Source organism: Tauraco erythrolophus, chromosome 1 (genome assembly GCF_009769465.1).
Source record: "Tauraco erythrolophus isolate bTauEry1 chromosome 1, bTauEry1.pri, whole genome shotgun sequence".
NCBI lineage: Eukaryota > Metazoa > Chordata > Aves > Musophagiformes > Musophagidae > Tauraco > Tauraco erythrolophus.
Window position 1 is genome coordinate 6,268,086 of NC_141465.1, and position 72,089 is coordinate 6,340,174.

A 72,089-nucleotide genomic window follows, 5' to 3' on the forward strand; every position below is an offset into this window, starting at 1 on the left:
AGGGAAGTTTGACCTTAATATCCTTGAATGCTTCCAGTCTGTGCAACCTTGTGATAGGATCATCACGTGGGTTTAGCTAGTGCAATGCCACAGGGAAGTAAATGGAGAGAGCTACAGCTATATGAAGCCTTCAAACATTGTCAGACTAACAAAGGCAGATGGTAACTACAGAGCAATGAGAGGGAGCCTGTATCCTTCTTCCACCTGTACATAGTACTTCTGTGAAGTCATCTGAGAAGTTATAGGAGGAATCATCTACTGTGAGGCTGACAGAAAAATGGACTGATAGGAATGAAGGCACAACTGTGATCTTTGCAAATGCCCACATCCTCAGTCCAGAAGATCCTTCAGGGAAGTTCTGATGAGCCATGAACTGTGCTCTTTCTTAGAGGAGCTGCACTTTGCTGTCCCAGAGAGTGCTCTCTTTTCTTACCTCAGCAATGTGTTTTCTGATTGCCTCAGCTAAACCAAGTGGTTCTTCAATTCATTTGTAAGTGCCTATCTGCTGAGCACGTCTACCTGTCAGGGTGTAACCCACGGAAAGCAAAACATTGTTTCACACTTCTTGGTACGTAGATTCTTGATTTGTGCCTTTCCTACTGAGAGAGTTAATTGCCAGACTATGGGCCTGGCATGCTTAAACTTCTGATCTAGCTTGTTTAAAACTGGGGTCGTTCATATCTCTATCCTTCATGGAGAGAGTGCTGCAAAAAGGTACAGAAAGCCAAGTATGTAGACATACATATACTTGATTTGGTGTCTAACAGGTTTGGAAAATGTCAAACTGGAGAGATAGAAAACAAGAAAATGGAAATGAATATACATGATCTATTTTATATTGCAGTGGAATGTGTCCCAAGTCCAATTGCTCTTGTTTTGTGCAAGATGACGCTCTGAGACCCCACCTGGCCCTGGTCTTTTGATACAATTGCACCAGAGTACAATAGCATGATTTGTTACACCCCTTCTCTCCACTTCCCAGCAAGATCAGGGACTGCAGACAGGCCATCCAAAAATCCATTCAGGCTTCTGCACTGTCTCATCAAAGCTCTGGACGTTCCCTGTATAGTAGTGCAGCATTAGCACTGAGGCAAGGAGGAAACTAATTGCCTCCAGGCATTTTTCTTCAGCCCATGCAGTTCTCACAGACCTCCTCGCCTTGCAGATGATGAAGACAGGCAGGGTGTGTGTGACGGGGTGGGGGGCAGCAGCTCCTGTTGGAGGTCTCTGCTTAATTGGTTTCCTTCTTTTCCCACTGTATTAATCGCCTCCCTGTGCATGCTGCCCAGGGCTCATTTTGAGTTGTTTTGCAGGCATGGTGAGAGGCACTGGGAGAAGCCCAGGAGCAGATCACCTCCCAGCAGCTTCTGGACGGAGCAACGGAACTCCCTTTATCATCTCCCTTTCTCTGTGGCTGCATGCTTTCCACCCAGTCTTCGATGCTCTCTAATGGAGGAGATGAGCATGAAATGGACTGCTAAAACTTATGAATATTTCAGAAGAATAAGTCAAGGGAATCCATTAAATCCTCTTCAGTCTCTGCAAATTGAGCTGGGGGCAGCAGGTTTGTGGGGGGGTGCACTTATTAATGAGAAACTCCAGCGGCTTTCAGGAAATATCAGGAATGCACTGAGCAACTTCCAGGCCCGTGTGACCACACGATGCTCTCCAAAGCCTCCCTTTTGCACTGTCTCCATAGAGCCACCCAACACCGCTGCAATCCTCTCCTTCCCCAGACAAGTCCGAAAAAACTTCACCGTCAGCCATGTCTTCTGCCGCAGCCTGCCCCTACACACCCACCCAATATTCACCGCCCACAACCGCACTCACAGTGTGCCAGCCTCCCCCAAGCTGTCCGGCAGCCCTTTGGTTAGCTTTTAACCAAATGTCCTCCTAGAGCAGCCCATCACCTACTGGTACACTGTTTACCAGCATCCCTCCCAGCTCTCCTGCCATCTTCCCCCAGCCCCTTACCAAGCCCCCATCCTCATCACAACCTTCTCGAGATGGCTTTTACCCCCCCCTCCCATCAACAAACAGAGCAGCAGCTTTCAGATCAACAGCCAGGCAGAGCCTGACAGCCCCATATGTTTCTACAGAGACAGTTCCTCCCTCTAATGGGCCCAGAGGATCGCAGCTTAGCCTAGCGGCGCATGCGTCCCACCTTGGTAAGGCAGAAGCCAGCCCTCCCCGGCTACCACAGCCCACGTACCGGTGCTTTGCGGCAGCGAAAGAGCCTTTCTCACCCTCCCGGGGTGGCAATGCCACCGAGGTCTTTGACTTTTTCCTAGGGACCAGTCAGCGCCGAGGTCGTTTAAATCTATGCATGCTGCAACACATTCTGCTCTTCTAACCCCTACTCCCAAATATGCTCTGTGGGGTGTCTGGCACCAGGCTTGGCTGTTATGAGTGGAGAGAAGCCCTACAGCCATGAGTTCCCACCCCCAGGTCCCTGTGCCGGGTGCTCGCGTTGAACCGGGAATTGTCCTTTGGTCTTTAAGTGCCTTCTAGAGAAGGTGACCTGCCATCACTCACACGACTGCTCCTCATGGATTTCTTCTCCATGGCTTTCAGGAACATTGGTTCTCCACACCTAAAGCCACCAGTGTCTCCCCTGTTAGACATCGGCATCCCTTTAGGCCACCATTAAATCTGGCACTTTCTTAGCTTTTGCTGCATCGTTCCTAAATCACTCAGATCTGCCTCAAAATGAAGGGGACCCAAGAAGGAAATCCTCACACCCTGGGAAACACAAGGCAGATGACTCTGCCCCACAGCAGAAACGTCCCTGCACTTAAACATGAACTACTGCACAGACAGAAGTTCGCTGAGGCTCATCAAAACTTAAACCACAGACTGACTGCAACTATGCATAGGCCAAGGACGGGCATAATAGGTGTAGAGGGGAAAAAACTGAACCTTCTCAGTTAGACCTCTTCTCCAATGAGAGAAACTGTTTTTCCCTTTCTGGGGCACAGTCCTGAGGATGGCCACAAAGTCCTTCAGAAGACAACTGTCTCAAAACAAAAAGAAAAAAACATAATCTTGGTCTCCGTAGAAAGAGACTTCAGCAGTTTTCAGTTCACCGCAATTAACCCTTCCTCATTATCCAGTCAGCGATGACCTGTACCACTCTTCCTCTCTCCCACCACAGATAATGAGTCTTATCTCTCTCTCAGCTTAGCAGTTACCCATTGCTGCCAAAGCACTAATTACATTTTACTCATAACTTGCTTAATCGACCCCCATAATTAAATTAAGCACGAAGCAGAGTCCTTCTACCCGTACCCGGCTTGTACTTGCGGTTGTAGGCTCGTGCACTTAACAGAAACTGAAGCACCCTAAGCCCATTTCTACAGCTCTGGTAGTGTGCCTCATACAGGCCACCACCTATGCAAACCCTGCTGAGCTCTCAGCTACAGAGTCAGTGGTGCTCCTCTGAGAGAAATGGACTTTCAGTTCCTTGCCTCTCTTATCATGTTCACTGTTTCATGCCAAGCTAAATTAAAATTATTTCCTCTCATAAATGAAAGTGGTCCTACATGGAGAAAATTTGTTTTTAATAAACAAAATTGATCTTAGTTACAGAAGTGCGTAATTTTCTTTTTTCTGCCTTTTTCTCCTCGTATTCAGAGGGCAGAAGCCCTTGTCAGTCTGGATGCCAACAGTAATACAGGGTAAAGTGTGGTGGATTAAACGTGTATTACAGGGTGCTTCATGCTGCCCACTAGGTAAAGGATAGCAGACTTCGAAACTTGAGTGATAGTACAAGAAACGCTGGTCTTTCACGGGTGACCTCTGCAAAACAATGAAGGCAGTGAGTCTGCCGTGGAGCTGTTGGCATTGCCAAAACCCAAGGAAACCTGAAGCTCCCATTGCGGTTTCCCCAATGTGGGCTAAGGTGGGGGACCACCATGGGAATCAGAAGCACATCTGTGGCTCATGTCTCACAGAAGCCAGGGAAAGGCAGTCAGTGCAGCCCATGAATGTGAGCAGTAATCTGAATGGAGTTTCCCCGGGCAGAGAGGCAATGGGGGGGCGAACACCCAAGGCGAGTCACGGGTCATTTTGTGCGATTCAGGCAGAAAGTTTATTTCCAGTTCGCAGCAGCAAGAGCACGAAGCTGGAAATCACACGCAACGAGCTTTGTGTGCCTGGTTAGGAAGTCTCTGGCAGAGACTGACATTAGTTTGAGTGTTTCAGCTGATGTATGTGCCATGGGGTGACTGTTCAGCCTCCTGCCCCCTCTCTGCTATGCAGAAGATGAAAGAGTGCACGGCAGCCTTGCAAACCAAAGACAACCATTCACTGGGATGGAGGTCTTTGGCTGCCCTTCTCTAGGTGTTTTGCCCTGCTGAAGCAAAGCTCATCTGCCAGGGTTGAGCCCTGCAATCTCGCGATGTGCCTCATTGAAACCACTTGATTTTGAATGCTAAATATTTGTTTGCGCACAATCTGGAGTCCACGCCTCTTTTTGAGAAGCCACGAGGCAAGTGATGATTACGTGCAAGAATACAGACATCTGATTGTGTAATTTTCATTAAAATGTCATTTTCATTTGTAAATTGACACTTTGTCCAGAATCCATGTGAGGTGCGAAGGTCTGCTCGGTTTCCCATGCAGGTCCTTGGAGCCTCATCAGGAGTTTTCCCGGGCCCTTACTAAGCCAGCTGCTGTATTTCAGAAATGATTTGCTAGTGATTTCTAAATAGTGGATGCAAAGCTTCCTGGGATGAGTAGATGTGATAGAAATGCTTGATTTTGGCTCTGCTCTTGAGCTGCTGACAGATACAGCACAATGTTAAGTCAGGAGCTGAGTGCAGCCTAGCCAGTAATTGCTGCTCTGTTCACATTTCATTGCACTTAACACAGAGTGAAGGAAAGAACTTAGTGGGACTTCTAAGGTGCTGAAATATATATTCCTATGTCAAAAACTTCCAGAGTTTCCCAGTGAACTACTGAGGCTTTAAATGCTATTACCAACATGATACCTTTAGATGCACAAAGTTGCCCAATCGTCTAAAAAGATTTATTCCATTTTGCACTCACTTTTTCTTAAACAAGTGAGTGCTTCCCTGAATGGTGACTCACCTCACCGTTTCTACACCCAAGCAGATGTCTTCACTGGAAACACCCCAAGGCCATGTCCATCTTGCCATGGACATCTTACAGACACGTGGTGCCAAAGCACACCTTTCCTGAGCTCAGCCTGATAGCTAGCCACACACTAGCCTTTCTTGAGCCAAGAATGTATGTGGCAATGGCAGTTTCTTATTATAGAAATATCTAGTACTTTTGCACGGGGAGACTGCATCTTGCAGCAGGCCTGTATCTTCTACCTCAATAGATACTTAAACAGTAATAACATACCAGGTCTTCACCCTTCCATTTTAAAACCAGACAGAAAAAAGTAGAAAGTGTTTCTTTCCACAGTAACAGGACTTTACTGAGAAGGTCAAGGGGGAATGGAATGAGATTTTTCAAGAAAGCATTGAAATCCTACACAACGGAGAAACTTCTATTCCAGGAGCAAATAAGTGCACATGACTACACAAATCTATAAGTGAGAGACTTTATTTGAACCAATTTTTCAAATACAGACATCTGTATTATTCTCACTTCTCGGGAATGTTTTCTGCTCATTTTTGAAGCTTGCAACCTTAGGACAATATTCAGGACAAATGTGTACATTAGATCTCTGCAGATGGACACATTCATAATGCACAAGTACAATGAGTGAGAGACTCTTTCCAGATCCTCACACAAGAGCATCGGAAATGGGCCGCTCTAATCGTCAAGTTCTGCTCTTATTAGCTTCCAGACACGTCACAGTTCTTGATACTCTCTAGGTTGTAGCCACCTTCTTCAGGCCCCAATTTACTACCGCGTTACTTCAGCTGTATGCCAGTGTAACTCCTCAAAATAGGGCTTAGGTGATGCACAGGGATGAGTTTCACTCATTGGGAACAGGCATGAGCAGAAAAAATGAACTGTTGGATGAACAGTTCACCTAGGATTTTCTTTTGTGAGAGTAGTCTATGTCTCAGGCTGGGATTTACTTCTTTTTTTTTTTTGAAGTGACCAGTGGTTCTGGGTGTATAATACATGAATCCAGATGTTCAGAGTATACAGGAGACCTGCGGATTGGGCCCCAGAAAGGTGTCTCTCATGCTGGGCTCTCCAGACGTGAGCCACTGGAGTCACTAGCCTATTGTGCAAACCTCGGCCTTCACCTCTTCTTCCAAGTATTGGTCAACAGAGGAATGTAGTAATAAAGCATTGTAGGTAAGAATGCAGGCTCGCACATGACCTGAGATCAACACCCTGAAAATGAATAGAGGGTAGTGCTTTCAAGATCACCTAAATGACCCATGATCTTAAATTCCTTTTTGGAAAACGACTGGAGAATTTGAGGCCTGAACTGCCAGATTCACTGCAGAGAGGAGTTGGGACATCCTTCGGCAGCTGGGCTGTAGGAGCTTATGTCTCTGTGAAAGCCAGTGAAATGCGTGCTCTCCAGTGCCCATGTCACTTAGGTTATTCTGAAAACTGTACCCTATATACATGAGGGTAGGTAAGGGGCAGACTTTCACAGGCACAAGTGGCAGTTAGACATGTAACTCCCATTGATTTTTTTTCCCCCTCAGGGACCTGGAAAATCCCCCTCCGAGGAGTTGAATCCTCCTCTCACATTAGTTTCACACCAGATTAACACCACTGGTTCCAGTGGAGTGACTCCTGAGTTACCCCAGTGTGAGCGAGAGGAGAACCAGTCCTGAGGTGCTCTAAATATCCAGTGAAAGTGCTAATGTGGCAATGTGGAAAAGCAGGGAATCTGAGCACAGGCCTGGAAGAGGACATCCACCACTAAACCTCCCCCAGTCACTGAGCTGCAAGTGACCACCAAAAGGACTTCTTAGCCAAGAGGGGCCACAAAAACATTTGTTCAGACCCTCTCCTCTACCTCTGCAAACCACAGTTGCCCTCTTTCCTTCCTCAGACTCCTATGACAAACACCAGACCTTCAGTACAAAAAGCCTCACATGCTCGATTGCCATTTGGAGAGCACAGGAAAAAAGAAGTATCTCCCGGGGGGGGGGTTGTACGAACTCCCTTTTTCCTTTTTTCTTCTTTCCTTTCTCTCTAAACCTCTGTCCTCCCACATGGCCATTTCTTTCATTTAGAGTGACACAATCCCCAGCAACGTGTTTATGTTGTCACCATAGGTGAGTTTCTTCTAGCTAAGGCCTCTCATGGGGCTGCATTAGGATTTGGGGTTGGAAAACACCAGGTCTGAAGGGATCTCAGCAGGATGCCCTTCCCCTTCCTTTGGAATGTGGCTCACAGTGGAGCTTCTTGACTGATGCAACTATTGGAAGGGTTGTGGGGGTTTTATATGCTGTCAATGCAGACAGTCTGTGGATGCCACAAGCATTGCAAAGCAGACCAGACTCATGCGAATGATCTACTGCATTGATGGGGGGGTGTTAGGTTGAGGGTTTTTATACTTTTCCAAGGCTTAGTCTAGATGAGGTGAAACGTCAAGAGCTGGCCTACAGCTGGTATGAGCTTTTGGTATAGATGTGGATCACTAAGCGTATCTTAATACAGAGACATGGAAAAAGCCTCTCTTGGGCTCTGAATTTCCACAGCATTGTAGATGAGGTCAGGCACCATATTCCCAGTGTGAGTCAGTCTGACATGCCCTTCCCTCTCCATACATAAAGTAACAACCACAGACACCTCCAGGCAAAGCTATATCCTCCCCAGGGAGAGAGGATTAGATATTTACTCCCTGGGGAATTCGTGTTGGTTGTTGCATCAGGAGTAGTGGAAATGCTCCAACTACTCCTCTGGGTACTCTTTGCTCCACTTTTTACTTCTGGGACCTCCTGCCTCATGTGCTGCTCTCAGCTCACTTGTTATCCTGCTAGAAAAACAGTTCCTCAAATATCCCTGTTCTCTTTCCAGTTTCTGTCCCATGCTACATCCTTTATACTGTTTCCTTTCAGCCTTTTAAAATCTGACTGAAGAGGCAACTCGAGAAAATCCAAGTGCTTTTCTCTGTTCTCTTCCTGTATCCTGAAGGCCGTCCAGCTTCCTATACAAATCACATGTTAAACCACTGCCTGCTCAAGGCCGCTCTCTCTCACGCTCTCTTTGCCCTGACTTTCTGGCAGGATCAGGACACGGTACAATAAGAAAGACAGGGGGTGCTTGGTTACAGCTAGTAATTTTAAACTGGAACCAAGGGAGAGGAATTAGTATTGAAATTATTTAGGTTTGCAGTTGGTAACCACATACCCTGTTCTCTTTGTGGGGGAAAAAGAATACAAAACCCAACCCTTTGTTCTCTAAGCAACATGGCAAAATATGTTCTTGCGAAAGCTGGCAAACCAAGCATGGTGCCCCAACCATTGGCCAAGGGGGAGGCAACATGCGAAACGCAAAGATAAAACATCCCTGGGGGAGAGAAAAATGTTTCTGTTTTTTGAGGAGGGAGGAAGGCTTATGTCCAGGAAGACATGACAGGCAGTTTTCTTTTCCTTATAAAGTTAAAAAATAGTAAAGTGAAGGCAAGATGAAAAGTTTGGCGTATGAAGTCTCAGGGGACACCATGCGCTCTTTGCAGCAATAGGCAAGGCAATCCTTAAGAAAACTCTTTTAAATGTTTATTAGAGGAGATGACGCTAAACAAAAACCGTGCTCTCTCCTTCCTGCCTTCTCCCAAACACCTCTCCCACAAATCCTGGGAGGCAAACCTCAGTTCTCTTGACTCAGTGCTAGAGACATGGGGCGTCTGCAACGTCCCATCCGGGCTGGGCACCTCGTGTGCTACAAACAGCAAACATACTCTACGCCTCTCCTCCCTACACCTTGGCCCCCCGTGTCCATCAGAGCGCTCTCCTTCCCCAAACACCATCCACCCCCCCGCCACTTCTGTGGCAGAAACGGGCAGGGTAGTGAGACCTGACATACGGTCCAAGCAATGCCTGATGTCCGCGCTACATCTGCTGAATTGAGGTCAGGCTGGAAGGTGTCTCAGGGTTTACCACCCATCATGACATGGGAATATTAGCATATATATCATTTATGAAGTATGACACAATACCTATCTGTCAGTCAGCCCATCTTTCTACCTATTTAGTCTGTCTAATCTACTTTAGCTAGCTACGTTTCACTATCTCTATCAGTCATCTATTGCTCCATGTGATCTAATTTCTTCCTGTCTCGCTCTCATCTTTTTCACTCTAATCTTTTTTACTCTAGGTATACTCCCCTCTCTCTCCCTATCATCCATCTATCCACTCAAAAATCTTTCCCCCCTCATCTCTCTAATCCCTGTTTTTAAAAAGCTCTGTCCAATCTCTCTCCCACTCTCTCTTTCCCTCTCTTTTTAAAAAAATCCTCCCACTCTCTCTTAGTTCTACGCAACACCAGGAAGAACATGGAAGTGAATCCTGGTGCGTTTTGATGGCATTTCCAGTGAGCGGTCTGTGTTCAAACCGATCATCTCTGAGGAGACACCGTTCATCTTTTCTCCCTATTTCCAACAAAGAGATGGAAGAAAACAAAGGAGTGGGGCAGGGAGGGCCAGCCAGTTCTTCGAAGGCTGCAGAGCTGCTGCTCCAAGCATCATCCCACGTCGGGACTGCCAGCCGACCCATCTTTTTTGGTATTACTGTTGTGAGGCCAATTTAATGGTGGTCCTGCAGCATCGTACGGTGATTCTGCGGGGTAGGCTGGCTGTCATTGCCAATGGGGCCAGGAAACTGCACACAAGCTGCTAGGAAAGCACATGATAATAATCGGGGCAGTGAAAAAGCAATAACGGGGCTTTTATAAAAGCCCAGTTATTACTGAATACATTTTAACTCTCCACTCTCACAGCGCATAAACAGAGCAGCAGACCTTGATGGCTGTTCAGCCCCATGGCCAGGCGTCCGTCAGTCTGTCACCAGGACAGGCTGGGTCTAGCAAGCATGTGGTTGGCGGACGCCAGGGAGCATCCGGCAGTCTGTGGACAGCTGTAGCAGAGATTGATGCCGTGGTGATCTGCCTGCAGCGCCAAGCCTGTGCCACACCATTAGCTGTCTGCGGAGGAAGGCCATGAACAACAGCTGAAATCCTTGGCCCTTGTTAGGGTTGGGTGAACAAACTTGGGTTTCACCAGGGAGCAGGAAGGAAATATTTCTCCACATTCTCTCCACCAGCTCTTACGCTACCAGACCTTGTCCTGCCCATGTGCCTATTTACTCAATGCATTGACCCAATTTATTTTGCCAAATAGAAAATTTTCGGAGGGCCACGCTATGTTACTCAACAACTCCTCCAACCCCAGCCTGGTGGAGTGAGTATCACTCTGCTGCTGGGGGTGCTGCTCATGCCCTGGGACCCTGTCCCCTCACGGGCCTCGGTTTGGCCCCTGACAGGGGTCAGGCCTTCAGCACGGACCAAAGCTGGTCCCTCTGCTGAGACCCATGATGCTGCCCAGACTCATACCTCCAGGATCACCATGCTTCTCCAAATCAGGGCTTGGAGGTGTCCTAGAGGGCCACTTATTTTTTTCCTTCCTAATACTGACTTTGCTACTTTCATTATTTACATTAGTTGGTGCTAACACCTCACTCAAAATCCAAGCCTGCTTCCCTTAAAAAACCCCTCAGCAGTGCCAAGGAGTGTGTTCGGGCACTGACCTGTGGCTGAGGAGCACAGCGGGGCCACGCAAGTGGCCCACTGCAGGATGTACAGCAGCATAGAAATGCGACACGATGGTATTAATGATTATTATTCTCATTTATTATAATTATTGTTCAGTTTGAAAAAGGAGCCTGGAGCCAAGCATTATGCAAATTGGCACATTTTTGTTGTTGCTTTAATTCTGAAAACAAACTGGGGTTTATCTATGATTTTTCATTCATTTGTTTGTTGGGATTGGTCTTTTTTTTCTTTCATTCATTCCATCACATTGAAAAAGGAAGAAAAGAATTTTTTTTTTCTCTTTTGTTTTAACTCACTCGGTTAAGTCTGGACTCCTCGGATGAACGTAACATTGCACACACACACACTTGGAGAAGAGAGAAAGGAGAGAGAGAGAGCGCGCTCACGGTGGGCAGACAGACACACGCACGCGCCAGGTCAAAGAACTCTGATACAGTGCAAGAATTTTCCCAAAATGATTGGATCATCATTACCAAAAAACTCGCCATAACAACACCAAGAAACAAAGAAATGTTTAAGCCACACTGTTTGACTGGGATTTTTCCTGCTTTTTTTTTCTTTAAATGTTTGCCACACAGAGAGAAAAAGGGTTTAAGTGGGAATGGGAGAGGGATGGACAGGCTCACAGACGTGAACAGGAAGGGGGACGATCGAGATTGGGGTGGGAAGGAAGGATAGAGGATAGAGGGAGGGAGGGAGGGGCAATGGGGAGTAATTTCTTAATGTTCAGGCATTTTCTTGGTCCGCCTTGCTCTCTTCTTCCTTTGCCTCTTCCTGCTGGGCACTTTCAGTAGGTTTGGTTTCTTCTACAGCATCTAGTGAGGAAAGAGATGGTTCAGGATTAGTCAGCCATGATGTAGAGCATCCTGCACGTGTACACAGTCACTGCATGATGGACTGCGTGGCTTCAGGTTTCTCTCTCCCCAAAGTGACCCAGATCTCAAGGTCCCTGCCATTTCTGCAACACAGAAAGAACATGCCAGGGTTCAGCCCAGCAGGCAAGTGTGTAGCTCTTGCAAAACACCTCCAGCCTCCCCAGAAAGCACGTGCAACTGGAAGGAGCTGCCTAGTGCGCTACTGGTGTATGGCACCAATCATTCTTATCCAGCTGGACTGAGTTGAGATAATGAACTACTAATGAACTAATTAACTACTCAACTCAAGGTACCTATCCTGCCTACAAGAGGCAGGCCATTTTCCTCCTGGCTGCGGAAGATGCAACAGCGTCCCTGGTGCCGCAGCCCAGGCTGGTGAGCAACACTGGTGTGGCAGACAACCACTATTCAGGTGCATTGGTTAGGCTCTTGGTTCACCAGCTAGATCATGCACCCTTTTACTGAACCCGCATTCTGCACCAACCACTGTTGAACTGTTGTCCCCTAATTAACCCTACAGATCCTGCCAGCCAAGACTTAAAGAGGTCATGAAGAGAAAACTCTACACACACTTGAAGCTTGCAAGACCTAGAGGGAAAAATTTTATAACCTGTTATTCAGACTTCTCTTACACTGAACAGACATCTAGAGAAGTATCTCTAGCCTTCAAAAATGGGAGCCTTCATTCTGGAGGTTGCCATGTCTCTCCAGTTTTCTGGGCTCTCCCTGCCCCAGCGGGGAAGCAATGAGCATAACTGGAGTCTGGGTTTGCCTATCAATCAGCCACCTTGTCTGGCACACTATTCACATGAGAAGTTAAAATGAATGCTAGGAGCAATCCCACAACAATGAACTAGACAGAGGATCAGAACCAAGGGGAAGGCAGCCTGGAGGGACAAGGCAAATGAAAGGAGCTGGAGTGATCTTACTGCTGGGTTCATCCAGGCCGAGACACCATGACCCCTTCATTGCAACAGGATGGATTTAGCTGTCCCCAAGTTCCTGCTGACCAGCTCTCATCATCTTTAGATCAGGGTACACTAATATGTTTCCAGGCCTCCTTCAGAAACTCTACTAAGGTATTCATATGCACCATACAAATTGCTTTTTACAAGAGAAGGTGATGGTTCATCCAGGGCTGCAGGGCTGGAAGGTAGCATAATGCACAAGGGTCTTAATGCACTGAAGTGGCTGGTCTGCTCCATTGCCATCTCTCCCCGTTCCTCACTGATTCCCCCTCTCACACACATATACATACAGATCATGAAGAAGCAAAGCAAGCAGCATAACTCCAGGCTTGGGATAAAGAACAGGGAAAAGAAACAAGTGCTGAAGGGCTGGGTGGTGTGGGACAGACCACAAGCCTGGTATATCCCATACTTCAATGCTGGCACTCCACATACCTCCGTAGCATCATTGTATCTCCGGTGGTCCATTCAGACTGTGGGGACCCTGGACTATTCCTGGCTTCTCTGGTGGGGTACTAGATTATGTTATACGAGCAAATAAAATGGGCTAGGGACTAATCTCTGGCCCCAAGACCAGCTGGCACCACACAGCTCATGTCTACATGGCTAAAGTCTCCTACTTTCCAGGTCAGGGTGGCTGTGTCTGGGAGCTGTCTGGGGCAAAGCTGGTTAGCCTATTCAAAGATCACACCATGGCCCATGCTGTCAGCTTAAAAATACAATGTTCACATGCCAATGTTTAGTCTGTGAGGATCAGCATCCTCACACCCATGTTTAGCATTAGTGAGAATGCTAATTGGGATGGGAAACTTTCCTTACCAGTATCGTTTATGCATTTTGGCCTAGTCTAACCGATGCCATCAGATGGCAGCCTTGTATTTGCTTCCAACACTGGCAGTAGCTGTGGCATTCCTGCTTCCCTCTCCCTCTCTGCTCTTTAGCATAGCTTTTAAATATGTTCCTAGGCACCACTTCCATATGGATTACCTTTAAGATGTGTGTAACTTCCATATCCTGAATCATCTTCATTAAAGGCTCTGCTTCTGGACCTTCAAATACTTTTTGTCTTAGCAAACTCTTACTGTTGATTTTCCAAAAGGAAAAAAAAAGTCTGTGGGAACATCCTCATAGCCTGAGTCCCTGCACCTGCAAAAACATCTGTGGACTTTCTTTCCCTTGATATTGAACAGTTAAACAGAATGCTACTCAAGGACTCCTCCTATATATGGTACAAACAGCTACAATCATGAACCAAAGACAAAATAGATTAAAATAGGATGCAAGTATCATTGCAAGGCAAAGCAGGCCAAGTTGCCCTAGTTTTGTTAATTTTCCTGAATGACTTGATCATGCTCCACTGGGGAGGGAGTGGAGTCCTTTGAATCCTGCTCCTGTCCTCCTCCGACACGCTCATAGCAGGAGACACATTGAATTGTGGAGTCGAGCGTAGAGTCCCAATGCACAACCATCTACCTCTAAATTTGAGCCAAAAGACTATCGTTAGCCAGCAGCAAATGATGCTTTGCTATAAGGCTCTGATAGATCCCAGTAAGACAGAATTTCTGATTTTTCTGCACGTAAATGCAAGATGAATGAAAGAGCAACAAAAGACAGGCAAGGCGGCTTCAGGAACATAAGTCCTGACACTGTATTTCATGATGTTTAAAAATTTCTGTGTCTTCCTGCTGAAAACATGCAGATTTTAGCCAGCACTCCCCACAGCCTCCTCAGGACAGTGCAACAGAAGGGCCCGAAATGCAGCAAGCACAGGGATAGACATCAGGAGGTCCTGCATACCTGCTGTGTTGCTGAGTGCCTTGGCCAAGACAAACCAACCGCTAAGTCGTACAGATGCCCTGGTTACATCCGCAGCTAAAAGCAGGGTCCAGCTCCTACAGTGGTAGGCTCTTGACAATGGTCTTAGTGAGATGGACAGAAAAGCTGTTTGCACTCAAAGTGGAGGAGTTGGCAACCTTGGTGACATGGGGTAGCTCATAATGTTGCCCGTGCCGTTCTTGCTCTTAGGATAAGTAGGCAAGTCGAAACACAATTTTCTGCCATGTTTTGTTCCCTGTTGGCTCACATCTAATTTCCAGGGAGGACCTGTGGTGCCCAGAGATCCCCGGCTGGCAAAGAAATTGCATGGGGCTGCCTCCCTGCCCCTGTTGTTCTTCTTTGGGGAGCAGTTATGGTGGGCGGACGACTCGCTGCTGAAGCAGCCCAGAGACTACTCTGATTTCTGCGATGGGTGAAATAGCCTGGGCTGACTCTGAAACCATGGAGCAGCAGAAAGGATTTGAAGTCACTTCACCACATATTCAAGTCAACAGAGAGGAATCGTACAAAGCAAATGCTGGACACATGGAAAACTCGAGCAAATTTTCATGACTGCGGATGTCTGAAGTATAAAAAAGAGGTCAACCATTCTGAATGATAATTATCACAGAAAATTCAGCTAGCCACTCTCCTTCTTTTGTCTTGCACATGTTGAAGTAATAAAGGGAAATACCCTATGCACTGTTGCACCCTGCTAAGCTGTATCTTATTTCCTAGCAGCTTTAGCAGCATTTCATTGATCTTTGGGAGAAGGGAAAAGAAACAACTTGCTGTTATTATACAGTAATGAAGTTCAGCAAGAGGTAATATCACAAAGGATAAACAATTCAGCATAAAAAATAAAGTTCAAGCTGTGGCACTGCTAAATCACAGCAGTGAAAGAGGAAGATTCCCTCTGTGCAATGGGAGCAAAGCAGCACAACCCTACAGGCATCAGGGACAGTTAAGAGCAGCTTCTGATTCAAGAGGGGAGGTGAAACAGTTCATCTGACTCACCTGTCACCAGTTGGTTTGATGCAGGCTATGTCTGCAGTACGTTCTCTGAGGTTTTCTCCAACCTAGTCTTCAACGTCTCAGCAAAGGAGTGCAAGGTATCCCTGGGGAGGCTATTAGCCAGCTATCCTGGGAATTTCATAGATCAGAGAGGGTATTTCTTACATTGCTTTTTTCCTGACACTGAGCTTGATTTCCCACATCCTTGAACCCTGGGCTGTCACACTTGTTGGTTTGTAGTGGACAGGTACAGTTACACAGCCAGAACTGTACAGTCTTGGCATTTTACATTCACTTTGCACTTTGTTGGTGTAGATGTAAAAGGCGACAAAAAAGCAGGTGAGAATTCAGGCCATTTAGGCAAAATGTTCTGTCCCCTGCTTGAGGAACACAAGCGTATTGTCCTGAGTGGCCAAATTTCCACCTGTCTAAAGCTGCCTCCCTTCTGAACGTACCAGCACTGTGAGATATCCTCCTGCAAGATCAGAGTCTCCTGTGTCAGAAAGTAGAAGTGGGAGAGGATGGACATCTGACCAAACTCCAGGCATCTACAGAGACATCGTCAGCTGATCTTCTCACCCTCTCCTCCCTTTCTAATTAGTGGAAATAAACATGACATTTTAATGACTCTATTAACTTGACCTATTTAGATGCCTGCTTTAGGACAAAAAGAGTTGTAGCCTGGGAACACCTACATCTTCAGCAAGCCAAGGTGGAGACATTCACATTTGTTCTAGAGCATTCCAGCCACAGAGCAAACAGAAGGGCCCAAACTAACAAAATGAGAACACAACATGTGCATGTGTGGAGGAAACAGAACAGGAAACAGGCTGAGCTGTAATATGAAGCAAAAGAAGCTTGAGGAGGGGCCAAAAATAAAGTCTGTCGTGAAGGATAAAGCAGGAATGGCTAGGTCAAAAAGCTAAAAACAAACAGCCTAAAACAAGACCAGCAACAAAACCCACATAGTTTGTGCTTGCAATCATCACCCTCACAGTTGTTTTAATGCACTTCAGTCATCACTTGCATTGTTCCTGGTTATTTCAGCCCTGTGGTCCCACCTAGACACAGCTTTGACATTTTAGGGTTTTTTGCAGCTTTGTCTTTTGTTTCAGTCTTCCAAAATCTATGCTGCAGTCCAAATCATCCTAAAGCATGGGATAATTTTGCCACAGAGACAGGCATCTGCAACATAAGAAGGACATGGACCTGTTGGAAGTGAGTCCAGAGGAGGGCCATGAAGATGATCCGAGGGCTGGAGCACCTCTGCTATGAAGACAGGCTGAGAGAGTTGGGGTTGTTCAGCCTGGAGAAGAGAAGGCTCCAGGGTGATCTTCTAGTAGCCTTCCAGTACCTAAAGGGGCCTAAAAGAAAGCTGGAGAGGGACTTTTTACAAGGGCGTGTAGTGATAGGACAAGGGGCAATGGATTTAAACTGAAAGAGGGCAGATTTAGATTAGATCTAAGGAAGATTCTTACAATGAGGCTGGTGAGCCACTGGAATGGATTGTCCAGAGAAGTTGTGGATGTCCCATCCCTGGAAGTGTTCAAGGCCAGATTGGATGAGGCTTTGAGCAACCTGGTGTAGTGGAAGATGTCCCTGCCTATGGCAAAGGGGTTAGAACTAGATGATCTTTAAGGTTCTTTCCAACCGAAACCGTTCTATGAGCTGCCACCAATCTCACTTCAATCTTGCACCCTGGATGAGGCTGCCAAGTTGAGAAATCTTTTTGGCAGCCTCAGACAAACCTTAAGCTGCAACTGCAGAATTGCTCAAGTGATAGAGTTGCATGGTGAGAGAGGCCAAAGTGTGTTTGCTTCCCAGTTGAACGGCCTATGCCAGAAACATGCTTTATACCTACAACTCCAACGGGCACCTGCCAGGCAACTGCCTTGCCCATGGAAGAGAAACAATATGGAAGTGAATTACAGATCCTTGCTGAAATAGCGTCTTAGAGAGCTCCTGCCCCTCAGCACTCCATTCATTTCCTGGAAAGGGTGAGAATCATGTCTGTGAGCCCTGCTGAGGAGCAAACGCCTCAAACATATGCAGCTCTGGTTGCTGTAAAGCTGAAGCAGGCACGCAATCAGCAGTTTTGCTGGATGATGGTACTTCCAGCTGCCTTTGCCTACACTGTGCTCTAATAGCTGAGAGTGCAGGCTCCTTTCCAAGTCTCTCCACTGCCCTACATTAGTGAAATTAGGTTGAGTGGATTTCCGGGTAAAACACTGTGTCTTGGGACCTGCTCAGCTCACATCTGACTTGTCAAGATTAATTAAATCAGAGCAGACATCAGCTTATGACCACAGTAGCAGCAACCTCTCTGCTGATCATTTCTTTTGTGGCTGGTGGTTTGGGTTTTGTTTTCTTTTTCATCTCTGCTCTGCTGCAGATCTTTAAATTACCACAGCTGATGCCTAGAGAAGACAATTTGCACAAACACTCTGGCATTCTAATACAGATGCAGAGATTTTGCTTTTGGTGCTTTCCCACTGTTTGTGCAATCATTGCTGACATTGATTGTGCAGCTAGAACTCTCCCATGCCTTTGTGCTAAAGTGTTGCCCAAATCTCCTCAGCTGCTGCTCTTTCTCTAGCATTTGCCATGCTCACTCCTTTCTCCCTCTGTCCTCTGCCAACTACAGCTTGGTCAGAGATGGGACTGAAAACCTGGGCTTCATCTGGTCTCCTCTTTCCTCTCAAATATTAATCCAGGTTTTCTGCCCTGTTATAAGCACCCATAGTTTGCCCCAGAGATGACTCTGTTTGAAGACATTTTTTGGAGGGTCAGGAGCACTGAAAGGCCTCATTTAAAATCCCTGACCTGAGCCTTTCCTAGTTTTAATGACATTTGGATGCAGATTTAGATCCAGGCTTCACAGCTTGATTCATCTGTCCCAATCCATCTGTCCTTCTAGCCAGCCAGAAGCCAATTCCAGGCAGACGATGGTAGGTCTGAGACTGCTGAAATTAGATGCAGTTCAGGTTCAGAACTGTTGCTTATACAGTTCTCTTTCTGATCCAAGTTAGCCCATTGCAGTCAGCTCTATGATGCGTCATATGCAGTGCTAAAATCCTACGCCCTCTCCACTCACTGCTTCTGAAAACTGGCAGAATTATACTGGCCCAGCAAAACACTGAGAAACGAAGGAATTGGGTATTTCAGGTGAGTGACTGTGTCTGGTCCAGGGGACTGACTTGTATGATTTCTCCCAAAGCCCCGGTGAATCCCTCACTTGCTACAGATGGATCCACGGTACCATCTGGTTCCTGTGAGCCCTGGGGGTCCCACTGGGCACATGGCACCTGGGAAATCTGCATCCCCTTGGCAAACCCTGCAACAAGGTGGTGGGGAGACATGTCCCCACTGCAAGTAGCACACAGGAGGCCCAGGGAAGTTGCCCAGTAACTACTGCGAAGAAGCAGGCAAGGAAGTCTGTTAAGGTTAAAACAAAAAGGTGAATGCGGCCACAATACATCATAGCTTGGGCCTCCTATTCCTGGACCACTTCATCTTTGTTTCAGCGCCATGTATGCCAACCTCAGTCGCTCTAGCAAAGAGAAGAAAAACAACTTCTGGCAGTCCCATGGCTGATGACATTGGCCCAAGCTTGGATGGCTGCCTCTTTTTCTGATCCTGCTAAATCCTCAGAGGAGACCCAGCCCCAGTTCTGTCACCCCAGGTGCCTTTGCGCTTTGTCAGGCTGAAGAGCCAGTGGCTTAGGGATTTCTTCTCCCTCTCCTCCTGCTCTGCACCTTTTTTTCCCCAGCACCACCATGGAAATCCCACCCTGCATCGGCATCCATGTGTGCAGTAGATGGAACGGGAGGAACAGTGGGAGAGATGCTCAGGCAGTGGTGGGGAGGGGCTGCTGAGGAGAGTCAGCCTCTCAGCTCCATTGCAAAGCATCTTTCACAGTGTCTAGACACCAGCTGCTGGGTTGCCATGGAAACTCCCCAACTTTGGCTGATGGGAGGGAGCAGTGAGGTCTCCAGAGAAATGGGAGTGGTGGAGGAAGAGGGTGGAGAGAGAAAAGGGAGGACGTTCCTTGTAAAGGTGAGGTGTTAACCCTGTTACAGCTACATTTGCAAATATTTTTGCTACCTGGAGAATAAGAAAGAAGCAGCTCTCCTTTCTTCTACATCCATTTCCTTTCCACACCCATGGACACAGCCAAGCCTGAAGGCTGAGACAAATGACATGCCTACTGCCGGCTGGTCATTTATTCCTGCCCGGTACCAGCACTTTTGGCCCAAACTTCCTGTGTAGAGTACCTAGAACTGGGCAATCGCAATCCAGATAGGATTGGAAGAAGCCTACCAGAGTGGTTAGACTTTCAGATAGTGAGATCTCCTTTAACAATGCCTCTCTCTTGTCCACCATCATCGCTAAAAGCAAATGCAGCCCTAGAGAAGAAGGGATGCTCCCACCTGGCAGCAGCGCAATCTGTCATGGTGCTTCTTTGAGGATGCTTTGTTGCTTGGATGCTTTGTTGTACCAGAAAGTGGTGGGCAAGCAGGAGGCTGTGTGGTACCGTGGCCGAAGGGGAGGTAAAGGAGCCTTTTGGGAATAAGAGTGCCTGGGAGGCAGATGTTTTGCACTGATATTGAGTGGCCTCCTGTCAAACAGTGTCAAAGCTGCTGACCTCCTTACAAGGCTCCAAGGTTTATAGCCAGGGAGCCTGAAGAAGAGAAATGGGAAGTGACTTACATAGGGTTTCCCCAGCCATTAGATGGAGATCAGAGCTTGTCTGATTTCCAATCAGTTGCTCAGCAGCCCTGCTGGAGCCAAAATTCTCCCTTCAGTAGAGCTTTCATGCCACCAGCTTCTCCATCTCCCCAAAAAGGGTGAGGCAGTCAAAGATGCCTCTCTGCAGACTCTCAGACTACAGTTCTTCATTATTCATTGTAGAACACTGGAACAGGTTGCCCAGAGAGGTGGTGGATTCTCCATCCCTGGAGACGTTCAAGGCCAGGTTGGACAAGGCCCTGAGCAACCTGATCTAGTTGGAGATGTCCCTGTTCCTTGCAGGGGGGTTGGACTAGATGACCTTTGAAGGTCCCTTCCAGCCCTAACCATTCTATGATTCTATGATTCTATGATCCACTACTTGATTTTCCGGCAAGGTAAGCATACTGGTCTTTTTTAGATATAATATCCAGATCATACCGGATATATACAAATACATATGCATACAGATAATGCAGTTCATATAATTTATGATGAACCCAGATCTTGGTGAAAGTCAAGAGCTGTCTCCATTGTGCCCTTCCTAAATTGCTATAGGCAGCCAGCAATGGATACAATTAAGTATGTTCTTTGGCACCACAACAATGGCCTAACTCACAATCATGGAAGTGTTTTATCCTTGTGGCATCTCAGTGAAGAAAGCAAAGGCTTTTTATCTGCATTCTAAGGTAAGCAAAGCATGAAGAACTGGACTGTGGTCACACAAGAACCTGTGGTGTACCCAGGAGTCTGAGTCACCTTGGCTTTTCATTCCAGCATCTCAACCAGAGATACCACAGCAGCACTTTCATAGGTCCGATGTCTTGATCCTGGTACTTAGCAAGAAGGCCTGTCATTTCTGAAACACCACAAAGTCTTAATTTCAGGCCAAAACCGCAGGTGCAGCAATCTCAGCAATATCTCCACTGCCTCAGCCACCACAATAAGGCAGGCAGAAGACACACATTCCTTATTCACCTCCCTGAAACAGGAATACCTGAGAAGAAATAACCCACAAGTTGTTCTTTGCTCTTCTCCTCTCCTGCCCCCCTGTTGATTTCACATAGGTCCTGTAGACCAGAAAGGCTACTCTTCGTAGTTCCTTAAATACCTTGTGATTCAAACACCTTGAATATAGAGGTTTTCACTTGCTTCCATCTGTGGAATACAACAGCTGGCAGCTGCTCTTGGCATACGCATTGGAAAACAAGATGTCCCAAGTCATGCAAAGGTATTCTTTTGTGTCACCCATCTTTTCCCCCTTGCTGGGCTAAGTTCTGGAGGATGGTTTAGAAATAGCATGTGAGGGGACAGAAGAATAAGGTCTTGATAAGACGTATCCATTTATTCTTTAGTCTCTCTAGGGTGGATACCCTATAAGAACATAAGGGAGAAATCAAAAGAAAGAAGGAATGGAAATAGCCTGAGTAGATCATGGCCAAGTGAGCAAAACGCAACGAGTGAGCCTTATTGAAGTGACTGATAGTAGTTCCTGTACAGCCAGGACATTTCTAGCAAAGTAATTAATTCAGGGAGTGAAGCTTACAGCACTTTTGGGATGGAGGTTTGGGTTTGGAGAGGCCTGACAGATGCACAGAGAGTAGCACAGCAAGTGACAGAAGTTTGATAGATCAGTCCCTCGGAGGTCTGCCCACCTTGCAGCTCCACTGATCAGCCTGGCAATTGTGGTAGGATCAGTAGGAGGATAAAAATGAACCCAAAACTGTGGCAGACTGGCATTCATGCACTGCTGATCCTGAAATAAAGAGGGCTAAGGAGAGAAAGGAAACGAGCAGAGTGATAGAGCCTTTGGGTCCTGCAGCTCCCACCTCATCACACAGGACCGGCTGTGAGACTGGTCTCCTCCCATGACCCAGCAAAGCTGGCCAGTGAAAAGAAGCCAGAGGAGGGAATCTTCTGTAATTGCAGAAAAAAGGTCTAAAAATTCCTTCAGTGCAATCAGAATTAATGCACCGCTCCTCCCCTTGTTCTCCTCCCCCTTCAGCTGTCAGTGGCAGGAAAACAAATTGCTGCAGCCCTTACTACAAACCATGCTCCCACCTCCCTTCCCCCAGCCCAAAAGACATGTGCCATTCATAAGCTGTCTGACTGCTGGTCTCCATTATTAAAGCCTAGAAGGCTGATAAATTGAGGATTCATGGAGCCTGCAAGCCTCCAACAACCAGATTGCCATGGAAACCAGAGGCAGCCTCCATCTCCAGCAGAAATGATATTGATCTAGCTGAAGGCAGGGAATTACAACCAAGGAGAGGATATAAAATGTCTCTTTTTCTTCCCTTTGCCATCCTCCCATTTTGTGTTTAAATGAAGGAGAAATCTCATTTAAAGATCATTAGTTCGTTTCTGCCCATCTTCATACACCAAGGCTCTGCAAACTGGATGCTAAAATTAATTAATTGTTTGTTGTCAGGCCTACCATGGCCATCTTGTTGGTAACTATCCCCAGCAGTCACAACATCAACACCACAAGCTCTTCACACCAAAGATATTACTAGTATCTCCCATACGCACAGCTGGTGTGCACCTGTGTAGGATCCCAACGTGTTTTGTGCAGAATGGGCACTGAAACACAGCCACAGCTCCCTAAGAGGCAGTTCAGGCTAAATGCTGTTCCCACGGAAGCTCCTGAGAGCCTTTGCCTTTCCTTTCAACAGAAGGAGGTCATCACATGCGTTACAGCCCAGACACAGGAAGAGACATTTTGAATTATGTGGGGAAACCTCCCCTCCAAGACAATGTGGAGTGGCATTGCTGGTGCAGAACAACCCCTCCCTCTGCTCAAAATCCCATCTGGGACTGCTTCATCACAGCCCTCTAGGGATGGCAAGAGCAGGAGTTACAGCACCCATCCTGCAAAACTGGGTGGGCAGCTGGACGCTTTCCCCAGCTTATACGGCAAAGGTCTGACTCTCTCTTGGCTGTCTTGGAAGCCTAAGGGTTGGGTGGTGAAAAGCCACAGCTTGTCTTAAGGCAGGAGGTTAGACTGCACAGTCTACCCCACGAAATCTCTGTGCGAGGGGTGCGGCGGTGCTCACCCTGTACGCTCAGCCCTGGGGTAAATGACAGCATTGGGCAGCCCTGCGCCTGGCTCCGGCCGTTCTCAGAGACCAGATCTGCGCAGTGGGAAGGGAGGAGGGAACTGCCCGGAAAATCTTTCCCAAGTGCTCTCATTGCCAGCAGCAGTCTTCCCTGTGAAGGTGGCAGCAGCTATCACTGTCATGGTTTGATGTGGAGGGGGTGGGGGTTCTGGTGGCAGGAGAGGGGTTTTGCTCCCTGCGACCTCCCCAGTTTTGGAACCGGGTTAGGCTTAGTTCTGGCCACCAGATCAGACTGCCATCCCCCTCGGGGTTGAGCCAATAGGGCGCCTCTGCGAATTGCCCTATTTAAGTCAGGACAAAGGAACCGGAAAAGGTGCTTTGCCCAGGATCGAGCAGAGAAGGGAGGAGGGCACTGCCCCCGCTCCCTGGCTCCCGGCCGGGCAGCTGCCTGCGTCGGGCTGGCGCCGCCCACGGAGAATGGCAGCGGCGGAGCCAGCTGGGGAACTCGGGGGCACCCCACTCCCGGGGTGCCCATTGGGCTGAGTTCACCCGGAGAGGACTGAGATCTGAGAGAAACAGCTGCATCGACAGCAGGTCAGTGAGGATGGAGCAGGAGGAGGTGTGCTGGAGCCGAGTTTCCCCTGCAGCTGATGGTGAGATAGCAGGCGGCCCCCCTGCAACCAGGACAGCCTCGGTGGAGCAGAGACCCACTCGTTTCCAGTGGGCTGGACTCACACTGGAGAAGTTTGTGGATTTTTCCTCGTGGGTAGGGGATCCATTGGAGCAGGGGAAAAGGGTGTAAGGACTCCCTCCTTTAAGAAAGAAGCAGCAGTAACAGCACAGAATGAACTGACCTGCACCCCCCAGTCCCTGCCCCCTGTGCTGCTGTGGGGAGGAGGTAGAGCCGGGAGGAAAAGGAAAGTGGGGGGGGAAGATGTCAGTTTTAAGATCTGGTTTTGTTTCTTTCTGTCCTCTCAAGTAATCGGTTTTGTTTCCCTTTGTCCTTCTAAGTAACCATTAATAAACTGTTTCGCTTTGAGAAAGCCCTGTCTGTTTTGCCCGGGACCATGGTTGGTGGGTGCTCCCTCTGTTCTTGTCTCAACCCTCAGTCACTTTGGTTTTTTTTTCTCTCCTCTCTACTTTACTGGAGAAGGAGAGACTGTGTGAGTTTTAGTTGCTGGATCAGCCTAAAACCACGACAATCACCATTAATTCTGATTTTCATTCAAATCTGGGATTTTTTAAACAAAACAAAACAAAACAAAACAACCCCAAAAGCTAACCTTCTTCCAGTTCAGGAGGGACTGTCCAGCCTCTGAACTTTGAGCGCTATGCCAAGTGAACCGTTGCGGCTGTCCCACAGTAGCCATCTCGGTTTAACTGGCTTTTCACAATAACAGTTTAATCAGGCAGGTAATGAACTCAGCCTTGACACGAGGGCACCCGGCAGAGCAGCTGCAAACGCTGGGGAGACCTCATAGGGGCGCAGTGAGGCAGACCCGTGCCCAAGTGCAGCTGACCATGTCATGGCGGCACAAGGCCAGGCTGCACCACCTAACACCCCTGAGCAGCAGGTATGTCCAGGTTGTCAATGGCAAAGTCAAAGCTCCTCAGTACTGTCCACCATGGTGCAAAAAAGTACCCTTATGGGGTGCCAAGACAGCCCTTTGCTGAGCTAGCCTATAATGACAAGGCTTCTCTCCCTTGTTAAAGGACATTTCGGCACTGCTGTGGCTGTCCCCTTGCTAACACTGCCAGCCTAAGATGGTCCTGCCTCGGCTGTGAAGCCAAGCAGTAGCCACTTCTCCACTATTTCATGCATAGCTGAAGTCTGCTATGGAGCCCAGACCTGTGCAGAAGCTGTGAATTATCACAGCTCCCCTTGCAGTGTTTCTAAGTTTTTGGCCAAGGTGGAACAGCCCATACTCTTGGCTTGCGCACCATAATTTTGACACTGGCTGTCAGAGAAGAGAGCCTTACCCGAGGCATGAACCCATCAGGCTTGAACTGCTCTGAAACTGCACTGAGGCATAGGAAATGGCACTCCACCGTTCCATGTTCATGTTGTCCTCCGGCTGATTTTATGTGCTCAGGTCTTGCTTGCTGGTCGCAGAGCAATATTGTGAGATATCCATGTGAGTGAACACATCTCTTACTCTTCCTCTCCTGCTGGAGCTTCCACAAATCGTTAAATATTCATTGGGCCAGAGGAAAACATTGACTCTGTAGACCAGTGGTGAGAGCATTCATCTGGAATGGGAGAGACCAAACTCCATATCCCAGCTCCAGCAAATAATAAATAATTTATACAAAGTGGAACAGCTCCAGCAGGAGAGATCAGGGGAAACTTCATCCCGCAGCCTGATGGCTTGCTTGCAAAGCTCAATGGATTTCAGCTTCCTAGGATAAGGCATGGGCCCATCTTGTCCTCTGTTTCCTTCAGGGAGTACCTGACCCTCATGTCTTAGCTCCTCTAAAAGCAGGCAAAGGTTTCTCTTACTACTTTAATCTACAAATCCCATCATTTCTGTTACATTATGTTTGGTTTTGACAAACTAAAGGGTACTTTAATAAAAAAAAGAGTTTCACAGAAAAATTCCAACCCTGCAGGACTCAGAAGCCCTGCATGGAGGCGGTTTGAACTGCAACTAGGCTCCACTTCTCTTTTGGAATAAACACGTGTATGTGTTTTGCTAGAAACAAGGACAAGAAGTAGTTTCGTGCTACGTCAATTAGGAATGGCTGGAATTTTCTTCTTGTTCTCTGATGTGAAAATCAGTTACTCCATCCATCTTTCTCACAGTCATTTGGCTTCAGCCATAAATACGGTTTCTAGCTTGAGACACAAAGAAATGTTATCTTTCTCATTTTGTGTCTTCTTATTGAGTGCAGTGAACAGTGATGGGTTAGTATCTCTCGAGACCAAAGTCTGCTGCTCACCCAGAGAAGCAGTGCTGCTCAGCAGCAGTGCTGTGCATTTCTTCCCCCCGCCTTCCTGCTGGCCCTCAGGTGTGTTTGGGAGAGGCTGTGTCATGGACAAGAGGTCAAGTTCAGTCCTTGTGCCTGGCACCGTGTTTGGCCATGCTGATAAGTTTCCCAGCAAAGGCTAGGTAGTAGTGCTGGGATGGGTTTGTGCAAAGAGTACCTTCATTCCCAAAGATAAGCTCAAAGGCATGTGCCAAAACCGTTTACGCAGCAGAAGGATCTCTCAAACACCCACCAGTCCCACTGACTTGCAAGCCTGCAGCGCCCTGAATGTCCACGCTGAACCCTAGGAGCTGTACTGTGGGACGGATGCAGGACTGAGCAGATGTGGTACAGGGTTAGGAGATGCACCTAGGTGACACTCATGCCTGCTCACTGTTTGGCAATAAAGAAGTTACTTCCTCTCACTGTGCTTTCACCACCTGGATCCCTGGTGTATCAGTTGAAAAACAGACTGTGAATGCAGACAAAGGGCCAGACAGAATTGCTGCTCGTATAAACAGTAGCAGCCCTACTGAAGATAACTTCTCAGCAGACCCCACTAATGTGGGGGATTTTCATCCCTTTTGACCACAAGGGAAAGCGGAAGACCAATATTACAATATTGCACCAAGTCCCTCCCAGGGGAAGAAACACACAGGGCATTTGCGAGCAGATCTAAGATTAAGACTACAGACTCCTTCAACTTGCATGTCCTTCTGATGTGCAGAGGAGCAAGCTCCAACCCAGGGCGTATCCCTTGTTTCAGTGCTGATGACTGAAGATTACTTCGAATTGCTTGAGACACTGATGCTGAAATCACAGGTGAAATCCTAGCTTTAAGTTAGTGAGGTTTAGATTTCAGCCCTGTAGCTGCAGTTACAGCTGGTGAGCGTTGCCTCCAAACAGGCTGTAAAAGATGGGAGAAGGAAGAAGGGGAGCTTGGAAGAGAAATTTTGGGATAGGTAACACAGGGTTTCTTTCATTTCTGAGCCCACATCCAGTGAGGAGATGGAGTCCTATACTCTTAAAAATAGGCAGTTACAGGCTTAGTCCACACGAGCTTGTGTTCACACCTTTCTCTTAGAGGCTAGTGTCATTTCCAAATCAATGGGTTCCCAAAGCCTTGAAGAACAGCAAAGGAGTTTTTAAAAAGTACTTTCCACCACCCCAACTTTAAATTACCTTTACTTTATGCCATCTTCCATCTCTTCAAATGGTTACCCAGTAAGGTCTTACAGCTGCTAAGATGGTTCTGCTAAAGTCAGCAGCACTGGGGAATGCTCCTGCAGACTGGCCACAGCTCTCGCTCCTGCCCTCCCATCCCTTTCCCCGTACATGAAATGCACTGTCAGCTATGCATTGTGCAGCACTGCACCACTTTAGCATTGGGATTTGGATGCTCTTCCAAATGTCAGAGACATTTTTATTCTTCATTAAGTCCTGTAGGTTACAGGTAACATCCGGTTATCACTACTAGCATTTCTAATTACTGTGTCTTGCTGAAGGAAGATGGAGAGGTTGAATAGTCTTCCACCTTCTGCTTTCTTTCATAATGAAAAGACAACTCATTTGATATTGCCTCAAGGTACAGCTGGAAAGTGTGTGGTCCTTTGAACACTGGATAATTGGGACCCTACGACCTTTATCTAAGACTTATTTACATGAAGCCTTGACTGTCAATTTTCCTGCTGTTAGGAGAAAAGCATTTTCCTTTACATCTCTGGGCCCTGTCCAGGTTTCCATAGCTCTTTTCCTGACTACTCTGCCGCCCTGCAAAGGGTAGATGTCCAACATGGGCTCCTGGCTGCCAGGACCTCAGCTGAGATTTTCAGCTCTGTTTCAGTGTCCCATGCTGACAGTGATGTAGCTAAGGACACAGAAAGAAAAAAACCACATTTCCATAGATCACATTCACATTTGGTGATGATAAAGCCAAGGCTTTTTATATTGTACAGACCATTAGAGCTAAAGGATATGCCTTTAGCAGGGAATACAGAACTAGGAAGAAAGTCACAGTTCTAGTAGCCCTCAAAACCAGACCAGACTCCCCTTCAGAGAACAGCTAAGCACACAATAGCAGCACTCTCCATCATTCAGTTTTCCTCCATACATTATTGTTGTCTCCTCTATTTTCCATCTGAAAGACATTCAATACCAAGAGAGAGGAAAGCTAGGGAATAAGGAGGCCCTCCTTTAAGTCAAGCTTGCAGTGTGAATGTAGTCTTGAGAAATATATATTGGACCTGTTCAAACTGAGCTTGCGTAAGTTGGTCTTTCACAGGTCTATTGGAGGTCCAGAACCGCAGATGGAACCTGTTCCACAGAGCTGATACCAGTGGCTTGACTTGTAAGACTTCTGTCACTGCCTACATTTTCTTTGGTTCTCTTCGCCACTGCCCAGTCTCACAGATCATCAGATGTCTGAATAAAATATTTGTGCAGTGCCTTTACAAAGAGGAGAACTCCCAAGTCCACAACAGACCTGGATGTCGCTGCAGTCATCAGTACTCACTGGGCAGCTGTCTCCAAAAAGCAATGTTGGTGTGCATAAGGACTGAGATGGGGGGCAAAATGGAAGAAATATTGCCTTTCTGGAAATATGTGTATACAAGTACAGCCTTTTCTGGGCTAGTGTGTACAGTGTTTGTCACACCATCTCATAAATGAGATGCATGCAGATTTAAAGGGAAAGCAGAGAAAAGCAACAAAGATGCTAAAAAGCATGGAAATAATTTCTTATAAAAAGCAATCGAAAGCATTGCTTGTGTGTTCTTCCGGAAAGACACGAACAGCAAGGGCTATGTACTGTACTCTCTGTGCATACGCACATACTATATGATGGTATGTACAATAAGCAATGGCACAAAGTAGCGATATCAAAGCTTTTGCTCTTTCTGTGACATAACACAACTACAGAAAGATATTTAAGGCAATGGTGACAATTCACTGGTGAACTTTCTACCATAGTACAGTTGATTGGAGTTGGGGAAGCTGTTGACAGTCAGTCAGATATTGTGCATTGACATATATGCCATATAAAGTCACTGGTATCATTTGTATCAAAATATCAAAAGAGATAAGACATCACATTTGAACTGTTAAACCAAATCCCAGGCAGCAGAGGACAGGGATGAGTCCTTGTTGCAGAGAGGTAGTTAATCACGACACTGCCCACAGCAGTATTTGGTGCCAGCCGCTGCTACAGAAGCACTATAAATGGATGTTCAGTCTGACCTGGCTTGGCAATTCTTATGTTTTTCTACAGATATTTGCATGGATCCTTGGGAGCACAACTTCGCCTTGCCAGAGTTCCACCGAGCTGCCACAGAGATTGGAACTGATCACTGAACTGCCACTGATAATCCAGTATTACTGTACTTATTATACAGCACTCGAGGAATGTCTAACTAATCCGATCACGTCGACCTCGTGAACTTTCCCAATCCCTCTGTGCATGGCAATCATCTGTACCATAGAGTCAGCAGCACCACTACCTTTAAAGTGCTGCTCCTTGGAGCTGTAAATCTCAGCTGACACTCTGCAAGCTTAAATCCATCGGAAAAGTTCAGTCTACTTGATCCTAGTGTAAAGAGACGACACCAGTGGTGGCGCAGAGCACTGCTACAGCTACAGCAAACACCTGCCACTTAAATTTCATTGTCTGTCTACTTCTCTGCTATTTGAACCCTTCTCAGAAGAAAATTTGATTATCATTTATGGCAGAAAGCTTTTCTCCCATATGGGGATTTCAGAGCATTTTCTGAGTGCAGTTATAGCGGACCACTGTGGAAAACACTGTAACAAGAAGACGGTGATTTCAAACAAAATCTAGGTGGAGTTTAACCATCGGCTGTAGAGAGCTGTGTGTTAGCATAAGCACATACTGTGACATTAGTATGCACTGCCTTAAACAATACCACCCGTATGGACTGTGTGTAAGAGTTCCTTCCTACAGAGATGTGTAAGAGCATAACACTTTCAGCGAACCTTGGTATACTATATCTACGAATTTCAGTATTGTACAGGTTCAAGACCAATAGCTTTGCTCAGCTAGAAGAACACTATAAAGATGTGAAAAAGAGTGAGGCTGGCTAGCTTCCCCATGAGCAAGAACTCTGTGCAGTGTGCCATGATCAACGAGGAGGGGCTCAGACAATACTGCATCTGCTGTGGTTCCCAACATCAGAAGGGATAAAAGATTGCTGACACCTTTCCTATAATTTCTATCCTTCACAAAATAAACCAGTTAACCAGCCTTGAATTTCCATCCCTTTCTTACTGAGGTCTCAAAAGAACTGTTATCTCCTTGGTGCAAAACAGTGGTTAACCTGCTCTCCTCAAGAGGCCTTTTCCAGAGTCAGCCCACACCTTTCCATCAGTAGATATGCTTAGTGCCACCTAAGATTTCATTAAAAGAGACCAGGTCCTGCTTCACCACCAGTCCACTAGCACAGTTCCCACCTATATGGGGCAAGCTGCATCTTACTAGAAAATAGCAGACCTGAGGCACACATAGGACCAAAGACAGTATTTCACTGCAACAGAGGAGGAAATCCTGCAGCTATAGCAGGTAGCATGTAGGTTTTCTGTTCTCTGGAAAATTGTGACATTCCACTTTCCTCCATATGTATTTCACACCCTGCTTTGCACCAATGCAAAGCAGAGTGTGAAATACATATGCAATGCTTATACCCACATAGACACAATGCAATGATTAGAAGTTTCAGAGCAACTGAGGACTAGCACATACTTTGACACTTTTCAGCACGTTGCAGGTAACCTAAATTGCATTTATATATTCTTACTTTGTTGCTGGAGTAGTAGTACAGACAAGAAAACGCTGGCATGCTTGCTTCGAGTTGTTCCCTCTGGAGCAGTCATGGGAAGACTACTGTATTTGCATTGCTTTCCTCGGTTGCCAGGTGCAGCAGCAGAGATAAGCTTGCGTGAAACCGGAACAGCAGTGAGGGTGTCCTGCCTCATGCCAGCTACCCATGGGCCACAACTAAAATTCCAGTCATACAACTGCAATCCCCTTGTGTAGCACTGGCTGTACCTTCTAGCTGGTACATGACAATAGACAGTCTCCCTTTCCAAATCTTTATATAGCCAGCGCTCCCTACGGGCAGCAAGTATTGCCCCTCCATCAATATGCTGATTGAACTGAAAACAAAGAACTGATACAACTGAATGGTGAAAAAGGATCCATAGGGACTTGCTCCCTCTGAGGAAGTGAAGAGAAGATGGTGCCTCCCAGTGGTCCTTGCTTGCAGGATACTGCTGTGCCTGGGGGAACTGCTGGCCTGCTTACATGCAGAGCAATTGTCATCTGGCTGATTTTTTGTTTCAGCTGTGAAACTGCTCCATTGCAAAGCTCTTTTATCAAGCCAGAGAAACCATTCTTCATTTCCCAATAAAAGAAGATCCATTTGTTTCCTTAGGCACAATTTACTCTTTCATATTTCTGGGCTTTGTTGTATTCTTACCTAGTAATCTGAGAGTGCTTTTGATGTGAGAGCTGGCCAAATTTGGAGGCGAGACTCGAAAACCTGGGAAAGTACAAAGAATCTAACATTGTGTGACATGCACCTCTTCGTCTCCCTGTAAGACACACAGTAGCCCATCTTCTCCTACAGTCTGCTGTGCCAGATGCTGATCTTGCTTCAAAGCTGCACTGTAGACTCTTTCCAGTGACTTTGATGGAGACTCTCCGGATTCAAACCAATGCAACCTAGATTAGAGTAAGTCTCACTTCCCCATTCATATGTAATGTATAAATTCATAGATTCATAGATTCATAGATTTCTAGGTTGGAAAAGACCTCAGAGATCATCAAGTTCAACCGTCCCTAATCCCCATTAAACCATATCCCTAAGTAGATCATCCACCCTATTCTTAAACACATCCAGGGGTGGGGGCTCAACCACCTCCCTGGGCAGCCTATTCCAGTGGCTGACAACCCTTTCAGAGAAGAAATATTTCCTAACATCCAACCTGAATCTCCCCTGACTAAGCTTGTACCCATTTCCTCTTGTTCTGTCACCCATCACTAATGTAAAGAGCCCTTCCCCTACCTCCCCACCATCCCTTCTCAAGTATTTGTAGGCTGTAATCAGGTCTCCCCTCAGCCTCCTCTTCTCCAGGCTAAACAGCCCCAACTCCCTCAGCCACTCCTCATAAGTTTTATTTTCCAGCCCCTTGACCAGTTTAGTCGCCCTTCTCTGGACTCGCTCCAGGAGCTCAATATCTCTCTTAAAGCAAGGGGCCCAAAACTGGACACAATATTCCAGGTGCGGCCTCATCAGTGCCGAGTACACTACCACTTTAAAATTTTGTCCTCCTGAATAGGTTGGCAACTAAGGGAGCTCTTCTAAGCATAATACCAACACCAGAGATGCAAAAGCTGGATGGTAACAAGAAAGCCTAGAAACATCAGTCTTGGCAAGGATGCTCAGATAAGAGAACACCTTCTTGGCATGCAAGTCACCCATCAAAAGGAGTGAACAGAACTAAGAGATTGTCCTTCTTAAATCAATCTCCCATCACCACTGAACAAAGCCCATTAACTCATTCAATGGTTCACCCAGTTTGGAATCCATCTACTTTTTTTCCATGTGCTTTTTGATACATTAAGAATTGCTTAGAAACTGTCCTACTGTATTAATGGGAATGCCCGGGGTATCAGATCAACTAATACTGGACACAGGACATTTGTTTGAAGCCGTTTCCTAAGCCATTACCAACAGACAGGTTATGATAGTTTGATGTAGGGGGGTGTTCTGGTGGCAGGGGAGGGGATTTGCTCCCTGTGCCACCAGATCTGAGTCCCATCCCCCCCGGGGGGGTTGTGCCAAATCAGCGCCTCTGCGAATTGCCCTATTTAAGTTGAGACAAAGGGACGGGAAAAGGTCTTTTGCCCAGGAACTAGGAGAGAGCAGGAGGGCCCTGCCCTCGCTCCCAGCTCCCGGCTGGGCGGCCACCCGGGCCCGGGCCGGCGCCACGTGCTCACGATGGCGCTGGGGGAGCCGCATGGAGGACTCGGGAAGCACCCCGCTCCCGGGGTGCCCGCCGGGCCGAGCTCCCCCAGAGACGATTAAGAGCTAAGAGAAGACAACCACAACGACCAAGTCAGTCAAGATGGAGCAGGAGGAGGTGTACTGGAGCTGAAGTTTTCCCTTGCAATCGGTGTGAAGATGGCAGGTGGCCCCCCTGCAGCCAGGGTGTACTCGGCGGAGCAGAGACCCACTCGCAGCCCGTGGAGAAACCCACGTCGGGGAAGAGATGCCTGAGCCCAGGAGAGGTCATGGAGCAGGGGATGCACGACGAGGTACTGTTAATAATGGGCATGGAATGCACGACGAGGTCGTGGAGGCATCTGGAGTCCGTGGGACGACCCACGCCGACGCGAGTGGCAGCAGCTCCCTAAGAGGCTGAGACTGGTAAAGCCCGAACTGGTGCAATCCATGGGGAAGGATTGCAATCCTGCGGGCAGGACTCACGTTGGAAAAGTTTGGGGATTTTTTTTCCTTGTGAGTAGGGGATCCACTGAAGCAAGGGAAAAATGGTGTAAGGACTCCTCCTCCCTTAAGAAAGGAGCGGCAGTTAACAACATGGATGAACTGACCTGCACTGCCCCATTCCCTGTCCCCCTGTGCCGCCGGGGGGGAGGTAGAGCCGGGAACGAAAGGAAATAGGGGTGGGGAGGTGTTGTTTTAAGATCTGTCCTTGTTTTTCTCTTTCTCCTCTCAAGTAACTGGTTTCGTTCCCTTGTGTCTCTTGTTAAGTAACTGTTAATAAATTGGTTTTGTTTTAAGAAGAAAGCCTGAGTCATGTTTTGCCCGGGGACCATGGTTGGTGGTGCTCCCTCTCAGTTCTTGTCTCGACCCTCAGTCCAAAAACCACGACAATTTTGGCGCCCAAAGTGGGGCTGAGGAATTCGAGGTAAGAATAGTGATTGGGAGAGGTAAAGGGCAAAACATGGACTCCACAGTGGTGAAAACAGGACCTTGGGAAACTTTGATTGTTGTGTTTGGTGAAGGGACTAGGGGTGGATTGTTTGTGAAATGTGTGTTCTTGTTCAATGTTTTAACTGAAGTTGTGCCTAAATAGGGAGTTCGCAAAGGCGAGGGGTGGAGTGTGATAGTTTGATGTGGGGGGGTGTTCTGGTGGCAGGGGAGGGGATTTGCTCCCTGTGCCACCAGATCTGAGTCCCATCCCCCCCGGGGAGGGGTTGCACCAAATCGGCGCCTCTGCGAATTGCCCTATTTAAGTTGAGACAAAGGGACGGGAAAAGGTCTTTTGCCCAGGAACGAGGAGAGAGCAGGAGGGCGCTGCCCTCGCTCCCAGCCGGGCGGCCGCCTGGGCCTGAGCCGGCGCCATGTGCTCAAGATGGCGCCGGGGGAGCCGCATGGGGGACTCGGGAAGCACCCTGCTCCCGGGGTGCCCGCCGGGCCGAGCTCCCCCAGGGACGGTTAAGAGCTAAGAGAAAACAACCACAACGACCAGGTCAGTCAAGATGGAGCAGGAGGAGGTGTACTGGAGCTGAAGTTTTCCCTTGCAAATCGGTGTGAAGATGGCAGGCGGCCATCTTGACTCGGCCATCATGACTCGACCCTCAGTCAAAAAACCACGACACAGGTAGAGTATGTGGAACTGAATAACAAGGAGAGCTGAGGGCTGTCAGGGGAATTAGTGACTAGTATGAAGAAGTAGAATATGAAGTATTAGCGACTATCACCCAGCCTCTCTCTCACTCCAGAAACATTAAATATTAAGCATTGAAAATCATCCACCTCTCTTTATCTGGTTAGTTATTCCTTTTCCCTCTTCCTGTCTTTTTGTCCTGCCCTTAGATGAAGGTGCCCTTGCCTTTTGCTTCTGTTTGCACCAGACAAGATATCCACAGATAACAGGACACAGCCATTGTAGTAAAATTCAAGGCAAATGAACATCACCACACAAAACCAGCACAGTCGGCATGCCTCATGGTAGTAGCAGCCAAGCATGCCATGGCAACCAGCCAACCGATGACACTGGCTAGGAGCCAATTTGATTTATTTTTGGCAGCCTGATACCGCATACTACTGTGCCAGCCTTCAATCATAGAAACGATAAGAGATGACCTTTGAAAGCCAAGGGGATGACTTCTGGGAGAAGGGGACTGATGAAGCTGAAAGAGGATTTGTCCCCAGGCTGGAAGAGTACTGGAGTGGCAGATGTTTGGTAGCCCTCCCTCTTTCATGAATGACCAAACCACCACAGCCATGCCAGCAGCCACCAGTGCTGTGTTTGCTGGTGGATGACTGGGAGAAAGGTCAAGATATGGAAAAAGTTTTTAGGTCTATGGAAAGAGTAAGTGCCAAGAAAGAAAGAGAGAGGTTTTAAGAGATGAGAAGAAGTAATAGGCTGAAGACAAGGAAAAGAAAACATAGGCTTTCTGTCAGGAAATATTTCCTGTCTGTGGGAACTTTTATGCTGCTTTTTTTGTGGAATATTCTTTAAGAAGAAAGCAACTTCTTTTATTCTGGACATTGTACTACAGAGTGTATTGCAGAACACAGCCCAGCATCCTCAGAGAAACAGACAAGAAGGCCTACTTAATCTTCTTTGCATTTCTTTCTTGGACGGCTCTAGGGGCACTTACCCAGCTGTTTGAGTTTGTGACTGAAAGGCTGATATCATACTGGAATAGGAATTTAGAAAAAAAAAATCTATATTCATTAACATTTTAAAGAGACTGTCAGTGACTGTGGCCACACACCTTCCATGTTTGCTTTCTGCAAACATTGATGAGCTCGAGTATTACTGTGTGCATATTGAATAAATATAAATAGATACACATACTGGCCTTGAACACTTAAACAATCACTGAAAACTCATTTTTAAATATATACTTGAGTGCAGATTTTCCAACTTACTCTGTTGGCTAGATATTTACATAAGTAACAGTATCATGTGCAAATGCATATTAAATCAACCATTTAAATGGCCACTTCAAATGATGTGGCCATGATGGTTGGCCACTTCAAATGATGTTAACACCAACAAGCATACAGGGAAGATATCTGCAAATAATTTAGAATGCTGCATAGACATAAACCATTCTTTGATGAATGGTGACTCAAAACAGGTAAAATTAAGCAAATTAAATAGCCAGCTACTATGAATTTCCTACCTCTATCCATTACAGCAGATTAATCTGAATAAAAATAGAATGTTAATTCAAAGCAGAATCACTGTTCCTCTTTAGGAATAAGGCATCCCAAGTCTTAAACAAGAACTAATTAGCACTTGTTATCCTGTGTACAGAGAACCCTAAAACACTGATTCACTCTGTCCTATTAATACATTTATAACCTTGCCCAAGTACAAAACCAATGCAAATATAGCATACAAGATACCAAATTAGATTTCACAAATCACGTGACATTTATTTTGCTACTCAACTCATCACATAAAGCAAGAACAAAGGGCTAGAGACCTGGACAACAAGAAGCCAACTTGGATGATGCAATTTCAAGGCTTTTCTCTAGAAATGTTTTAATAAAACTAGGTAAAACGAGCAACATTTCATTGTTGTGTACATTCAGTCTAGACTTACGCTCTTGCAGGCCGCTTCCCTTTTCCATACCTTAAATCATAAATGTTCTGCATGAGCTCCTCTCCCAGTACTTATCTGTGCTTTTGGATATCATTCTTTCCTGTCTGTCCACTTTGTTGAGCAGGAACAGAATCATCTGATGCCCTGAGTTAGTTATGAAGCTTGGAAGTTTAACTAGACAGTAGGAATTGTAATTTGTGAAAGAGAAGTAGTGGATCAAATGAAACGATGGAGAAACATCAGTAAATGCAAGACTGGATGCTGAGGCTCTGTAACATTTATGTCAGGCTGTTTATGAATATCAAGGTGATATGCCACATTTTTGCCCCAACAAGCTAATGAATGTATAATGCCCTGTACAACTGAATGTCTCATGAATGTGGAGGCCAGTTATGCTCGGCACTGCCTCCTGATTGAGTTTCATGTGGTGCCTACCTCTGATGTTACGGGTTTTTTTATTTATGTTCTCTGTCTTTGATAACATAGGGAAGATAAAGAACAAGAGCAGAAGTACCCTTAGGTCTTTGATGCATTTTCTACCCAGCTCAGTATCACAATTCAAAACCAGCTCTTCTTTATGGTTCGGAAACACTAGTCTCTGTCAAAAACATGCACTTTTGTCTCTCCAAACTTTTCACCTTTTCCCAGGGGAACTTGTTTAGCGGACTTGCATTTGGTCAAGAGCAAAGAATTGAAAACACCTCCTAGAGAGACTGTGTAAATTCAACTCTTTCTCTCTTCTGTCCTCACTCACTGAGCTGTAAGGGCCTTTAATCTTTCCTTTCTCTACCTAATCCTCTTACCATGTGGGTCTGACCCCACTAACACATCCAAAAGCTTCATGCAAGCATGGCTGTCATGGGCTACTCCAAGTACAGAGGCTTGTGTTGGTGTGAATGGAACTATAAGCGATGCTGGTAACAAGATGTTCCAGACTGGGATGTGGTTGCACCAGGAATCTCATCCATTTACAAGCAGATGGAAAAAAACAACCTTTTGGCTCCTTCTTGATCATCCCACCATCAAGGCTAAATGGCCTCCTGCAGTATGAGAGTGCTTTTGCCTTGTGAGATTTTCAGTTCAAGTTGGCAGCCTCCAGTGAACCGGTATCAGCTCGGGCTGTTTTGTTGCCCCACTGGGAGCTGCCTGTGCTTGTGTGACTGAGAAGGTCCACCTACCCCTTTAGCATACACAGAGCTTGGGGAGCTCTCCCAGGCTCCTTTAAACCTCCTAGCTGGCTGACACTCTCCCACCACCATGGAAAAAAGGTCTGGATGGCAACTTCACCCAGAGGAACAGAAGCCTCGAGAGGAGGCGCAGTATTTCCGAAAGCTGCTGGGAAGCAGGGAAGAGGCTGTTAGGCAAGAACACACAACTCCTCCCACCCCTAAAACCCAGCAAGGGGATTCCATTGTTAACCCTCAGTCTGACCCCATGCCTGCCCTTGCTGACCAACCCCAGATGCATCCTCAAGAGACTGAGGGAGGCATCTATTTCCAGAGAGGCTCATTCCCTAGCAAGGCATTCACTCACCTGTCTTCTCTTCGGTTTGGCTGCTCTCCACTGTCTCCATTTGGGGTTGCGCTGTTGCCTTGGCAGTAGCATCGTCTGCGGCAGGGGTGGTGGTGGCAGTGGTGTCAGCAGCAGGCACGTCGGCTTGTTTAGGCTCCTCTTTGTCTTGGGCTTCGTCAGCCTTCAAGGACGGCAAGTTATCAGTGGAGGCTTTAGTGGCACTTTCCATTTCGGCGGCAGCAGTGGGCTTTTCCTCTGAGGAGGCAGCAAGAGTGGCAGCCTGCGGGGCTGGCTGCTCTGAGCCCGTGTCGGCAGCTCCATCCCCTTTTTTCTCCTCCACTGGCGCGCTGCTGTCTTTGCTGCCCTCCTCCAGCTGGGCACTGTCAGCGGCCGCTTCCGTGGCAGTGGGAGCCTCGCTCTCTTTGTTCTCAGCTGCTCCACCAGCAGGGCCTTCCTCCTTCTTGTCAGTAGCATCAGTCTCAGACGCCGGGGCATCTCCCTTCTTCTCCCCCTTGAGCTTTTTCCTTGTTATGTGTCCACGGAAGCTGGCCTGGATTTTGGTGGCTGCCTTATGAGCTTTATCTTCTGGTTTGATGCCATCTTGCTCGATCTTTTGGTCCCCATCTTCATTTTTTTCAACCTTTGAGGAAGAGCAAGGGAGGAGGGCAAGGGAGAAAACAGGGAGATAAGTTAAAATTTCTCCAGGTGCAGCCAGCCTCTGATTTCATTGGGAATGTCCTGCCTTCCCCTCCTGCTAGCCAGTGACAAGTTTCAAAGCAGTCTTTCCATTTGGTATGGGTTTGAAGCCAGGTGGCTCTAATTTCATCCTAGGGCTGGACAGACAGTGGGTTTGTAAAAGGAATTTAAAGCACCCCATCATCTCCGTCAGCAATGCTGTCAGAAAGCACCTTGGCTGTGTGGAAAGGCTTGCACCAGCTGGATTGTCTCTATTCCCATGATTTATTTTCCTATTCATTTTGAAATATACCAATTTTTTCCTCTACTCATTTTCAAAACATTCTCCCTAGGGGGATTTTCACAGTCTTTCCAAATCCACCTCTGCCTTTAAGTCTTCGTTTCTTTTTAATGACACCTTGTTTCACATGTGTGTGACTCGAATGACACCAAGTGTTTTGTCCTTTATAGCTTCTTTGGCTCAGGATTGCCAATAGAGAATAGCATTGCTGCCTGCCCCACTGCAGACACATGCTGTCAGATGGATATTCACAGGATATCCTCCTCATGAATGCCCTGCCTGCCAGCACTCCAAGCACTTTGCTTTCAATGAAGGAATAATAAGCAGATAGATATCAGTTCTTCCAGTTTCAGCAGATTATTATTATTTCTCTGACCTTGCAACAAAGAACTGGCATTCTCCATGTTTTTTAGACTTAAGCCTTGCATTAAAGTCATAGATGGGACCAAAACAGAGCCTACGCCTTATGCTGGTCTGCTGCAGACAGATAGTGCTCAGCTTGCAAACCCCTACTGAATCTACAGGTTGTACCATTCTTCACCCCAGCTCTTGGGCAAGTGGCAGCTCAGCTATTGATGAAAGGACACTGTTCTATTAATATTATCATTGGGAAGCATTCAAAAGAGGTGCTCGGAAGCAGAGCCACTGGTCTCTCTGCTGTCTGCACCTGGTTTCCAACACTGGCTCAGGTCACAAAAGAAAGAAAACGAACTGGCTGAGAAGGATAGCAAGCGTTTATTCCTGGGTGGGAAGAGGAAACTGCTCCTTAGGCCATTGCAACTTAGAGGTGCCATCTGTGGAAAGGCCCTGGACCACACAGAGAGAAGGGACAGCCTATAAATGCATTCAAAAAGAGTGCAGCAGGAATAAGGGAGAAGAAGCCACTGCAGCGTGCACACGTGGCACTGGAAACACCATGCCTGTGAAGAGGGGCAGAGAGGACTGGATACAGTGGTAGCCATCACTGGGAGACAGACTGGAAGTGATCGTTTCCACAGCGTGAGGCAGGGCCAGGCGCACACATGTGAGCGAAGCTATGCCAGCAAACCAAACGCTTGGCCACTGGCATGCCAGAGGTGGTACCCACTGTCTCCCCCTGGACCCCCAGGGAGCACAGGATCCCCCACCCTAGCACTCCTGCTCACCTGGGATCGTTCTCCAGATAAATAGCGGTGAGCTTCAGTGGGTATGATGAGCTTGAAGGGATATGGTGGCCAGGGAATGAGCAGCTCCAAGTCATCAAGGAAAAGAGACGCTCCATGCAGCTGCGCAGGGGTGAGGATGGGTCTGAATACAGTGGGAAATAAGTCTGGGAGTGAGACTAGGCACCAAGATGCTTATGTAGGGGGTGAGTAAAAAAGCCTGTGAATGAATACGCAACTGATATTAATACACAGAATTCAGCACAAGGAGTCTTCATGCTCCTGACCATGCCCAGGGACAAAACGGTGGTTGTACCTATCCCAGGGGCACAGCTGAGAAGTTATGTCTACAGTTCCTCAAGGGCATTAGTGACATAGTATGGAAAGTGGGCTTTATGTTCATGTCAGCTTGTCAGAGAGCAGGGTATGGTTATGTGTAAAGACGATGCAGATGTTAGCATGCTGTAACCATTCATGTATGTCTTTTGCTTGCCTAGCTAACTCTGCACTGGGTTACTCAGCGCCCGGGGTAAGCTTTTCAGCCTATTTCAGCACAAAGGCATGGAAACAAATTGGAAGTACCTCTAAAATAGCATCTTCACAGAATAGCTGTGATCCAGCCAGGGTAGTGCACAGCTCTGCACAGGCTCCATCCCACTCCTTAGGCAAGTTTTGCAGCTTGCAGTAAGTCCTGTGTTGCTGTGGCAACATAGCTACTTATACCTGGACCAGCTGGTTTAAGGAAAGCTTGAGAACAGCGGCATTATGCTGTAGCCACAGCAACCTGAAGACAGACTAGGTATTCCTTTATAGCACCGGATACACTTAGATGCCCTAGCTTTGACTCTCTCTCCCTAAGGACCATGGCCAATCTCAAACAGCAACAGGACTGGGAGACTGGAAAGACAATGTAGCCATAACTACAAGTTTCTACATAACTACAAGTAACTACATAACTACAAGGTCCAGTCCCATATGCCTGATTCCTGCAAAACCATTAATGCATGTGACAAAATTGTTAATCCCTGGAAAAAGATGAAAAACATTGACTGAAGGGAGGTCTCTCTTGCCACTGGCCTTGCCGCTTTCACATCCCACGTACCTCCTGCACCAACTAGGAGAGCTATTATGAAGCGTGGCCTCCTGCATGCATTCCTCTCTTAGCCCAGAGGAGTAACCGGGGCTATGCAGCCCTGCGAAGGCTCATCCCCTTCCCACTGCTAGCAGGAGGCCAGGGTGCAGCGAGATGCAGGATTGGCTCTCCTGCCATTCTGATAGATAAAATCGCGGTGAGCTGTGACTGCCAGCCGACCCTTTACCTAGCAGGGAATGGGAGAGCACTATCTCTCTCCAGGGAGGTCAGACTGAAACCTCTCACCCACACCTACCGCATTACAGAGCTAAAAGGCTCTTTTTCTAGTTTGATGACATCATTGTCCTCATACCCCAGTTGGGATTGCATCAGTTTGAGTCCTTGCCAGATCACAAGGTTTGCAACTGCAAAATGTTATTTCCAACAGGGTACTTTCAGCATAATTTCACATATAAAAGAAACGAAACATGAGGCTGGGGCAGAGGTGGAGTTTAAGGTCATGGTTGAAAGAAATGTACTAATAGTCTGTGCCAACTGTGGCTCTCAGGAATCCCATTTCTGTTCAGTCCTTCCCCACTGAAGCATCCTAGGCATTTGAAATTACTTATGTTCAAGCTACTGGCCTGCACCTACTTCTGGGGTAGGACACGGTATCCATCTAGTATGTGTGTCATGTTGTATAACAATGGGTTGGGTGAGAAAGAGATTGTTCAGAGGGAAACTTCTGTCACACAAAAAAAGACAAGGGCTTTTCATCTGTGGATTACTCATGCAGAAGATAAGCCCTAATTAAGGAAGCTGCTCAAAAATCTCCTGAATACAGTGAAGCTCCTGGAAAGCAATTTATCTTCCTTGGAAAGCTAAAAAGGTGAGTCAGCCTTGCCAGGATGTATTCAAAAGCACCTCAGTGAAAAACAAGTAATCTATCTGTCTTATCTATCTGCCATGCGTATATGACATCTTGGTTGTAGTATTGTGGCTTCTGAAATAAAGTGACTCTTATTGCTAGTGTTTGTACAGAATCCAGAGCTCCCAGACAGGAATCAGGTCTGGTAAGGATAGGTTTCATATATTAGTATTCCATCACACACCCCCTTCATTTACACATTTATGTGTAAAGTAAACTCATATTAGTACTTAATATTGACATATTCATGATATTTTAAGAGTGTATGCAACGTGTTGTCATTTTACACATAGTAAATGTTCTCCATTTCATTTAGTGTGAAACAAATCATAGATCCTTCAATGGCAGAAGGACTTGAAATCACTGAGGCTAGTGGATAAGTACCTATATGGATGTATAAAAGGACACACATAGTCAATCGTGTCAATTTTTTTATTCAGATCATCCCCATATACCCACTGAAGGCAGTGTGCAAAGCCTTGCCTCTACGAAACACTGCTCAGTTTTTATGTCTTTATCTACACAGCCCATAAAATCTTTCCAATCGTAGAGGGATGATCCTCTCACCATTGCCATCTGCTTGTCTGCCACACCTCCAGGTTTCTAGGACATCCCTTCCCAGGCAGACTGTTCCTGTGAGACTTTCCTTGCTGTCACACAACTGAGCGAGCAGGAGATGAGAAATGAGTGTTTAAGACAGAGGTAGGGCAGAGGCTATTTCTTAGGCACCAGGAATGGGGAAATTGCATGGAGCCATGACCCCAAGAAGATTTCTAATCTCTGGTCCCCTTTCCACTTTCCATCTCCAAACTCACAGCTTACAGAGGGGTCAAAATATGGCATAGAATGAAGAAAGTGTTACTGTAACCTCCATGCCCTTCTAAATGTCCCATATGCTGGTAACGCAGGAAAGGTGAAACAGAGAAACTAGATGTTTTCCAGATTCCATGTGCTTGCAGCCACACATAGGCAAAGAGCAAGAAAGGAGACTGAGTACTTTGGTCCTTGCTTGCTCTTTGTCCACTTGTCTCTTGTGGTGCACCTCATTGCCCAGCTTTGGAAAAAAACCCACATAGTTTTGTATTTTGGATGCTGGGATGGAGAGATCAAGAAAGAACTTACTGCTCCATTAAAAGGTCTTTAAAAGGTCTTTATTATAAAGTCTCCTCCACCCCTCTCTGTAGCTTTCCCTTTTCTGGTGTTTCTCTGCACACAAATGCATAGCATGTGTCAGTCTCCTTAATGTTCATCCCAGGATCAAGCTGCTATACCCTTGTAGTGCTGAATCAGCTAATCATCTGTGGTACTTGTGGGGTTAAGGTGCATCTCAGACCATGCTCTTAATCTTGACTAGAACACAGTATATGTTCCTACTGATGTTATTCAAGGTAACTTGCGCCCCGACTCACAAAGAAATTTAGGCACCTGACTCCCATTGATTTTACAGGATTTTACATGGGCCTGGCTCTACATGACCCGATTTGTCTCAGAGATGGCCTTTAAGGAGCAGAATGCATTTAAAAAAAAAAACAAACAGCTGTCTCCCCAGAAGGAGTGAAGCAAGGACACAGGAGAGAGAGAAAAGGCTTTTATGCCTTGTGAAGCGAGGAAGCAATTTAGCACAGAGAACAGCTATTTTTTAACCCAGTTAAATGGTGTGAAGACACCTGGCTGGAGGATGGCACCTCTCAGCTCAACGGGTCTGCAAAGCGAGAAAACAGAGTTCCTTTTTTTTTCCAGGATGACTATGGTGACAGTGGATAAAACACTCTTGAGACAGAAAAGGCTAACTCATCTCGCCGAAAGTTTATGCAGGATGGTTCCCCAGGGTATAACTAGCAGGGTTTCAGCCCTTCGGTTTCAAATCCTCTAACAATGGAGTTTCCATCCTTTCCTCTCCAAGATCCTCTCACATATAAGAAGTTTCCCCTCTATTTTGTGGTGCCTGGAATGGAATAGGCTAATGATGGTCAGGCAGATGAATGGATGTTATTCACTTGCAGACAGTGACTGAGAAGAGAGGTAGGAAATAATTTAAGCTAGACCTATTTAGATATTTCAGTGTGCCTTCTCAATAAATCCATTATACTCTCCTCACCTGTTTTGTGACTCTCCCTTCTGTTTGTCACCCTGTTTCTGTTAAGCTGGTGGTCAACCATGGTGTCATCTATCACCCTGAAGCTCCTGTATCTTCAGTGGTTAAATGGAGAAGCACTCATTACTGCCTATGCTGCCTTTGCAAACTGAGTGAGAGAAAAAAGAGCCTTGCCCCTGAAGAAGATACAAAAGGACTCATGCTTTTGGGAGCAGAGTGGCTCGTGGATGTCACTGGGGAAAAGCACTTGCTTTGGGTCTGATCTGGGCTCTGTGGGGCTCTTCGGTGGTTGTAGGGCACAGGATGCTTTCACTGATCTTTCAATTCAAGGTACCCAAAGTCTTAGAGATGGGACTGGGTTGCAGCTTGCCAAGGTAGTGCTTTTATAGTTGATGTCAAGGACGTGTATATCCTGGGGTATGGCCTCAGTGTGTGAGGGCACTTGAGGGCATAAGGTCTGTGTGGACTGTGTTGAAGGCCTTGGGTGTTTGGCACAATCAACATCTATGCTCTTGCTTCAGGTTGGATCCTGGCACACGCTGTGCTGCCAGTTGTTCCTAGTCTCCTTTTTGGAGGAAAACAGCAGGTGTTCTGATTAAGGGGCCAAAGCCTAGAAATGAAGCAGGAAGGTATCCAAGCTGACAGTATAAATCCACCCCCGAAATAGACCACGTTGAAGAAATTCAGCAAAAGGGCCAGGTTACAAATTTTTCTTGAACTATGCTTTGACTAGAAAAGTCCATTCAAAGAACATGTGATCTCTGCTGCAAATGGGCTTAGACAGAAACATAAACTTGGATGTCACTGGACTAAAGAGAAATCTTATCCAGGTTCAAACTATGTGGTTTGTGTGGTCCTGTTCAAGGCAGTTTGGACAAGGATGGTTGCTGATATGTGAATTATTTTAAAGTAACACTTTTACACTGAATCCCATGGTCTGATGATCATGAACAGGTAACAAAACCCTGAATTATTGATCTCTCTCCCTCCACAGCTTTTCTCTCATTCTCTTTTTTGCTCTTGCTTGCTCAGTTTTGGACTCTATAGAAATTTTCAGGGAATTGTTATCAATCTGTGGTGTCTCAGAGTGCCTGCCCCCATGAGGGCTGGACACATTTGCTTCTGCTCAAGCTGCAGCCAAGGGCCAGAGGCTAATTTACAGCTCAGACTTGCTTCCCTGAGATCTGATGCAGGCAGCTGCTGAGCCTCCCCAGAGTCCAGGGCTATGCAAGGTCTCTAGAGCCATTTCCACAAGCAGCAGCAGCTTGTGTCCAACAAGGGCACAGGGCTGCACCCAGCTCTCGTGATTGGAAGTGTCCTTACTTCTCCACAACCTGACTAAACAACAGGCAGGGCTACTGCAGGCCCTTCTATTGCGAGGAGCTGGTTGGGTAAGGGGGAAAGCTAGGGCAGGGAGAAGACAGAGCTCAAGATGAAGAAGGAAAGGAACGAGAGTAGAGGAGAGGGAAGATCAAAGGAACCAAATGGAGAAGAGACAAGGAAAGGCAGGAAGAGGGGTAAAACCTGTCCAAAGCCAAGGCATTGAATGGAAGAGAGGCAAATAAATTAGAAGCACAATGACAGAGATAGGATACAGGGGAAGGGAGGGTGCAAGGGAGGGTGAGAGAGAGAAAAAATCACTGATCTGCATCCGAAGGCATGACAGCAGGAAATACCAAGAAAAAACAGTCAACTAAATAGCCAAGCAGGGTCTCCTGAAGCAGATCTGCATGACTGACTGTGTCACAGCTGAAAGAGGTGTTGGCAGTGCTCCCTCTGGCCCATGCCACCTCACTGCACAGCCCTGGCTGTCATTTCCGTGAGCACTGGGCTAGCACTGGTCCCGAGGCCCCTGCGTCAGCCTCTCAACAGCTCCCTGCCAGGGAGCTGGCCCTGTCAGTAAGCAGGCTGATTCGGATGTGGGTGAGTTAATGTGTGACAGCTCTGGGCTGAGCCTCTCCTGCTCCTTCCCTGTACAGTGGAGGGGGGAAGCGACATGGAGCAGCTTCTCCAAGGCAGCAGGGAGATACGAGAGAGGAAATCCAGGTGCGGAATGAAGGGTCTTCAGTCCTTCGCTGGTAGCTCTGTGTCATCCTACTTGTAAAATGCAAAGGGCGATGCTCACGCTGCCCTTGAAACCTGAAGATTCGCTGTGGTGCTGCAGGGGAGGCAAGGTGCTCTCATAAATATCCTATTCAATTATCACCCCATCAGCCATGCTCGTGTCAACTAAGGATTCAATGAGGAAAATGCTTTGGCTCTGTACCAGACTCCTCTGTCTTCCCGCACTGCTCTACAATGTACTTCTGCTCCACAGAGCATCTGGACAGTGATGTTTCTACAGGACCTTTCATCCTCCACTGCTTTACATCTAGCACCTGCACCAAGAAGAAAAGGTCTCTCTCCTCCTGAACTGCAGCTACTGCTGGGGTGAAACCCTGGAGCTGCTACCTGTGGCCACAGCCACATACAACAGTTGAACTTCAGGGGGGACAGGGATGCGTATCCCACCCGTATCCTTCAGGGTGACCTGAAGAAGGTAGCAACCAAGATTCTTCATCAGGATCTGGCAAGGACAGTAAAGTCAGTACTACCTTTCTCACTGGTCATTATCCTCCTGGTCAGACCTTTGTATTTTGTTTTTCCAATCTCCTGATGGAGAACCTAAGCCACAGCATCACCTTCAGCCAACAGCTTTTCCATTCCCCAGAGAGTAGAGCACAATCTTTCAAATCACCAGAGCTGCTCCCAGCAAAACTCAAGTAAACAGAATTGCAGGTCTACGTAATTTGACAAACTGGCTCTAAAACAGCTCAGACTAGGATATCCTCTTCAGCTTTTGTTCCAGATAGACCAATTGCACATTCCCACTGCAGAGCTGAACCATGTGCACTAGGATCTTGTGTCCCCAAAGAGCAGGAATCCATAGCAAAGGCTTCTTCTACCTATCAGTATAGACTCCATCTCCTCACTGGGGCAGCTGGCTTTTCCTCAGCTTCTGGTTCTGATGGGTTCAGCTGCTCTCAGTGGCATGGCCTGTCCTCACCAGTCAGGACTGGTTCTCCTAGCTCTGCTTATAGAATCATAGAATCATAGAATGGTTAGGGCTGGAAGGGACCTTCAAAGGTCATCTAGTCCAACCCCCCTGCAAGGAACAGGGATATCTCCAACTAGATCAGGTTGCTCAGGGCCTTGTCCAACCTGGCCTTGAACGTCTCCAGGGATGGAGCATCCACCACCTCTCTGGGCAACCTGTTCCAGTGTTCTACCACTCTCATAGTAAAAAATTTTTTCCTAATATCCAACCTGAACCTACCTCCCTCTATTTTAAAACCATTACCCCTTGTCCTATCATAACTGGCCCTCCTGAACAGCCTCTCCCCATCTTTCTTGTAGGCCCCCTTGAGGTACTGGAAGACCGCTATAAGGTCACCCCGGAGCCTCCTCTTCTCCAGGCTGAACAGCCCCAACTCTTTCAGCCTGTCCTCATAGGAAAGGTGCTCCAGCCCTCTTATCATCTTCGTGGCCCTCCTCTGGACCCTCTCCAACTGGTCCATGTCCTTCTTATGTTGGGGACTCCAGAACTGGACGCAGTACTCCAAGTGAGGTCTCACGAGGGCAGAGTAGAGGGGGAGAATCACCTCCCTCGACCTGCTGGCCACGCTCCTCTTGATGCAGCCCAGGACGCGGTTGGCCTTCTGGGCCGCAAGAGCACATTGCCGGCTCATATTGAGCTTCTCGTCCACCAGTACTCCCAAGTCCTTCTCCTCAGGGCTGCTCTCGATCCAATCACCACCCAGTCTGTATTTATGCCTGGGATTGCCACGACCCAAGATGCTTCTTGCTCTGTGGCATTGCCTGACCCTGCTTACACCAGCTCCAGCTCCACTAGGACAGGGTGTCAGCCTTGCTGATGGAGACAGAGAATGATGACGTTGAGTGTTGGCTCTGATCTTTACAGAAACGCAGTTTATTGATTTGTGTTGTGGATCTTTATGGGCTTGACTGACCCAGTGCATACACATATACTTTTTCCCCTGGCTTGCCCTGGCCATTCTCTCCACCCACCTTTACTTCAGTGGTAAAACTCGTGCTGATGTTTGCTCCACACATCTTCTTCAAGGTGCCTGATAGGGATGCCTGAGACCTTATAGAAAACCTTCTGTGAAATCACTCTTGGCCTACATTTTTTCCTTTGTTCCTTTTATGTGTTTAAAGTACAAGCAGAGAAAGGAGAGCGATCCCATATCTCCTCCCTCCTTAGCCACTAGTTCAGGTGAGTTAAACCTACTTTTAAGATATCAAATATAGGAGACAGGTCACTGGTCACACTATGACCTCTTAGATACTGCAAAGTGTGAGAAGACCTAGACCATCTCTCTCTATTCCTCCTATCCTAAAGTTTGCATAGCTTATTAACAAACAGTTGTACTGAGATCTTATTGGAAGTTCCATGCCAATTGCAATGTCAAAGTGCATTGCCAAATGCAATGCATTGCCAATGCACGGCCAAAGTGGAGTGTAATTCCATTGATTTCAATGACACTTTCACTAGGGATGATTTTTGGATCAGCAGACCACTAGACCTCTGTGGTCTGCTGATCCAAAAAACTTGTGAGAGGAGACATGGTTATGCTCCAGAAGAACGCCGAACCTAATTGAATTAGCATTTGCAGTGTTGCAAGAGCATCAAATGCATGGTGTTCTAGCAACGGAAAGCATTTTGCAATATCTAAGCTGTGCTCTTATCTATTCCCTCCTGTCAGTGCAGGATGAGAATATCCTGAAAGAAGGAGTAAGTGTCTGTCAGAATCTGAAAAGGTCTGCAGAGAGGACCTGTATGACACAACTTCTTTCACCTAAGAACCTGGGCTTGGCTGCCTGAGACCACACCCAGTTTGTGCAACTTCAGTGCTTTCCAAGGTCCATATAACTGATGAATCAGGCTTGCGATTGCAGCTGTCAGTCCTGAGCACCGAAGGCATGATGTTGTGCCACATCCCTCTCCCATCCTTCAGGTAGGGTTGTTACCAGAGCACAGACATAGCTTCGATTGGAAAGATCCTTTGGTGCCACAGGCAGCTGAACACAAGACCCAGCAGCCTCAGGGCTTAAACACTTGTTCTGGAGACTGGCACTGAGCTATAGGAAATGCACGTTGTCATGGTTTGATGTGGAGGGGGTGGGGGTTCTGGTGGCAGGAGAGGGGCTTTGCTCCCTGTGACCTCCCTGGTTTTGGAACCGGGTCAGACCTGGTTCTGGCCAGCAGATCAGACTGTCATGCCCCTCAGGCTTGAGCCAATCAGCGCCTCTGCGAATTTCCCTATTTAAGTTGGGACAAAGGAACCGGAAAAGGTGCTTTGCCCAGGAGCGAGGAGAGAAGGGAGGAGGGCACTGCCCCCGCTCCCTGGCTCCCAGCCGGGCAGCTGCCTGCATCGGGCCGGCACCGCCCACGGAGAATGGCGGCGGCAGAGCCGGCTGGGGAACTCGGGGGCACCCCACTCACGGGGTGCCCACTGGGCTGAGTTCACCTGGAGAGGACTGAGATCTGAGAGAAACAGCTGCATCGACAGCAGGTCAGTGAGGATGGAGCGGGAGGAGGTGTGCCGGAGCCGAGTTTCCCCTGCAGCTGGTGGTGAGATAGCAGGCGGCCCCCCCTGCAACCAGGACGGCCTCAGTGGAGTAGAGACCCACTCGCAGCCCGTGGAGAGAAGATGCCTGAGCCTGAGGATGGTCGTGTTGGGATGCACGACAAGGCAGAGAGGCATCTGGAGTCTGCGTGACGACCCACGCTGGAGCGAGTGGCTACAACTCCCTAAGTATCTGAGATTGTGGTAAAGCCCACACTGGGGCAATCTGTGGGGAAGGATTGCTTCCTGTGGACTGGACTCACGTTGGAGAAGTTTGTGGATTTTTCCTCGTGGGTAGGGGATCCACTGGAGCAGGGGAAAAGGGTGTAAGGACTCCTCCTCCTTTAAGAGAGTAACAGCAGTAACTGACCTGCACTCCCCCAGTCCCTGCTCCCTGCGCCGCTGGGGGGGGTGGGAGGGGAGGAAGGTGTTGGTTTTTAAGATCTGGCTTTGTTTCTTTTTATCCTCTCACGTAACCGGTTTTGTTTGTCTTTGTCCTTTTAATAACGATCAATAAATTGTTTTGCTTTTAAGAAAGCCAAGTCTGTTTTGCCCAGGACCATGGTTGGTGGGTGCTCCCTCTGTTCCTGTCTCATCCCTCAGTCCCTTTATTATATTTTTCTCCTCTCCACTTTACTGGAGAAGGAGAGACTGTGTGAGTTTTAGTTGCTGGATCAGCCTAAAACCACGACACACGTGTGGCTTCGAGCCATTTTGTTTCCTACTTTTCTTCTCTACTCTATATAGCCCTATTGAAAAAGAGGGAGGGGGGAGGCAAGCCTGCTGTGCATGCTGCGATAGACCCTTTGTGGACACTGTTAAGTTAGTGCTATAAAGATCTCCAGCCAAAAGGAACATGTTGAATAGATGTGCTAGGGAAAAAAGCCACAAGTGTTTGGATTCACCATGTGAACGGGCTAGTATATCACAGTCAGATATAAGTAGTCACCCAGAGCTTCCCCTAAGCTGTTCTTTCTTTCAATTTTTTCACTCCCTGGGCTTCCCATCTTTAAGTTGTTATTTAAAAAGGGCTTCAATAACTTTTAAACATCTTGGTCCTACAGTCTTCTGACCTTTTTCGATTCTTCAGTGAGGAAGCATGGCAGTAGCCTCAAAGCACTGTGCCTTGTAATGTGTTTTCCCCAGGCACGCAGTTTAGATCACTGGGTATCTGGTGCATATTTAACACAACCATATTGCACATCCAGGTATCCCTGGAGCCCACTCAGTGGAGGGCTTTTCTCAGTGGACTCTATGACTCCCTGGCAGAAGGGTTGAAGGAAAAGGGACCCCTGGTAAGGACAAGGGCAGGCAGGGTGCACAAATCTCCTTCCACTTCTTTCTGCTCTGCTGCAGATGTGACATGGAAAGAGAGTTCTCATGCTGAGAAGGATCAGTCAGTTTCGGAAATAGGGGCCTTCTTCGCTCAGCATCCCGTGCAGAGCCAGGCAGAAAGCACTGAGAAGAATGCACAGATAATCTAACACCAGAAAATGAGCAGTGGTTCCTCTTCTGTTAGTAAGGACCAATTCACACTGCACAGCTTTGTCACACATTGAAGAGCAAAGCATTAGAAATATCTAGGATCCTCCAGGCCCTCCCTGAGCACTGCAGCACTGCTCATTTTCTTCATCTTTAAACCATCCTGCAAGAGCAGTGGTTTTTACCAGTCTTTGGACATTTCCCCCAAAGGTGATTCCCTGGGTTTCTCTGGCAGTTTATTCCTTTGAGGAACTAAAGAGTTCCTCTTGGAGTTTCGGACAGCCTTTTGAGTCTTGTCCATGTTGAGAATAGCTTGTTTCTGCTTTCTTAGTAACACTCCTTCCTATGTAAATAGCTCTCACCTGTCATACCGCCTGTCTTTGCCAGATCATTCTTCCTGGCTCACTTAAGCCCTACTCAGAGATCTTACTTTGGTTACTGAATTCACATTTGTTCTACTGAGAAATGACTAAAATGTCTCCCCAGCTTTAATGAATAATGAAACACTACACCCGCAAAAATAATAATTAGCAATATAGCTAAAAATAAATTAATGTGTGGATCAGGCTCCCAAAGGCAGTAGGAAAAGCTGCAGCCATTAATATAGATGGTGATGAAAATAGCTAAGCACTTAGGAAAAAAAGAAGCAAAAAAAAGACTTGGGGAACTTCTGAATGGCTGGGCATCCTACAGATAGACAGCAATCCACGCGGATTGTTAAACACAGTCCTGAGTCTGACAGCTCCATTCCCTGTCAGCCTCCCCCAAATGCGATTCAGCACATTTAGGAGTTTTCTGAGGATGTCAAGAAGCTGGGTAGCTGGAGAAGACTAGGACAAGCAAGATGGAGTGGAAGGATGCCAGACACTTTCCAGAGGTTCTCCAAGAGTTTCCATCCAGGCTCCTACTGTCCTAATGGTGAGATTCCAGATGAAGGAAGAGGTGCCCACTGTGAGATGAGCCAAATGCATAAGGATTTATGATCATGGCAACCATTGTTATTTCTACATCTTTGGGATTTATCTCCCTTGTGGTGCCAGGAAAGGAAGCAATGAAAGAAGCAACAGGACAATGGGAGTGTGCTGAACACAAGAAATGGCACAGGCAGCACACAGGTTTACAGAGGAAAAATAATTCAGATACTATAGGAATTAGCTTGTTTTCTCCCAGCATCACCTAAAATGCAGAGACGTTTCCTAGTAGAAGGACATAATTCCTGCTTCTTCGAGAAGTCACAGGACAAGGCTGGTTCTTGCCAGTCCAATTTATTGAAACAGTAATAATAATAATACTAAGTCCTTCCTAAAACACAACATTGGAGTTAAGCATATTGTAGGTTTGCTCAAACAAAGCAAAGGTTATGGTATGTCTACGTTATGTGGCCAGGTTATTAGTTGTACTCTACTTTTCAGTTGAACTGGTCCCTCAGGCGTGAAAATCGACGCAAATCCCGCAAATTCTATTATAGTGAATGATCACTATCTAAAATTTTAGCCCGGAATTGTGGCTTCTTTTCTTTTTTTTTCCCCAATGACTCTCTTTTTCTTTTTTTATTTTTCCAGTAACTCTTTCTTTTTCCCCTTCCTAGTCCGAGAGGAAACCATATTGTATAAATATCACAAACTGGATGTCACAAACACACATATGTATATATAAAGATAGTGGAGTAAGTGAATAATTTGCAAGAAATCCACTGCCTGAAGTCAGTTTGCATAACCAACTCAGTAAATCCTGCTGAAATGAAATCAGAAATGAGGCCTAGATATAGAATATTTTCAAACAGATCAAATTCAACATTTGATCCCTTCCAGAAAGAACGAGTTCTGAATGCACAAATGCTTTCTGTGCTCTTCCAAATCAATCACTAACTCAGGGTTTTGGGATCTGCCTAATCCTTAGTAATATCTGAGAGTGCTCAGTGTAGAGCTGGAACATCTGTTGGGGTTTTCAGGTAACTAATGTTTTGATCTCAGTGCAAAGCAGAGGAAAAAAGTTTCCACCTGTTATTTTGCTTTGGTTGCAGAAGCCATTATTTTGAAGCCTGAAGAAAATACAACACACCTCCCCAAGATGCCTGCTTTCCAGCTTGTACTCTCACAGCACTTTACAAACATTCATGAATTATTAACGTTTTAGTTTATGTTCCTGTGCTTTAGCTCTAGTGGGTCAACACAAACTTGATTGAAAGAAGAATTAAAGGGCCAAGTTTTAAGGAACGAATGGTTGGACCTTGACAAATGCCAGCTTGCCTTAATCCTATTGAAACCAGCGCGAATTAGGCACCAAGGCTCTTTGAAAATCCTTCTAGGCTCCTGTCTATATAAATCTTACTTGTTAGGACAGTTCTGTAAATTACCTGATACCACCCTGCCACTGTTTGGAACTAGGTTTGCAAATAGCTGCTGAAAGATTGCAAAGTAAAACAAAGGAGCTTAAAGACGTCTTAAAGTGTTAGTAAGAAATCTGGATTCACATGAAGCTTAGGAAACTCATGGGTATAAAGGGATTACACTAAAATCTTGGTCCCTTTTTTTGCAGTTGGAAATTGGAAAGTTAAAATGTGGGAGGCAGAGGCTTGGCAAAGGAGAAGAGGACCTCAGGGTTAGGGCAGCCAACAGACAGCTGTCCTACAGCACTGCCCTACCTTTGCTGCTGAATTCCTCTGTTATCCGCACCCGAACTTTTCATGAGGTGATTCCTAGTGCCGTGTTCTGCATCTCTGAGAAGCTGGCTTCAGACACCTTGAGTCCAATCCAGAGCTGAGCACACAGAGCTGCAGCTGACAGTAATGGGGGATGTTTTCAGATATGTGCAATAGAAAATAAAACTAACAGAAGCTGGGTCCTCTGTTTCTCAAATTCAGCACATAAAAGGAGGGAGTCCTGCTGACCAAAATCCCTCTTTCTGCCTCAGTTTTCCATTTGCAAAAATGGAGTAAAAATACTCAGTTATCTCACGTGGGTGTTGCAAAGATTTACTAAGTAATGTCTGGGATGCGCTCAGAATCACAAGACAATCCAGGAGAAAATTACTACTGATTTCAGAGCAGAGTTTGAATAGTATTTATTGAGCAAAGCTGTGGGGTCACACGCTGACTTATTGTGAGAGAACAAAATATTGAATAACTGCTCATTAAGTGAGCACTGTCCATTCTGTGACCTGAATGCAGTAGGAATCCCTGGAAAGAAAATCAAGATGCGTTCCCATTAGCAAAAGTGTACTGAAATACATTCACAAGAGGAGACCATGCTGAGGTTGCACAGGCAACTGCATTTCCAATATTGGCTAATTTTTTAATACTTGACTTAGCAGCCTTAATAACTTTTTTCTAACCTAGTTTCACTGTGGTCTTTTTCACACATCTACTAGCTCACGCTGCCGCTGAAGCCTAAACCTATTTCCACTCCTAGTAAATTCAACTTTTACTCAGATTTCACTTTGTAAAATACAATTATCTAAATCATGGGAGCTTAAACCTCTTGGCCTCATGAGCATCTTAAAAAACAAACCACCTTCTAATGTCCAAGAGGTGTCAACCCTCTACCCAGTACCTTGGGCAAGGTGAGATTTTTCAACAAGAAGCTCCCAGGCAGAAAACAGCAATGGCTCCCTGGGGTCACAGAATCCAGTGTGGGATGGGGTGAGCCTAGGTGCCCAGCTGAGTCCCAGAGCTTGTTGGCCTCAGAAGCCCCTGAAATCTTCCTCCCACATGGAGATACTGATAAAAAGTACTCCTCACATCAGTAGTGTGCTGCCAGTAATATGACGTATCTCCACTGTGGAAGTCATACATCAGTCACTTTGTATCTGCCTGTGGCTTAAAAGCCACAAGTTGGCCATCCTCGAATTAGGTGAAGCAGGATTACCAGTAGAAAACGAAACATTTTTCTTGGCAAAAATAAATTAATAGAAAGTAAGTCTTATCAGGCAATGTAATGACTGCACAATTACTGCATCAGGGAAAAGCCCCCTAAAGATTTAATCATTTAATACGTACAAAAAGCTACTGAACAGAGAATTACTTTGTTCAAAGGATCAGTTACATCCTTGCCTAGTTTTCAGGAACTCAATAGCTACCCTGCAACATCAGAGCTGGAATAGCAGGGCCGCTGCAGGGCAGAGGCACAGGGCGTTGATAAAAGTGGAGTAAAGGAATGACAGAAATCCTGTTCAGCATTTTCCTGTGCTCTGCGTAACTGAGTGCTAGTTCACTGCCATTGGCAGCAAAATGACCTCTCGTTTACACCGCCATACTCGAAACTTGTGTTTTTTAAAAACTGTGCCCATCTCCAATTCTGATTAGCTACTCCAGGCATTTCTGCACTGCTCAGAGTTTTCACAAATGAATTTCCAAAGAGCAGAATCGCTCTGTATGGTACCCCTCAGAGGTACTCTCTGTCATCTGCTGTGCCTGACAGCAGGAAAAGCTTAGAGGTAAGTACCCAAGAGCAAAGTTGAAAAATTACAGCTTGGAGATATCAGCATTGATGATACCATACTATGAGACACTGAGATGCAACAAATTGTATGTGAAAGATGGAACTGAATGGGGCTGGATATAAGGAGGCAGTGAAATGAGGAGCACATTTTGCTCTCTGCAGGGATGGGTCAAGACCACACGAGAGAAAGAGAAGCAAGCAAGCCCTGCCAGCGAGGCCACTTACTGCACTTTGCGATACAGGAAGACTGACCTTAGCTTGGTGAGATCCCTTCGGTTCTGGAGTGGGTGCTTACAAGTTGTCATATTATCTGCTGTGGCCAGTGCTTCTCTTTCTACGAAGAGAAGAAGCCAATGGAGCCATGCAATTGTAGATGATTCCAACAAAATTACCCTGACCTAGTCCAGTGCCTTTTCTGCCTCCTCCTTCATTTCTGTGCTGGGGCAATATATGCTTCTTCTGTGACAAAGCCAGAAGCAGGGGTTGCCCCAGGGGTAGGCTGAAACCCCATTCGATTTGGAAGCAATAGCGAATACAAAATCCACACCAATTCACAAATGCTAACACAAGACCTACGTTTCCACTACCTTCTTGGCATACATGCATCAGGTTTGGCCCAGAAAACCACACATTCATTTTACAACAAGGTCTCTTTCTTCCCTACACTGACAGCCTCTCCACTTCCATTCTTAATCGGCAGAGGTACAGTGTCCTTCCTCCAGACATGCCAACAGGGTCTTCCCTTTTGGCCACCTACACTGCCTCCATGAAGTATATCTCTGGATCACTCAGCCTTGACCATCAACACTTCATCAGTCCTGACAGCCAGAGGTTTAACTCCAGAGGAGCAGGAGGAAGGTCTCCTAAGCCGCCATGGAGGCCAATCTCAGCAGAAGGTCATCAAAATAGGAGACAGGGTATCCTCATAAGGCATAGACTTCAAGCTATAACCAGTGATTAGATTTGGCAGGTTTACAGTGTCATGCCATGTTTGTACGTCTCTCAAGCAGGGTCCCTTTTATAAAAGCATATGACCGGGTATCACTGAGGTTCTTGCCTCTTCCTGGGCTCCCTGTTAAGCCCAGTTTGAAGGTTCTGACCTCTTTCTTAAGCCCATCTTGGTCCGGACCTTAGGTTCCAGACAGACTGCCTCTCCTGGTGCAAGCACAATTTGCCCACCTGGAGATCCTTCAGGGCAGCAACCAAGAGCCTGAACTTCATGAGAACAGCACCAAGGTCAGTACCTAGAACCTTTGATACCATAGACCTGCTTGCTTCCTCTCCAGCTCAGCCCTTCCTCAGGAGATCCTCCCATGGAGTCCTGTAGGCAGATACATGCCCTACTCCCATAGAAACAAATATAAATCAACAGGTAAATAAAGCAAACAAATTATTTGCATTACTCAAGCTATCTCTTCCAGGTGAGGAGGGAGAAGAAGAAAAGAAGAACAAACCCACACCTTTTCTGTCATTTCTAGATTAATTCATGCGAGGCATGTGAATACTAGTTTAAAAGTTATTGGTTCTATGTAGAGAAAAGAGACGGAATTACTTCAGCAGGTAATTCCACTTTCTTCTGTGCCTCAGTTTCCTCACATACAAAGGGAGCAATAACAAGAGTGCTCCAGGCTTGATTTGTTAAGGATCTAAACTGACATCTTCTGACGTCAGTGAAAAGTGTAGTACTAGTTTCAGTGACAACACATTTGGCCCATTTTTGCCCAATTATTTTGCAACCCATTGTTGACAGGTACAAGTACATAGTAGTGTGACTCATACGTTACACAAAAAGCCTGTCTTACAAGCATGTTTCTGGGCACATGGTGAAAGCTGAAGCAGAAAGTGTAAAATGGAGACTACCTCTGAAACCTCGCTTTGACTCCTTTATGTATATGCCTTATAATAGTCTTTATTGTATCTTTTTTTTTCCTTGCAGGTCTCCCTCACCCCAGCTACTACAAAGGATAGACAGAGCTCTCTGAGTAGGTAGTGATTCAGTATTTTCCCGTTATCAGGGAATGGCGAAGTGCCTTATTTTTTGACATACATCATTCAAACCGATCATTGAACGCACAATGCTAATTTCCTCATGGTCTTTTTCTGTGGTGATATTTTGCCACAATATCTCAGTGCTATACGAGCCTTAATGGATGTTCTCCCAGGGAGGAAGGTGGGGTTGTTATCTCTATTTTACAGACAGTGAAATCAGACACAAAGAGGCTAAGGTCAAAATGGCCAGAGCACCCACTAATTTTGGAGCTCCAATTCGCAATCCCTTGGATTAGCATTTCCCCAGCTCTGTGCGTGTTGAGAGCAGCACTCCATACAATATCAGCTCTGCACTTCTGCAGGTCGGGCCCCAGGTGTCTCAGAATGAGAAACCAGAAAATGAGAACACACCAATTAGTGGCCACCCATGGAAAACCTCATTTATACAGCTTTTTCATCTCACATAGGAACTCATGGCAAGAGGCAGGAAAAAGCCTAGTTCTTCAGGGCACTATTCAATGGCCAGAACACGAGACCATTCTTCTGCTTTTGAACAGCCCCCTGCCCAATTCAATACATAACCTTCATCACTGGATGTAAATGAAACAGGAGACCTTAGAAAACACCTTTGTTTATGGCAAAACTCATTCGGTTCCTAAGTATATTCCACTCTGTGCACTGAATGAAAGATGGATCCTATTGAAAAAAAAAAAAATCCAGTATTTGATCTTATAATTAACGACCACATCATTATGTCTATATGTGAGAGAAGACAAATTAAAGATGGATAGGCAACCCTTTTAATTAATTCTCTGTGTTCTAACTGTTTGACTTTGAAAACTCAATGTGTGCTTAACAAAAGTGTTTAATCTCTTATTTTTAAAATGTAAACAAAAAAGGAAGAAAACAGGAAATTTCAGCATTTGAAATCATAATGGCATTCTCTTTCCTTATAAAGGCACAACTATTGCTTATTAATGGTTGCAAAACTCTTTACACTTTCAAAGCTTTACTCTTCTAATCTCAACCGATACAGTGAATTAACAAATTAAAAAAACACAGAGGACCCCTACCAAGAAAATTCTTATCCAAACAGTGAAAACTCAGCAAAATGTGATGTAGTTGAGAAGACTGTCTGTGACTATTACAATTTATCTCATTCCCCAAATGTTGGGTAATCCTGACTATAGGCAGGGTGTCTCGTTCCCCTCTTGTGTTGTGTAAAGGCTTTGGAACAACTGAAGAAAGGATGTCTTCCTGAGTGTTGTATGGACTCAGCACGTGATAATGGAAGATACCACAGGTTAGCTTTAGTTCTTCTATATTCTCATGAAGTAGAAGAGCTAATGGAAGAAGAGTTAATGGAAGAATTAAATGAGCATGAGGACAGAGACAGAGAGAGCACAGAAGTAAATATAGCTTTATAGCCTACTGGTTAAGCACTCTTCTGCAAGAGGACAGATTGCATCCAGTTCCTGCTTCAGTGAGTATTTGATACTAATCATACAAAATAGTGTTGACAGAGCACAAGAGATCATTTAGTCCATCTTCCGGTCCAGAAGTACCTCCTACAGCCCTTCAGTGATTGGAGTAGCCATAGCTTTCTCAGACAATCAATTCCAGTGGATCACAATCCTTTTGGACTCTTCCTAAAGTCTAGTCTGAATCACTTTGATGGCCTATTAAAGACCATTACTCCTTGTTTTATCCACCCTGGACAGGAAGAACAGATTATTCCCATTTTCTTGCACTCACCACACTAGCATTCTGGTCCCTCTCAGCCTTATTCCTTTTAAGTTAAACAACCCTAATTATTTCAGTCTTTCCTCATAGATTGTATTTCCCTTGACCTCCAGCAATTCTCACTGCACTCTCTCTCACTGGGCCACACTTTCTTAGAGGGCAGTACAAGACTAAGGCATGACATTTCAGCTGAGGCTTACATGTTCTGATCAGAGCTGAAGACTTTTTAGATGCGTCTTACAGCCTATACTCCCATTTGCACAACCTGGTAAGAATGTGTCTTCCTTTTTGACAATAGAACGACATTCTGGACTAACACTGAACTTGTGGTCCTCTAGAGACCCTGTCTCCTCTCCCGAAGGATAGCTGGCTGGCCTGTTGGCTCCCATGGACAGCTGGCTCCAATTTATTAATCATTCCCATGGAGAGCACTTTACATTCACTCTGATGCTGTTCAAACCAAGTCCTTGGTTTGACAAGCTTGTCTTGAATTCCAGTAATTTCCACCAGCCTATACCCGATTTATGCCATCTGCAGATTTAAAAAATACTTCCTCTAGACAGTCGTCCAGGTTGAAATTAAAATATAAAGTACAATGTATTTAACGAAAACGTGAAGCGCTAACAGGCCACAGCTCAAGCTTGCGGCAACACGCTCGATAGTCTTCTGTTTCAACAGGAAATCAGTGAGAATTGCTCATTGAGTAGAATTATCTATAACAGTTCTGCATCCATGCTGTAATGTTTTCCTTTGGACCACGTTTCTTTGCTTCCCTTATGATAAAAGCCTGTGAAATAATGTCAAAATCCTTACAAAGGACAAGGCATGACAACTACTTCCCTTGTATCCGAACGGCTTGTTATAGAAGAAAGCTAAATTAGTTTGACATGATCTATTCTTGACAGATCTGTGCTGGCTCCTAATCATCTCCTTTATTTGACTATTTCCACCTTTTTTTTTTTCCAGGAATGAAGTTAAATTGAGTAGTCTGTAATTTCTTATCTTCTCCTCATTCTTTTTCAGCCTTCTGACACCTCATCCAGCCCTCATGAATCTTCAAAGCATTCAAAGCTCGTGGTTCAGAGAATGCTACCATCAGCTTTGTAAATAAGCTAGAATGATTTGAAACAACCATCTCACATCAGTACATCCTGACTTGTTCTGCCCTTTTCCTAGATCCTGATCTTCCTCCTTTGTGGCTGCTGTTAATTATTTTAGCCATCAACTTGCAGTTGACCATATTACTGGAGACATGCAAAATGAGCATAAAACGCTTTGGCCTTATTGACAACGTACGGCGTAAAGCTTTAACCAAAGCTCTTCCATCACCTCCATGAGCATCATAAACACTAAGGTAGAGAGTCAGGATGATAATCTTTCACTCTCTTGCTCTGGCCCCATTAATATTTTACTTGTCTGTGCAAAATAGATCAGCTTCTTTAGGGAAAACTGGTCCCAGTATATTTGGTAGCCTAATAGCACATTCTTCTGGGGAGATGGGTACAGATCTACTCAGGCAGAGATGGTATATTCACCACATCTCTGGGTAAATAATCAAAGTGCTTCTGCATAAAAGGAAGGTAGTACATTCCCTTCCTCTTGGATGCATTCTGTGTGGACACTTGACCTGTGTGCTCTGACAAACTTACCTGTTTTGGCTGTGCAGGGAAAGCCACTGGAAGAATACTTGGTTTGTAGATCCCACAGTAGTTTAGCTGTTAAGTAGCTATTGAGCTGATTACTGCTTATAAAACTAAGGATCATCTAGGTATGGCAGTAAGCAGCCTTTAAACGTTTAGGGGACTTTACAGGTTTAAGTGTAATTATCTTAGGACTTTAGGCACCTCCACAGTTAAAAGGAAGGAAGCTCTGAAGTTCTACAGCCTATGACAGACACCTCTAAGAAGGCAGTTCAACTTACAACAATCTCTTATTTCTCAGTTCAGGACAATGGTAAAATACCGTGATACATTTCAGACTCCTCTTATCAGCCACACCCTAATTAAAAAGTAATTAAATTCTACAAGATAAGGCATTGTCTTATGCTACCTCTTCCTGAATTGTGGAGTCACAGGACTCAAAGGAAGAAAACAAAGACCATAAAAAAGAATTAACTGAATTTTAAAGGAAGATTTGCTAAAAGTTCCTGTAAGCCATTAGGGCTCATTTTTCACTAATTTGTCGATTGTTTTTTCTTCCAGAGAGTCTTGTACACTGGCATCATAATAGAGAGTTCTTTTTGCTGCATATCTAGTTCTACCATACAAAAGAGAGCTTCAGGTATTGATTCACATATTAACTTCACTAACTATCCTCTGGAAGTTGCCCAACTTCCGTTGACTTCATGGAGGTTTCAGTTAGCTTCACTTCTTCCAGTTATCTTGGGGGGAGAAATTCCTTAGGATTTAATTTGTTCTATCTGGTATTCTGACTAGAATTTAGGATACAAGGGAAAGGCCATTGGCCAGATCCTGTGCCTTGGGCGATACTCGTTGCATCCTTATCATGCTTTTGACTGCAATTTTAATGGTCAACATTAAACATCAATTTTTGTTGCGGTTGTCTGTCCTCTGTAGGGCTTGAAGTTCCGCTGGGTCTTCCACTAGAAATGCAAACAGCAGGAAGGGTTAAAACCACTGTTTTTCATCTTTTATCAGGCAAAGTCTCCATTCTGACAGATTCCAACTCAGCCTGTGCAATCCAGGTCTTTGCAAGCTGTCAGTCTGACTACTCCAACGTAACAAGCTAAGAATTAAAATCTTGACCCTAAGAACGGTGTCCCCGGCTCTGAGGAACGCAAGCACCAATTCAGTGCAGCTCTCGAATCTAGAGTGAAGTGTCCCTGCTGAGGATAAGCTTTTGGTTAAGTTTCTAAAAGCCCCTTTGCCTTAGTTCCCCATCGTTCCAGTTCCCCATTGTTGCAGTCCTGCCTCCCAGCCACACCACACTTCTTGGACACAGTTGAGCAGGTGATGCTCTCATATTTTCTCAGTAGGTGATTTCTAGCAATGGACTTGACTCTTACATGAAACTAAATGGCTGTAAATTTTACTGTCAGCAAATCAGCAAGTGATACTTTTTTTTTTATGTCTATCCAGTCTATCCACACAAACCTAGATGATTTTTGTCAAATCCACCACTGAGCACCTTACTCTTAAAGCTGTGGGCAGACAGAAGAAGGAACACAAGGAGAGCAATGGTCAGTTCAAAACCATTGTAGTTTACATCCTGCTGGTTTCAATTTGAACTAATATAAATGACTGGTATCTTGTGCAAAAAAGCAAAGCATAGTTCCATGCTGCCCCAACCTGCCCACCCTTGAGTACGTCACATTGCAGATTTATAAGGTCATTGGATACTACTAATAAAATAAATAGATTAGACTCAATTCAATAGTCTGATGACCTGCATGCCAATTGATAATGGTCTTAACAATTATAAGAGTAATTGAAACTGTAAATTATTCTGGACATCACCAATCATTAGAAATCATCCCAATTCATAAAAAACCTGAAGTTCCTGAGATCACAGTTTCACTCCTAGGCAATTATGAGAAGAGTGGAATAAAACTAGCTTCAGAGCTAGGTTCAGATCCAAATACACTCCCTTGCACCCCTAAATTTTAGAGGCATTCAAACCAAGTGAGTAGGATTCTTTTAGAGTCTATTAGATTTACTAATTACCAGCCCTTACAGAAAGGTGTCTCCTACAGAGAGAATGTTTAAATATTGTGAGATATCCCAGCTTTCTATAAATAGAGATATACTGTGATTATGCCTGGAACTAATTCAAAAAACTTCAGAAGTAAGATGAGTAATGAAGGGGACTGACATTTTTTGGTTATAATTTAAAAGAATATAAGTACACCCTGGCTTCACTTTTGAGGCATCAAAGCTAACCTGCTCTGGTGGGAGGAAGGCAGGCTCAGGATATCCTCCCTTGGGCCAAGAGGACAGCTGGAGCTCAACCTGCCAGCCAACAGTGGCATTAGTAGCCAAGGGACAAGGCCAGAAATATGAACCCTCAGGAAAGCAGGAATGGTGATACTAGTTTGTACTGCATGCATTGCTCCTATGGCAGCCATACCCCTCCCCAGCTGCCTGCAGGGGATGGGCAACCTTTTACCTACACCAACAGCAATAAGACAGGTGAAGATGCACCACTAGTCTGTCTATAGGTGCTCATTTGCAGTAGCTGCAACAGCTGCCCTAGTGGAGGAGAACTGAGGAAGCTGCAAAAGCAACTGGAATCACAAAGGAAGAACCCATGTAGTTTTCCCTCCTACCAGCTTCCCTTCTGATACCAGTGCCACTAAGGGTGAAGGGAATAAGACCCTGGTGGTAATGGCTAGTGCTGCCCGCAGGAGTCCCCAAGAAGCAGAGCCTAATGGAGGGCTGGTACCCAGCTGGAGGAGAGAAGAAGCAGCAGGAGGACTGCATGGTCAAGAGAGCAGGAGGAAGGTGAGGAGCAGAACAGATGGGGAGAGGAGACAAAACAAATAGCAGGTGGAGACGGCAGGATCAGTGTAACTCCAAAAGCACAAATTCCTTTTGTTATCTTAAAACCAAATCACTATTTTTATTACACTATGCCTCCACCTCTTACACATGCTGTAAGTTGCTACAGGCTGGATCGTTATGCTGGTAGGGGAGGAGTTAGCACACTGGTGAACAGCAGGGAGAAAACTAAGTTGTAGCCCTACTCACAGGCTCTGCCTCATGGTAATAAAGCCTGGGTCTGGGAAGAAAATCAATAGTTTGTGTTAAAGGAACTCAAGTGGCTAATAAACATCCCAGCACTGCAGGAGTGACTGAGGATGGATAAAGTGATGCTTTGCCTGTCTAAAGCACCTCTCACCTGAGGGCATCTGAATCCTTTTTTTCCCTACACACTAATTATTTAGTTTCCAAATTAAAGAAGAATCTTGCAGAGACGGCCATGACAGGCAGAGAAACTGTGCTTAGATTGAGACAGAAAGCAGGTTAATAGCACTGCTAGGAAGAGAAACCAGCTCTTCTGAAACCAATTCCTGTATACTACCTACTGGCCTGTGGTGCTTGCAACCATGAAAAGCCATGGAGTTTTACACACACACTCAGCAGGTGACAGAGAGAGCCCTAAGGAAATATAAACACCTTCTCCACATGAGGCCGTCAGAGCTCTGAGATTACATGTCACCTCCTGGAGTGCTCAGGAGGATTTTGGAATTATAGATTAAATGAATGTGGATGGATTCCAGATTTAGACTTTGGACTTCACACGTTGAAAGGTGTTTCACCTGGATACGTGCTCTGGTATTCCCACAGTGAGGTACTCTGATATTTCCATCAGCAAGGCATGTGCACATGGGCCTTTCTGGATGACCAACCTCCTCTTACCAGCCCAGCATTCCCTGGTGTGGAGCTACTAGGCTATGGTTGTTGGCTTACAGCTGGACACTGGGCCTTCAAAACTCAGATGCAGCCAGGTATGGACTGCTGTCAAATCTGTCCCTGAGACTTGTCAGAGTCACAGCAAACAGGGGAATCACATAGTGATTTCTAAAGGGCACCAACACAGAGAGCTGCCATCAAAAGGTTTTCCATCCTCAGGTGTCTTTAGCCTGGAACTGTCATCAGAGCTATTGTTCATTCTCAAATCCAGATAAAGTCCTCCCTGTGTAGGGAGGAAGTCTAAAGCACCAGAAGAGACAAGAGTCATTTGTGTGCAGGAGGAGGAGAAAACAGAAGAGTTGTAGAGAGGGAAGGATGCATGGGCCAGCAACGCATGGACTGAGAAAACGGTAGTCAGTGGTGCACCACCAGCCTACTGGGAGCATGCAGAGGTCTCAGGTTATATATACTTAGTGCTTTTGCTTTATACTATCTCAGCCAAAAGCAGAGGCAATCTACAGGCTATGGCTGCTGTTTCACTTGTTAACACGCCGATCCCTCAGCATATACATGCCTGCTTGGGACAGACTAGGCAGAGCCCATTTATGCCTCATGTTATGAATCATAGAATGATAGAATGGTTTGGGTTGGAAGGGACCTCAAAGATCATCTAGTTCCCCCTGACATGGGCAAGGACGCGTTTCACTAACTAGATCAGGTTGCTCAAAGCCTCATCCAACCTGGCCTTGAACACTTCCAGGGATGGGACAGCCACAACTCCTCTGGGAAACCCGTTACAGTGCCTCACCACCCTCATTGTAAAAAATTTCTTCCTTAGATCTAATCTAAATCTCCCCTCTTTCAGTTTAAAGCCATTTCCCCTTGTCCTATCACTACATGCCCTTGTAAAAAGTCCCTCTCCAGCTTTACTGTAGGCCTGCTTTAGGTACTGGAAGACTGCTATAAGATCTCTCCCTCTGCATGTGGTGAAGACGAGAGTCACTGAGGGGAGTATATGCCTCAGCACGAGGCCAGCAAACCCAAGCAAGTATACATGTTCTTGGTTTATGTCACACAAGACTACCAGCTTGCTTTTGTCTTGCAATGGGTAAAGGGCCCAGTTCATCTTCCCACTAGAAGGCCTTGCAATTTGGCAGCTGCCAGCAGTGGGAAATTCCTGCTCTCTGGGAAATGGTGAGAGGGAAATATACTGTTTGTGCAGGGTGGCTACTAGATCCTGGAATGGCATCACAGAATCCATGACAGCTGGCCTGAAATGAGAGCGCACTTGAGGTGAAACTTCTTTGCACTTTCTCCTCCTAGTCAGTCAAAACCATATGACTGGAAGAGGGGTCCCTCTCATCCCTCATCCTCAAGTGATGCCCACCCTCTCAACATGGTATGAGCAGAGTCTGGAGCTACAGCCCATTTTTTTTATCCTGAGGCAGCAGCAGCTCCAAGATCATTCAGACACCCTCAGCATCAGCCCAGGACAGCCCTCAGACAACACATGTGGGCTCCTCGGGCTGCACACGCATACTCAGCCTGGCGCAGCCAGATACAAGACTCAACGCAGCCCTCTCAGCAGGGATGGCTCTACATACTGGTGGATTCTGCCTGACGCTTTTTTGCTGGGACTCTTATTCAGGAGCAAGAGGTGATAGGCAATTTGAATCAAGAGACTGGTTTCTTTCCCTCTAAGCATTACCACTGTCCTCCCCCTGGAAGCTCTGTCTGCAATTAGTTTCCTAGGAGGGGTCTTGTCTGTGCCATTAAGAACAGTTACATTATGCGATCTAGGAGAAATCAATGTCTCTAATAGTCAGCAAAGGCATCAGAGGAGGACAGGGTGATGGGAGGGGTGTTTCTCTGGAGACACCCTTCTCGGGAGAAATCCCAAGGGTATCACCTCAGGAAGAGAAATAGTAAAGACCTGGAGTAATTAAACTTCCATGCAGCAATCGTTTACTGGAAGAAGCCCAGAAATGGCTCAGTGTCTGTCGGGAAGGCAGAGGCAGTGGCTAGACCCTCCCCAGGTGCAGATGAAGTGCCTCTGCTATGAAGTCAATGATCTGTGGTGATTTACACCACACTGGTGAGTAGAGGAAGGAGGGGCGTGGATGGACACTTTTCCTTTAAAATATCCCTTTTCCTCTCTCCACGTTGGCGTTTAAAGGCAAGACTGCGCCTTGCAAGTTTTGAAGCATCTGGATTGTGCGGCATAATTAAGTTATTCTAAACGAGGCCCGAGACATTTGAATATCCTGAGGCATGAAAACCTTAACTCTGTGTGCATCTTCCTCTCTCTCCTTTTTCTCCATTTCTTCCTTCCTGCACACCTCTGCAGTTCCTGGAACGACAAGACACCTCACCGGCTGGCTGTAATTGCTAGAACAGTTCCCTAATGTTTTCTCCTTCTCCAATTGCATTAAACCACATCTTTAGAGGTACAGCCCTGTTTATTCATGCTGCTCGTGTGGAAGGGGAAAGAAATGCAGACTGCCTCTTCCCCCCTCCCTCCTTTGATTCGCTGGGTGTGGCAGGTTTAAACCTTTGCAGCTGCTGGCTCTCCAGCGCTAGGGTGAGGCAGAGAGGACGGAATGAGAGGGAAGCCATCGGGTACGGCTGGTGATGAATGAGATTCATCTCACCCACAAGTGGGAAACCTGCTCGCGGGTTATTGTTTAATCACTCATGCAATCCAATACTGAGCACATACCCCCATAATGTCCATCTGTTCTAGTATGCGGCGCATGCAACACTTGCATTTCCAGCCACCTATCTAAGTATCCAGCTCTGCATATTACTGACGGCATCTCTTGCTGGCAGTAAAGGTTAAGTCCAATTTTTCCAAAATGGCTTGACCCCGCCTTTTGGTTATGCCACCTTTTAGCTGAATATTTTGTGGGCACAGATTCTGAGCTGCAATCAACCATAGGCAGAAATGACACCACCAAGCTATCTACATCTCTCATGGGCGGGCACAGTCAGTCAGATACTTTGCTCTTCACATTGGCATCGCACCCACAAGAAAGAATAATCTGCAAGGTACAAGTGTCTTCGAGGGGTGAGAGGACAGACCTATACAGGCACACCTAAGCACAAATGTGAAGAGATTTCTTTCACGCCCAAGTCCATAATTTCAACATTTCGGTCTTTAGCTGCCAGAAAGGCGGGACACCAGGGGCTTCCCTGAAAAATAATTCGAGGAGAGTTGTCTTTATTTTGGGAAGGAAACTCCTGCCTGTGCTGAAGGACCCATTCCATCTTTTTCTGTCTGTGAAAGGTCGGGGGGGGGGGGGGGGGGCGGCGCCGAGGAAGAGCACAAGCTGAAAGCTTTGCCGAGCGAACTGCTATATTGCCAGTTTGGCAATTGTGGTGTGTATTCAGGTATAGGAGCAGGAGTTGGGCTCGGAGCCCAGGAACATCCACCAAATGTGCACAGGCAGGCACGTTCAAGTTGTATGGCTGCATAAGGATCAGAAAGCATGTGCAAACGAGTGCATGTGTGCCTGTGCATACATGTGTAGTACAGATGAGAGAGACCAGAGAGTGGAGATGTGTGCCGCACATGCATGCGCAAAGGGGTGTGTACCATGCGGTGGATTAATGTACAGAGTGGGGAGAAAGGACTATGTGCTATCAAGACACCTGCATGCTGTGCATTTCTAAGTATATCAGAACAGAAAACGACAGGAGTAAACCCATAGAGATGTAAAGATCAGATACATCAGAATATTTTTCAGAAGCTTGAATGCCCAACCTGTGATGGTATGGACAAAATGATCCCCCTCCCCCAATAGCTCTATTCTGTCTCCGAAGAATCCCAGAACTACCTGCTTCATGTTAAAATTTGCTGTGCACCTCCACCCACCACTCTGCCACTCTACCTCCCTGTCTGCCTTCCCTCTCCTCCTCTGCTCCTTTCATTCCATATTTGCCAGCTGAACGTGCTCTGCTGGCTGTGTGCAGCGTGTTCCCCCCTCCAGCCATCACCACCTCCCTCCAGATTCTAGTGAATGTATCATTAATTGCAAAGCATTTAAAAAACCTGCATGGGGAAAAACACAGGATGACGCAGGGTCTCTTTCTATCCTGTTCACCTGCCCCTCCCCATTATTCTACAAAATCACTCCTTCGTTCGATAAGACACACATCTCCATTCAGAAACACACCCTAATCTGGATTTTCTTTCAACACTGTGCTGTTCTACCGTAACTGGCGTTACTCACATCAGTGTGTCAGGCTATTGGTCCAGAATACTGCAGTGCTATATTATAAGAGGTATATAACTACATACGCATCTATAAAGAAAGTAACCAGTATGGTGCCGCACCTAAGACTAAGTTCCGTACTCAGAACAAGGACCAAAGCTCTTTGTTGCTACTTAAAAATCTGTAATTTGAGGAAGTTTCCAAAATGCCTTACAAAGACATCTGGGGCTGGTTCCTTCCTCAAAGTTCCAACTGAATAAATCCAGCATCCTCCCAAGGAAGTCCAAGAGGTTCAGCCAAAATAGGCTCTCTTAATCAGGAGCAGATTGGCTTTCACATGAAATAAAAAGGGGAAGGGTGAGGGGGGAATAACCAAAGTAGCTTTTTTCCAATTTCATTATCATTTTGCACATAAAAAAATCTGGCACTGAAAACTAGCCACCACCCAAACCTTCTTATCATTCTGATTCCTTGACAGGAAAAGCCAGGTGGTACCAGTAAGGAGAATGAACTGGTTTCCAACAGGTTCACACTGTGAGCTTCTCTTATCCCACCCGAGTTCGGAGCTAACAGAGGCGTGGTCCTCTGTCTCTTTACCAGCTGGTGCACAGTTGTCTGACTGGTTGTACTATGAAAGGTATTGCAAAGAGGGTGACTCTCCCCCTTCCCTAGCTAATGCTTTTGTTATTAATTAATTGCATTTTTCACTATAGCATAGGTTGAAAAAAGAAAAAAGCTTCAGGTTAATTCTTGCTTAGGTGATTGTAACACAAAAAAAATGAATGCACCTGTCTTCCAAGCCACCTTGCAGCACATGCACATAAAGCATCTCCCATTCATCGGAGCCAGGAGCAATAGAGAGTGTTCTGACCAGAGATCAAGGCTCACTGGGCATCCTTTCTTTTTTCGTGTAAGATGAAGAATTGGTTCCTTTATCTCCAAGGTAGAACCAGATCTCATCACATTTCCTGCCAGCCGCACACCCCACACCTCTGCACCGCCCCCCCCCCCCCCCCCCCCCCCCCCAATCCACACCCTCAGAACCACAGACAGAAAATACGAGGCATTACATCTGTCTGCTATTAAAAAATAATGAGAAGAATAGAGGGGAGATTCTGGTAGCTCCCCAAATGTGGATGTAGGCCACCCCCCTTCCCCACATCACCAGCTCCAGAAAGGGAAAACAGTCATGTTGAAGGGTGTGAAAAGAGCCTTCAGTCGCAAGATGCTAAAGAATCATGAAAGAGACGGCTGGTGAAAGCAGCTAAAATTTCCTCCCCTCTGCCCCAGCCCCTACCCCAGCCCCTGACACGCTCAGGAAGACACGCACCCCGCAGACACCCGGAAGCCTGGGAGGTCATTCCTAACGGAAAGAAATAGAAAAAATCGTCAGCTCTACCTGTTTCGTTCTTCTCATACAGCACAGCATGATCGTATTGTCCCCTTCCTTCCTTCTTCTTCCGTCCTTCTCCTCTCTCCTTTTCCTCTTCTCTCTCTTATCTCTCCCCCCCACCCTCTCCACTCCCTCCCTCCCTCCCTCTCTCTCTCGCGCTCTCTCTCTCCCTCTCTCACACACAAACACTCACACACACACCCGCACACACCAGGGCAGTTAGCAGCAACTGGAAGGTCCACAGCTCTCTCTCATCACACATGCACACGCTGCCTCTCCCTCCCTGCCCTCCCCAGAATTGTTCACCAGCTCTCCCTGACTCGCCACCTCCCCACCCCACCCCCACCCCAGCAGCCACCCCTCCATCGCCACCCCCCCACCCCCTCCCCCGAGTCCCTTTGCCAGCCTCATGAATAATTAAAATCTTCAATCTGGACCCAATTACCCAACGACTTTCCCACTGTACAGAGGGGACACTGCAGCCTGCGGAGGGGGTGGAGGGGTGGGGTGTGTTCAAGGAGGGGGCCCGGGCGGGTGGGGAGCCCCCAGCCCCGCTCCCACCAGAACAGCCGAAGCCCCCGGCCACGGCCGGGAGTGAGATTTAAGCGTGAAGGCGGCGTGTGGTGGGGTGGGCACGGAGGGGAGAAGAGGGAACGGGGTATTGCCATGGCAGGGGTGTGTGCCAGGCACAGGTTATGTACTGTAGGTGGGAGCTGGGAGCTAAATGGGAATGGGAAAAGATGTTAAAATGGCTGTTAAAAATCCCCCTTCCCCTCAGCAGCACACTCACAAACATATATGTATGTGCTGCCTTCCTCATATGTGCAGGCAGAAACCCTGTGTGGTGACGTCCTGCAGCACTCAACAGGACAACTTTCTCCCTTCTTCCCTCAGTCCATCCTATACATTTTCCATAGGCACAGAAAATGATGCTGCTGCAACCGATTTTTTTCTTAGAACAGGTTCAAAACCTACAGAAATTGTCTCTTTCCCTTCTGTATAGGTCTCGATTCAGCCTATTCTCTAAGTAATTTCTACATCTATTGACCTCTGCCTGCAAATTGCTGTACACTATTAGGAGTAAGATGTACGACCACACCACCCCCCATGCACATGTGGGAACAAAAATGTATGGGTTTGCATGCATAGGAGATCACAGCGATGTGTGAGCCCATGCAACATTAATGCGCATGCACATCCCCCCCAAGCACACGTCTTGAAAGTTGTAACACCCTGTTTTCTCAGAATATGTACAAGCAGGAATACCTGTATCTGTCATTGTGAAAAAAATATTCCAGACAACAGTTGAACCGAAGTTTGACAATGTTGAGCACATTAAAAATATAAAAAGACG

The 72,089-nt window shown here is 46.4% G+C and overlaps 1 protein-coding gene across 1 annotated transcript; it reads right to left on the reverse strand.

The window, feature by feature from the left end:
- Window positions 1-11,448: 11,448 nt before the first annotated feature.
- On the reverse strand, window positions 11,449-41,771 carry GAP43 (growth associated protein 43). Its single transcript, XM_086622745.1, has 4 exons — window positions 41,767-41,771; window positions 40,382-40,523; window positions 38,282-38,978; window positions 11,449-11,537 (listed from the first exon to the last, which is right to left on the reverse strand). The coding sequence occupies exons 1-4, from the start codon at window positions 41,769-41,771 to the stop codon at window positions 11,449-11,451; spliced, it is 933 nt and encodes a 310-aa protein (XP_086478871.1).
- Between the last annotated feature and the right edge of the window lie 30,318 nt (window positions 41,772-72,089).

Excerpts from the sequence above, each read along its gene's own strand:
- GAP43 (XM_086622745.1), bottom strand. Across the intron at positions 38,979-40,381 it reads TATCTGGAGAACGATCCCAG|AGGCTGGCTGCACCTGGAGA; the intron begins GTGAGCAGGAGT and ends CAATGAAATCAG. Across the intron at positions 11,538-38,281 it reads CCAAACCGAAGAGAAGACAG|ATGCTGTAGAAGAAACCAAA; the intron begins GTGAGTGAATGC and ends TTTCCTCACTAG.